The 62,941-nt window shown below is 42.2% G+C and overlaps 1 protein-coding gene across 1 annotated transcript; it reads right to left on the bottom strand.

The window, feature by feature from the left end:
- Positions 1 to 22,577: 22,577 nt before the first annotated feature.
- LRP10 (LDL receptor related protein 10) lies at positions 22,578 to 60,244 on the bottom strand. The gene is made up of 5 exons (XM_056526700.1): positions 59,960 to 60,244; positions 46,380 to 46,415; positions 37,776 to 38,904; positions 37,564 to 37,693; positions 22,578 to 29,216 (listed from the first exon to the last, which is right to left on the bottom strand). Exons 1-5 carry the CDS (start codon positions 59,988 to 59,990, stop codon positions 28,665 to 28,667), a joined length of 1,878 nt encoding a protein of 625 aa, XP_056382675.1. The 5' UTR covers positions 59,991 to 60,244; the 3' UTR covers positions 22,578 to 28,664.
- Positions 60,245 to 62,941: the final 2,697 nt, after the last annotated feature.

Genomic DNA, 62,941 nt, shown 5'->3' with positions numbered 1-62,941 from the left:
ATGGAAAAATGTCTCTTTGAATGTCAGTCTCTTCCTTTCCTAGGATACTTAGTCTCTGGCCAGGGACTACAAATGGACCCAGATAAACTATCTGCCGTATTAGATTGGCCACGCCCCTCCGGACTCCGTGCTATCCAAAGTTTTTTGGGGTTCGCCAATTATTACAGACATTTTATTCCACACTTTTCCACTATTGTGGCTCCTATCGTGGCTCTAACCAAGAAAAATGCCAATCCTAAGTCCTGGTCTCCTCAAGCGGAAGACGCATTTAAACATCTCAAGTCTGCCTTTTCTTCTGCTCCCGTACTCTCCAGACCTGAACCATCTAAACCCTTCTTATTGGAGGTAGATGCCTCCTCAGTGGGAGCTGGAGCAGTTCTTCTACAAAAAAATTCTTCCGGGCATGCTGTTACTTGTGTTTTTTTTTCTAGGACCTTCTCTCTGGCGGAGAAAAACTACTCCATTGGTGATCGAGAATTACTGGCCATAAAATTGGCGCTTGAGGAATGGAGGCACCTGCTGGAGGGATCCAAATATCCAGTTATTATATACACTGATCACAAGAATCTCTCTTATCTCCAGTCTGCCCAACAACTGAACCCTCGCCAGGCTAGGTGGTCGTTGTTCTTTGCCCGTTTTAACTTTGAAATCCATTTTCGCCCTGCTGACAAGAACGTTAGGGCCGATGCCCTCTCTCGTTCTTCAGATGCCTCTGAAGTGGAAGCCTCTCCGCAACACATCATTCCTCCGGACTGTCTGATCTCCACTTCTCCAGCTTCCATCAGACAAACTCCTCCAGGGAAGACCTTCGTTTCTCCACGCCAGCGCCTCGGGATTCTCAAGTGGGGACACTCCTCCCACCTCGCAGGCCATGCGGGCATCAAAAAATCCTTTCAACTCATCTCTCGATTTTATTGGTGGCCTACTCTGGAGACTGATGTTGTTGATTTCGTGCGGGCTTGTACTGTCTGTGCACGGGATAAGACTCCTCGCCAGAAGCCTGCTGGTCTCCTTCATCCTCTGCTTGTTCCTGAACAACCTTGGTCACAGATTGGTATGGACTTTATTACTGACTTGCCCTTATCCCGTGGCAACACAGTTGTTTGGGTGGTCGTTGATCGATTTTCCAAGATGGCACATTTTATCCCTCTTCCAGGCCTTCCTTCAGCGCCTCAGTGGGCAAAGCTATTTTTTATACACATTTTTCGCCTTCACGGTTTGCCCACGCATATCGTCTCGGATAGAGGCGTCCAATTTGTGTCTAAATTCTGGAGGGCCCTCTGTAAGCAGCTCAAGATCAAATTAAACTTCTCTTCTTCTTATCATCCCCAATCCAATGGGCAAGTAAAAAGAATTAATCAGGTCCTGGGTGACTATTTATGACATTTTGTTTCCTCCCGCCAGGATAACTGGGCAGATCTTCTACCATGGGCCGAATTCTCATACAACTTCAGAGTCTCCGAATCTTCTGCTAAATCCCCATTTTTCGTGGTGTACGGCCGTCACCCTCCTTCTCCCCTCCCCACTCCTATGCCCTCTGGTTTGCCCGCTGTTGATGAAGTCACTCGAGATCTTTCCACCATATGGAAAGAAACCCAAAATTCTCTTTTACAGGCTTCATCTCGGATGAAAAAATTTGCTGATAAAAAAAGAAGAACTCCCCCCATTTTTGCTCCCGGAGACAAGGTATGGCTCTCCGCTAAGTATGTCCGCTTTCGTGTCCCCAGTTATAAACTGGGACCACGCTATCTTGGTCCTTTCAAAATCTTGTGCCAGATCAACCCTGTCTCTTACAAACTCCTTCTTCCTCCTTCTCTCCGTATTCCCAATGCCTTCCATGTCTCTCTCCTTAAACCACTCATCCTTAACCGCTTCTCTCCCAAAGTTATTTCTCCCACTCCTGTTTCCGGTTCGTCTGACGTCTTCTCGGTGAAGGAGATTCTAGCATCCAAGACAGTCAGAGGTAAAAGATTCTTCTTGGTTGACTGGGAGAATTGTGGCCCAGAGGAGAGATCTTGGGAACCTGAGGACAACATCCTAGACAAAAGTCTTATCCTCAGGTTCTCAGGCTCCAAGAAGAGGGGGAGACCCAAGGGGGGGGGGGGGACTGTTACGCCGAGCGCTCCGGGTCCCCGCTCCTCCCCGGAGCGCTCGCAGCGTCCTCTCATTCGCAGCGCACCGGTCAGACCTGCTGACCGGGTGCGCTGCGATATTACTCCCAGCCGGGATGCGATTCGCGACGCGGGATGCGCCCGCTCGCGATGCGCATCCCGGCTCCCGTACCTGACCCGTTCCCCGTCTGTGTTGTCCCGGCGCGCGCAGCCCCGCTCCTTAGGGCGCGCGCGCGCCGGGTCTCTGCAATTTAAAGGGCCACTGCGCCACTGATTGGCGAAGCAGGCCTAATCAGCATCATCACCTGTGCACTCCCTACTTATACCTCACTTACCCTGCACTCCCTCGCCGGATCTTGTTGCCATTGTGCCAGTGAAAGCGTTTCCTTGTGTGTTCCTAGCCTGTGTTCCAGACCTCCTGCCGTTGCCCCTGACTACGCTCCTTGCTGCCTGCCCTGACCTTCTGCTACGTCCGACCTTGCTCTTGTCTACTCCCTTGTACCGCGCTTATCTCAGCAGTCAGAGAGGTTGAGCCGTTGCCGGTGGATACGACCTGGTTGCTACCGCCGCTGCAAGACCATCCCGCTTTGCGGCGGGCTCTGGTGAATACCAGTAGCAACTTAGAACCGGTCCACCGACATGGTCCACGCCAATCCCTCTCTGGCACAGAGGATCCACCTCCAGCCAGCCGAATCATGACAATCCCCTTGTCGCTCCTTCCCTTCTGAGCCCTCTACTGCGCCCGCCGAACACTTTACAAAGGCATATGAGGTATGTGCTTACTCGAGAGAAATTGGGCTACAAAATTGGGCTTGCAAAAATTAAAAAATTGGGTCTACAAGAACATGCTAGTGTAAAAAGTGAAGATTTGGAATTTTCTCCTTCACTTTGGTGCTATTCCTGTGAAACACCTAAAGGGTTAAAACACTTACTGAATGTCATTTTGAATACTTTGGGGGTCTAGTTTTTATAATGGGGTCATTTATGGGGTATTTCTAATATGAAGACCCTTCAAATCCACTTCAAAACTGAACTGGTCTCTAAAAAATATCGAATTTGAAAATTTTGTGAAAAATTTGAAAATTGCTGCGGAACTTTGAAGCCCTCTGGTGTCTTCCAAAAGTAAAAACTCATAAATTTTATGATTCAAACATAAAGTAGACATATTGTATATGTGAACCAAAAAGAAATTTAATTTGAATATCCATTTTCCTTACAAGCAGAGAGCTTCAAAATTAGAAAAATGCTAAATTTTCAATTTTTTCATCAAATTTTGGGATTTTTCACCAAGAAAGGATGCAAGTTACCACAAAATTTTACCACTATGTTAAAGTAGAATTTGTCACGAAAAAACTATCTCGGAATCAGAATGATAAGTAAAAGCATTCCAGAGTTATTAATGTTTAAAGTGACAGTGGTCAGATGTTCAAAAAATGCTCTGGTCCTTAAGGTAAAAAAGGGCTCGGTCCTTAAGGGGTTAAGTGATGAATATATTAAAGCGATACTCCCTTGAAGAAAGGTTGGTACTATGAGACGTGTACCACATACATATATGTAAAGGAGTAGTATTGTTGCCCAGTACGTGTGGCACAACTCTAAACCTAGAGTGTCATATTCTTTTGATGACAAAACATTGCTCTGCTGGAGGCCTCAGTCTGCCACATTTATTCCATTACTACATTGCAACCATGGTAGCACAGACAAGAGCGTGGCAGAAAAGATTGTATGATATTCATTGGGTGCAAATAGAAAGACATTATTTTATTTATGGAGACACTTGCTTTATATTGCTCCATCTAAGGATCTCTTACCTTTAACGTTAACCATCCTACACTGTTGGGAACTCTGTCATAGACTTAGTGGCACTTCTTCTATAGATCCTAGATTGCATAGACCTTTACAATTCTCTCTTGTGCTATTGCTGACTTGGACCTTCAGAAGTGGTTTGGAAGTGGTATTACAGTGGTCAGTCAATTATATAGAGTTTTCTTTTTTACAAGATAGATATTCTCTTCCTTCCAGAGAAATGCTTAATTATTTAAGAATATGCCACTTTTTACAGTCTTTCCCAAAGGTGTTGAGTTCCACTGCACTGTTTGACTATCTTGGATCTTAGAAGCCGTAATGAAAACCTACTTGCGATGGTATGGAGTGCATAAAATGTTTCCCACATGTTCAAGTGAGTGCTGAAGGAAATGTTGAAACCAAGGAACTTTATTCACACCTTGTCGTCTAGCCCATTGTTTAGCCCATATTGGGCGTTTGTTGAATTATTATTGGCTGGCATGACTCAGGTAACACTCACCCATATACCCCAATTAGCCCTGTTATTCCTAGGAGTTAGGGCATACCCTACGCATACAAGGTTCCAAGTATGTAAAGTGTTAGTGGTGGCTAAACTAGTATTAACTAGATATTGGAAGTAAATGAAGATTCATTGGAGGAAATCTCAAATACACTTCAGCACTGTTACGGAATGGAAGAAATTATTGCAATAGAGAAGGGGACATTGATTGCTTTTTACCGGAAATGGGCAATTTGGTTAAAATATCGATCTGCTAGGGAAGGGACAGACGTTACGGTACTGCACGCACATATAAAACTTAATGGATAGGGTCTCTACTTTTAGAAATTAAGTCATTTAAATAAAATAGTATAACCCCTAAAGGAAGCAGGCCGTACCTGTACGTCCTGAGTCCCGCTAACAGGGTTTAAACCGTTCTCACGAGCAGAGAACTGGTTAAATCCCATGGGTCCCAGTTGCTATGGGCAGCCAGGACCCACAGCTAATTCCAGGCACCACCGATCGGGCTGATGCCCGGCATTAACCCTTTAGACGCCGCAATCAAAGTTGATTGCGGCTTCTAAAGTAGAACTATCTAACGCAACAGAATCGCGATGTCCCGATCAGCTTATTAGACGACAGGATGGTCCTCACCTGCCTCCTTGTTGTCCGATAGGCGATCTACTGCTTCATGCCTGCTCAGCAGGCTGGAGCAGCAGAGCGCCAATAACACTAATCAGTGCTATGCTATGGCATAGCAGTGATCAGTGTATGCATATAGGCCCCTGTGGGGGAAAAAAAAAAAAAGTAAAAAGTGTTAATAAAATAAAAAAATTAAAAGAGAATACATGTGAATAAGCCCCCCCCCCCCCCCCTACCAGAAAAATAAAAAAAAGTTATAGGGGTCAGAAGATGAAAATTTTAAACATACAAATTTTAGTGCATGTAGTTATAATTTTTTCAAATAGTAAAATAAATAAAACCTACATAAATTGGGTATCTCTGTAACTGGATGGACCTACAGAATAAAGATAAAGTGTCATTTTTACCGAAAAGTGCACTGCGTAGAAACGGAAGCCCCAAAAAGTTGCAAAATGGCATTTTTTTCCTTAATTTTACCCCACAAATAAACATCTTTTGTTTCGCCGCAGATTATGTTATAAAATAAGTAATGTCCTTACAAAGTACAAATGGTGACGCAAAAAGCAATCCCATATATGAATCTGTAGGGGCAAAATATAACATGTTATAATTTTTAGAAGGTGAGGAGGAAAAAACTAAAGTGCAAAAATGAAGATTGTTTTGAGTCCTTAAGGTGAAAATGGGCTGAGTCCTTAACCCTTAAGGACCCAGCCCATTTTGACCTTAAGGACCCGAGCATTTTTTGCACATTTGACCACTGTCACTTGGACCAAGGACGTATGAGTACGTCCTTGGTCCGGCTCCCGTGATATAACGCGGGGTTCCACGGTGACCCCGCATCATATCACGGCGGGCCCGGCGTCATAGTGAAGCCGGGACCCGCCGCTAATAGCGCGTGGCACTGATCGCTGTGCCGCGCGCTATTAACCCTTTAGCCGCGGCGCTCAAAGCTGAGCCACCCGGCTAAAAGTGAAAGTAAAAAGTGCTGGTTAGCTCAGGGAGCTGTTCGGGATCGCCGCGGTGAAATCACGGCATCCCGAACAGCTGTACTACAGGAGGAAGGTCTCTTACCTTCCTTCCTGCAGTCAGATCGCCGATTGAATGCTTCAAGCCTGAGATCCAGGCTTGAGCAATCAATCGCCGAAAACACTGATCAATGCATCCCTATGTCCTGGTTATTTGCCAACTTATTTAAATATATAAGTGGACCGTGCAAATAAATATGGGGAAAAGCTGGTCCATGTAAAACTTCCTGAAGAGACAAGGGGGCATTCTCTCCGTCTGCAGAAAAAAGGTTCAAATCTACAGAGGCGATAAGCCTTCTTTACCATAAGAACTGTAAATTTATAGAAAGGTATACCTCAGGAGATAGTCACAGCAGGAATATAATGAGCAATAATTCTTCAAACAATCTTTGTACAACATCTTTAATGATACAGTCATGGCCGAAAATGTTGGCACCCCTGAAATTTTTCAAGAAAATGAAGTAATTCTCACAGAAAAGGATTGCAATAACACATGTTTTGCTACACACATGTTTATTCCCTTTGTGTGTATTGGAACTAAACCAAAAAAGGGAGGAAAAAAAGCAAATTGGACATAATGTCACACCAAACTCCAAAAATGGTCTGGGCAAAATTATTGGCACCCTTGACTTAATCTCTTGCGGCAAAACACCATTTCTAAACGGCGCTGCGGCACAGGAGGGTTATGAAGCGAGCTCAGGAGCTCAGCTCGCATCATACTCGCATGGTCCCGGCTGCTATCAGCAGCCAGGACACATAGCTAATGCCGGACATTGCCGTTCAGGAAAATGTCCGGCATTAACTCTGAAGTGAAAGTGAAAGCTTCCCGGCAGCTCAGTCGGGCTGATCGTAAAATTGGTAAAATCGTGATGTCCCGATCAGCTAGGATGCATCAGGAGGGTGCCTTACCTTCCTCCTGCGCATCCGATCAGTGATTGATTGAAATCCAGGCTTGAGTAATCAACCGCCAATAACAGTGATCATTGCCTTGCAATGCAATGGCATTGATCAGTGTATTGAATCAATGTACTGCATGTTATAGTCCCCTATGGGAGCTATAACATTGCAAAAAAAAGTGAAAAAAAAGTTAATAAAGATGATTTAACCCCTTCCCTAATAAAAGTTTGAATCACCCCCCTTTTCCCATAAAAAACTAAACTGCATAAATAAATATATGTGGTATCGACGTGTGTATAAATGTCCAAACTATAAAAATATATCATATGCGCAAAAAAATTCCAAAATAGCGTATTTTTGTTCACTTTTTATACCATAAAAAATTTATAAAAAGCGATTAAAAAGTCAGATCAAAACAAAAATGGTACTAATAAAAACTTCAGATCACGGCGCAAAAAATGAGCCCTCATGACGCCCCGTACATGGAAAAATAAAAAATTTATAGGGGTCAGAAGACTATTTTAAACGTATAAATTTTCCTGCATGCAGTTATGATTTTTTTCAGACGTAATACAAAATCAAACCTATATAAGTAGGGTATCCTTTTAATCATATGGACCTACAGAATAAAGATAAGGTGTCATTTTTACTGAAAAAGGCACTGCTTAGAAACGGAAGCCCCCAAAATTTACAAAATGGCGTTTTTTCTTCCATATTGTGACACAATGATTTTTTTTCCCCATTTCGCTGTAGATTTTTGGGTAAAATGACTGATGTCATTACAAAGTAGAATTGGTGGCGCAAAAAATAAGCCATCATATGGTTTTTAGGTGCAAAATTTAAAGGGTTCTGATTTTTAAAAGGTAAGGAGGAAAAAACTAAAGTGCAGGAAGGGAAAAACACTATGGGGGACATTTATAAAAGTGTTTACCCGTTTTTTTTTCTTATTTTTGTTGCTAAAAAGTCGCAGTTGCGACTATGCATTTTCCTTTGCGACAATCGTTCTTCAGAGCGAGAAAAGCAAAAATCTTGATTTCAACTTTTGTAAACAACTTTCACAAATCAGCTTAGAGATTTATAAATTGCGAATGTCGCAAAAAAGTCGCAGTAAAGCAAAAGTTTGCTTACATTTACTCCAGGAAAATCCTGGCTTACTAGAATACCTCACCTACTTTTGCTTACCTGTGGCAGATTTCAATATTTTGCTTACATGCGACAAATTTATTAAGGCGTGCGACATAATAATAAATTTGTTGCACGTAAGCAAAACGTCAGTCAAAAAAATAACTAAAAACATGAGGACTAAAGCAAGGTTTTATAAATGTCCCCCTATGTCCTTAAGGGGTTAATATTTGGTTGCACACCCTTTGAAAAAAGTAACTGAAATCAGTCGCTTCATATAACCATCAATAAGCTTCTTAAACCTCTCAGACAGAATGTTGGACCACTCTTCCTTTGCAAACTGCTCCAGGTCCCTCTTATTGGAAGGGTGCCTTTTCCCAACAGCAATTTTAAGATCTCTCCACAGGTGTTCAATGGGATTTAGATCTAGACTCATTGCTGGCCACTTCAGAACTCTCCAGCGCTTTGTTGCCATCCATTTCTGGGTGCTTTTTGACATATATTTAGGGTCATTGTCTTGTCATTGTCATTGTCAAACCCAGCTTTCTGACACTGGGCTGTACAGTACGACCCAAAATACGTTGGCAATCCTCAGATTTCATGATGCCTTGCACACATTCAAGGCACCCAGTGCCAGAGGCAGCAAAACAACCCCAAAACATCATTTAACCTATACCATATTTCACTGTAGGCACTGTGTTCTTTTCTTTGTAGGCCTCATTCCCTTTTTTGGTAAACAGTAGAATGATGTGCTTTACCAAAAAGCTCTATCTTGGTCTCATCTGTCCACAAGACGTTTACTCAGAAGGATTTTGGCTTACTCAAGTTCATTTTGGGAAAATGTAGTCTTGCTTTTTATGTATCTGTGTCAGCAGTGGGATCCCCCTGGGTCTCCGGCCATAGCGTTTCATTTCATTTAAATGTCGACGGATTGTTCGCATTGACACTGATGCTCCCTGAGCCTGCAGGACAGCTTGAATATCTTTGGTACTTGTTTGGGGCTGCTTATCCACCATCCGGACTATCCTGCCTTGACACCTTTCATCAGTTTTTCTCTTCTGTCCACACCCATGCAGATTAGCTACAGTGACATGGGTTGCAAACTTTTTGATAATGTTGCGCACTGTGGACAAAGGCAAATCTAGATCTCTGGAGATGGACTTGTAACTTTGAGATTGTTGATATTTTTCCACAATTTTGGATCTCAAGTCCTCAGAAAGTTCACTTCACGTATTTCTGTTGTCCATGCTTAGTGTGGTACAAAATGCAAATACTAAGTGAACTTCTCTCCTTTTTATCTGCTTTCAGGTGTGATTTTTATATTGCCCACAACTGTTACTTGCTTTAGGTGAGTTTAAAGGAACATCACATAGTTGAAACAATCTTATTTTTCCACAATTTTGAAACTGTGCCAATAATTTTGTCCAGCCCATTTTTGGAGTTTGGTGTGACATTATGTCCAATTTGCTTTTATTCCCTCCCTTTTTCGGTTTTGTTCCAATACACACATGTGTATAGCAAAACGTGTTACTGCAATCCTTTTCTGTGAGAAATACTTAATTTTCTTGAAAAATTTCAGGCGTGCTAACATTTTTGGCCATGACTGTATGATAATTATTACAGGTGTGGTCTGATTATAGAAGAGGATCTAAAAGTGTTTCCCCTGCTGCCCTAAAAAAAAAGGCTCTAGGAGGCTACTACTGTACCTCTTGGTGACAGATTGTTGACTGCTAAACATGCTCCTATGATGGACTTGAAGACTTACATTTTAGCTGCTGTATGTAAATCACTACACACTTCTTACCACTTTTTTTTCCAGGTTAGTGGTGGTCTAAGCACTAAGATCCTAATCAAAACTTTTGACATGTCTCTGACATATCAATTTTTTAAAAATGATAATGTGATAGCCTGGGGGTTTAGCCTATATGGGGTGTAGCTGTGCGATAATTAAAGGATGTCTGATTAACCCTTTCAATTCGTGACACCAGGGTGATGGCTCCTCTGCAATGCTAGTCCTACCGCCACCCTTCCCAAGAGCGATAGGGAGGTATGGAATAATTGAATGTCCACAACCAGAGAGTTTGCTGAAAACAGTCGGAACTTTTACTGAAGATTTTATGCAAGCTTCATAACCGGAACAGTCTCTATACATGCAAAGTCTCTTAGAGATTGACAGTGGTTGGGACCTTAAGCGTTTTAGAGTCCGTAGACTGATTTGCGCTGTTCCATTGGATTTAGGGGATTTAGTTGAGGTCCAGCAGTCACGCTAGCTTTAGCAGGGATTTAGTTTAGGACTCACGGTTTGATTGAGGCTGAGGCCGGCAGGCTTCAGGCCTAGAGTGTCTTTGTGAGTTGCGCAGATCCGTCCGGCATCCACAAGAGCAGCAACCCAAGAGGGCGATCATTGGCTACAGCTCCCTTATATGGGCAGGGGCTGGACTTAAGCTGATTGGTCCAGTACTTCTGTCAATCATCTTTACAAAGGGTTATGGGTAAACATGTGACCCAAGGACCTCCAAAGGTCCTCCAACAAACCACAGAGGAATTAACATAGTCACATGACCGGAGGTCCTGCTACGCTAACAAGGTAAGTATACTAATATGCATTATATTAAATATACCCATTATTAAATATGTACACATAAACATTATAAAATTAGAGAAGGAGGAGGTGACTAGGGGCTGTCCCACCTGGGGGACCCTACCTGAACGTAGTAACTCTGACTTTGGGGACCACCATACAAGGTACGGTATGCAATACGGTACCGGGACACCACAATAAGGACACTTTAACATAAAAACTCAATTTTAACCATACTTAATTTTGAAATGACATTTCTTTAAAAGCTGCATTTTTTGTTACTCACAATTTGGGAGATTTATCAAAACCTGTGCAGAGGAAATTTGACCAGTTGCTCATAGCAACCAGATTGTTTCTTTCATTTTTGAAAAATTAAAGAAGCGATTGGTTGCTATGGGCAACTCAGCAACTCTTCCACTCCACAGGTTTTCATAAATCTCCCCCATTGTCTGTATCTTATACTCAAAGCAACTTTAGACTCTCAGAGAGCCTGGACAATCCTTTTCATTACAAGGGGAACCGAACTTATTGGAAAGGTGGGGGCCGGCGCGCACTGAGGACAGGTAAGTAGCCAGAGCCCTGTACAGAAGATGGGGAGGGGGAATCTCAGCAGTCAGACCCCAGGCAATAAAACACTTATCTCCTATCTTGTGTCTAATAAATTCCCCGGAGAACCAGCTTACCGATTATGATTTTTACAGCAGGAGAGAGATCTACCTACAGTTTGGAGTAGCTTTTCCTTCTAGTTCACCAACATATTATTATTCTAGGTCATGGGGTTAGGTTTTATACTGTATGAAAATTTTACAGAAAATATGAACGGATTATAGTAATAACTGCACTTTTGACCACAAATTTTTATGAGTCATGGAAAAATGAGCCATTCCTCTATTTCAGGAAACTGTAAAATTACAAGTCTCATTGAAAGTCTAAACGTACTTGCTCTTTTGGATGGACAGGCATCTCTTGAAAGTGTGAAATGTCAGACATTTCCAATTGTATAACCTTTGCTATCACTGCACATTTTGTATGATTAATGTGTGAAAACTATTAAGTCTGAATTGAGAATAACCGTAGGGGTTAATTAGACTTTACTGTCGTGTGCATCAGTACCTTATGCTCATTTGCTAGAGAACTGTCTCCAACCAGTAATTACGAACAAGAATGAAATTAGCCAATTAGCAAAAACAAAAATAACATGCTCTAATAGGCATGAAATCACAGCATGGGCACAGAGCAGCGTGCAGAGGGTACAGCACTGCATGGGTGAAGACTCAACAACAACAAATGGACATTGTACAGCAAAGCACATGATCAAACTATGAAACTTTTTGCAGAGGCTGAATAAGGCCTCATGCACATGGCAGATCTGTGTGGAGGAGGCTATGTAAAGGCAGACAGAGACCCCAGCCACATGGACTCCTCTGGGTGCCATATGTCACAGAGACGCAAGCTGATAAGGAAGAACACTTCTTTAACACATTCCTTTGAAATATGTCAGTTTGCTTTTCATTGGATACATATGGAATGGGACTGAATGTACTTTAAAGGGTAACTCTCATTAAAATAAATTTTTGCTATTGCACTCCTTATGGTAAAAAAAAAAATATTTCTAATATACTTTGTTTAAAAAATGAAGTTTTCTATGGTTTAATTGTGCTTAAAAAATCTCAAGAGCACATTTTCCCCCATCTCATACACAGACTTTGGACCGAAGCCCAAACACAGGAAGTGCAGCCTGGAGTACTAAGGGGGGGGGGGGGTGTCAAGCCTCATCCAATCATAGCTCCTCTCACAGTTAACTGCCATATGCTGTTGTATGGACTCCCCCCCCCCCCCCCCCCCAGCACTCCAGACTGCACCTTCCTGTGTTTGGGCTTCGGTCCAAAGTCCGTGTATGAGATGGGGGAAACTGTGCTCTTGAGCTTTTTTTAAGCACAAATAAAACAAAGAAAACTTCATTTTTTTTTATTAAACAAAGTATATTAGAAATACTTTTTATTTACCATAAGCAATAGGAGTGCAAATTAGTTTTAATGAGAGTGCCCATATAAAGGGTTCTCCGGTGCTTAGACATCTTATAAGATGCCTGATCGCGGGAGTCCCGCCGCTGGGGACCCCCGTGATCTTGCACGTCGCACCCCATTTGTAATCAGTCCCCGGAGCGTGTTCGCTCCGGGTCTGATTACTGTTGATCACAGGGCCGACGGTGTCATGCCTCCGCCCCCGTGTGACGTCACGCTCTGCCCCTCAATGCAAGCCTATGGGAGTGGGCGTGATAGCTATGTCTGGAGCGTGACAGATATGCTATGGGGATTTGCTCATACTCTGGACAGTTCCTAAAATGGGCAGAGTTGTCAGCAGAGAGCACTGTGGTCAGACAGAAAGGAAATTAAAAAAAGAAAAGAACTTCCTCTGTAGCATACAGCAGCTGATAAGTAATGGAAGGGTTAAGATTTTTAAATAGAAGTAATTTACATATCTGTTTAACTTTCTGGCACCAGCTTATTTAAAAATTATTTCCAGTGGAGTACCCCTTTAAATCTCTGGAATAAAGTACATAAACTCTTTGAAGAGGCCAGGAAATTTCTACTACAAAGTTTATGGAGGGGAGCAAAATCTTGGGACTGGAGCATGACAATTGGCACTTTATTCTTATGTTGTGCAGTTTCAAAGGATGGGAAGATGAACATCGACCCCCAACATCTACCTCAAATCATGGTATGATTGGCAGATCTGGAAAACTGACCCAGATGGCAACAATAGAAAGGTATTCACAGTGTGGGGTTCACTTTTACTGACCTGTGTCCCTGTATTTCAGAAAATGCAGAAGAGCAAAAACAAATTACAGCGCTCAGGGGTTCTACGTCAATGTCCACTTATAGATAATCGGTCATACACCCATAAGACTACTTTCACACTGCTATTGTCCGTTGGGCTCTTTTTTTGGTCTTTTTTTTATAAAACATTTTATTAATATTTTATATATACAAAAAACAAGAAATTTACATGGATATTCAAAAGGAATATACAATAGAATACAATACTCCATTCCATGACCCACATTGATATAATATAGGCATCCTAAAAAACATAATATAGGCACATAAATGAGTTAAATTAGAGCAGATGATAAACTATCTGATCGCACAGTATGACTTACATGACTTAATCTCAAGATCACAACACTGGTCTTAGAGGTTAGAATGGATCAGATCCAACTGTTTAGCCCCTCAGGTTGATCTGATCAGTCCATGCTTTATAAAGAGCTGTTTGTGTTTTTTATTTTATTTATATATCTTTATTTATCATTATACAACACATCCATCTACTAATAAAAAAAAAAAAAGCTAAATCAGGACAGACAAATTATCCTCACTCCCTAACCCCCCTCCCAACCACCCTTGCCCAGCAGAGAGGAAAAAAAATAATGCCTCTAACATTTTGTTTATCTTTATCATGACTCATTTGGAGGGTTCCATACTACCCATGATCTACTGTACTCCTTTCCCTTTTCTTTCATTCTCTACTTCTTAATTTCTCATAAATTTAAATGTTATTCACCAAATTAAGCCAGCCCTCCGGATCTGGTCCATTTGATTCCCACCATCCCCTCAATAACATCAACCTGGCCAAAAAAAAGAAGAGATTAAGTAATAGCAGATTATGTTTTTATGTCTCCTTCAAATCTCCTAACAAAATACCCCTTGGAGAACACTCCAATTTTACCTTCAGGACTCCTTTGATGATTTGGAGTTCCTTATTGCAAAACTTGTGTATCGGACCACAGTCCCAACACAAATGGAAAAAAACAACCTCCTCTTCACCACATTTAGTCCCTTGTGCCCATCCCATTGATTTAAACTGCCTAGGAGAGTAATATAATCTGTAAATCCATCTCAATTGGGTCATTTGGTATAATTTATTGGAGGTACAGTATACCACATTTTTGAGAATGCGCTTCCAGGATTCCCCTTCTATAATCCCTACTTCTAAATCCCATTTCTCCTTAATCCTATCTATATACTCCACCTTTGTTTCAATATTAAGAAATTCCTTTAAAAAAAACACCCGTCAACCTTTTCCTATTATCTTCCCATTCAGTGAATTCTATTAAGGGGTGCTTGCTTATTTGAAAAAACGTTTTATTCTTTGTGCATCTGACTGCTTCAGAGTTGAACGTACCACAATTTTCATTTATCCATTATGCCAAACTCTCTCTGCATTGTCTCAAACTTCTTTAATTTACCATTTTCAACAATTTGGTGCATATATTCCACTCCCTTTTTTTCCAAAACCCTTGCCCTATATCACCACTAAAGTGTATTAAATTCAAATTGTCCCATCGTTTAGTGTTTCCTTCAATAAAACACTTCTCATTAACTTCACACCAGTTTTTCCGTAACATTACCACCAGCGAATTATTTATATATTTATAGATTTTTTTTTATTGCCAGAATCTCACATTTTTCTCTCTGAGCTTTAATCATCTGATAAAAATTGCCCTGGCCGTTCACTCTCAACAAAATTCTTCTGCCCCATAAATAACCTCTTCTGCTGCGCCTTCCTCACCATGAAATCTGCAAAAAAAAATTTGTGCCTCTTTTAGGTTCTGGTAATTCTCCCTATTCTGCATCCCTGCAAATGCTTCTTCTTCCCTTTTTACCTGTTCTCTTACCTCCTTTTCCTGTGTATATAAAATTCTTTTTTTTTTTCCTTTGTAAAGATCTATAGTAAAACCCCCTCAACACGGCTTTAAGGGCGTCCCACACAATCCCAGTAGATGCTGAACCCTGATTGATTTCCCCAAATTCTAAGAGATTTCTTAATTTCCTCTTTATCTACCATTACTTTAAGACAATTTGGATTCAGTCTGAACGGTCTTCTTCCCATTTTCCTAATATTACCAATTTCTAAATCAAAAATTAATGGAGTGTGGTCCAAGATGGATCTGGATTCATAATTAACATTCTTTGTCTTAATCCAACATCATTACATAATAATATATCAATGTGTGAAGCAGTCTCATATGACAACGAAAAACAAGAAAAGTTAATTTTTTTCAGGATCAATTAAACGCCAGGGGTCATTCCCCCCCCATTTCTAACACCACTTTATTTAATAATGTCTGACCTCTTCGGGCCCTCCCCCTCTCTTCCCCCACCCTTACTCTAGCCATATCAGGATTCATTATACAATTATAATCCCCTACCATATAAAGTGGAAGGTGATCTTTGTTTGTAAGAAATGTCAGTAACTCCTGTACTGGACGGAGGTTGAATGGCGGAGGAATATAAAAACAGGCGAGTATAATTTCTAAGGTACCAATTAATGCATGCACAAATCTATATTGTCCCCTCTGATCTACCTTTGTACCTTTTAAAATTAGAGGAATGTTCTTATGAAAGTATAATGAAATCCCCGGTGAGTAACTAGAGAATTTTGAATTTGCCTGTGGTTTTTGCTGTGGCGTGCAATTCTAAAAGGCAGACTATAGCTGACAAATGTTTGTTGACACAATCGAATACAGCTAGCCTCTTGTCAACCTCCTCCAAACCCCTCACATTCCATGCCATGAATTTAACCGTCATTTCTTTCCCCATAAATCAGGAAAAAAAACAAAAACACATACCCCTCTCTGCTGGGCCTACCCACCCTACCCCCACCATTTGCCTGTATACCTATACCGACCTCTTGCTCTGTCATGACCACCCCCCTCCCTTAATTCCCCACACCAAAGGAAGATTAATTTTCTCTCCAGTTCCCTCACATATTAATCGAGAGATTCCTTATAAGCCCTCTTGATCTAGCCATTTTTGAGCTTCAAGGTAGTCTACAAAGAAGACCACATTATCTCTGTAAATTATTCTCAGCCTTGCAGGAAACAGGAGAGAGAAAGATATCCTAGCCTTATTTAGTTTCACCTTCACTTCTTTAAAGGAGGCTCTTTTAAGCAGAGTTTCCTTGGCAAAATCAGGATAAAATGTCACTTTTGAACCCCCATATGTAACTGAGCCAGTCTCTCTTATTTTTCTCAAGAAGGCGTCCCAGTCATAAGATGATAGCAATTTAATTAGCACTGTTCGAGGGTAGCTCCCAGGCTGTTTTTTTTTTTTGCTGGGACCTGATGCATTCTCTCCAACCCAAACATCGATGAGAGCACATCCAGTCCTACTTTTTCTTGTATCCACTTAGTACAAAATTCTCTTAACGCTTCATTTCCCACCTCTTCTGTTAACCCCAAAATCAGAATATTGTTCCTTCAAGAGCGGTCTTTCATATCAATAACTTTATCCTTAATGTCGTCAACCTCTTTCCTGAGCGTTTGATGTGCACATTTCAGATTGCCTAGATCTTCAAGGGCACATGGCAAGATCTTTTCCACTTCTTTTGTCCTCTCTCTTAGCTTGTTAATCTTGTCCATTATTATCATTATCTCAGATGAGATTGTATTAAGGTCTGTTAATGAGAGGCCACAGGCTCGTACCTCTTCGACAATAACCTCCATAGTGGCCTCCTTACTGAACACCGCTTCCTCCCTCCCCATTATCATTTAAGTCCTTTAAGACCATAAATCCGGATCCAGTATTCTCCCCTCCCTCCTTTGAACTGGGGGATTGCTTGTTACTACTTCTGGTTTTGACCCATGCTGGGGATGTTCTCATGTATTTTTCTATTTTACCAGTACCCCCAGTGTTCTTTGGGGACCCTGGACATCTTGGTTGCACCTTAGGGGACATGTGATCGGTTACATCCCCCTAAAAAAACATATCGTGCTTAATATGTTATAGTGCAATGTTTTGCAAGTGTCCACAATTCCTCAGACAGATGGTGAAGAGGTCTTACCACCAGCCGTGTGTCGCCGGCCTCCTTCCCCTTTATTACGGAGAGCTTCACCAGTGCAACAAACTACGATATATCACCTATATATCACCTAAACCTCCGGTTTATCTCATAAATAATATACAGGGTGGGCCATTTATATGGATACACCTTAATAAAATGGGAATGGTTGGTGATATTAACTTCCTGTTTGTGGCACATTAGTATATGTGAGGGGGGGACTTTTCAAGATGGGTGGTGACCATGGCGGCAATTTTGAAGTCGGCCATTTTTAATCCAACTTTTGTTTTTTCAATAGGAAGAGGGTCATGTGAAATTCCCAATAAGTTTGATGTGTCACAAGAAAAACAATGATGACCCTCTTCCTACTGAAATAACAAAAGTTGGATTCAAAATGGCCAACTTCAAAATGGCCACCATGGTCACCACCCATCTTGAAAAGTCCCCCCCCCTCACATATACTAATGTGCCACAAACAGGAAGTTAATATAACCAACCATTCCCATTTTATTAAGGTGTATCCATATAAATGGCCCACCCTGTATATCCGAGGTATTGTGGGGTGTTAAGCCATTCCACCGCTCTCACTCACTTTATAAGAAGCCTGTTTCTTCCAGACAACTATCACAGCCTCAGTCTCAAGTTCTGTAGGTTCTATATTAAGTAAAAGATCAAGGACCATCATTTATTGCACTTCCATCCATTTGCCTCTTTTTTTTTTCTCCTTGGGAGCCATTCCCATTCTTTATTTGGTCTTTAACGGCCATTATCAGGACGGGTCACAATGGGAACTCCCGGATCCAATTGATTGTAATGGGGTCCGTTGTTTTACAAGAGTATAGTGGGAGAAAAAGACAGTGCATGCAATAAAAATTTTTTCCCACTATACTCCCGCCGTTTGGAGCAGCAGCCGATGTACTGGTCACAACGGCAGTGTGAAAGTAGCATTAGACTTACTTCACCGCTGGGGGATGTGTGCTCCATCAACGTTCCCCCCTCCTGGCGTATCACAATTCTCTCGATAAATCAAATAGCAGCTCCAGTGACTATTATCAATAGGAAACTGAAATTCCTACCCAAAATAAATGTATTTAAAAAGAGACTTGTCAGCGTTTAGGTATTTTATGCACTGTGTGTGTGGGGGATTTGCCATTGTTTTCTGTGTGGCGCTAATGTATACATGCACAGATTTATTAAATAGTGCACGGCCTAGGGTGATAGTACACATTTTTCGTAGGTTTCCGCCTCTACAGTTTTTTTTTTTTAAACCCATTGCACAAAAAAATTTCAACTTTTTAAAATGCTGTCCACAGCCATTCTTGTAATCCAGGTCTGGGCTTGTGTTATGTGGTTCTTCATAAATAAGTAACCACTGCAGTGAAAATCTAAAAGTGTCCACCAAAGGCATTATAGTAAAAAATGACTGCAAAAAGTCACAAAAAATTTTGTGCAAAACCACCACCACCAATTTATGTGACAGAGCAAAAAGATGACAAAAACGCTTCATAAATCTCCCCTGTATGTTTTACATTTAGAGTGTAAAACATTTTTTGCAGATACGTCAATGTGAAATTTATTTAGCAATCCATAACAAGGTAACGTTTTGGTCCAATGAGGACCTTCCTCAGACCAGATTGCTGCGGAGGCTGTGGATAGAAGATGTAGAACGGCTCATAGCCGTGTGTAAGCAATATGAAAAGCGGCCTGTAGTCACTGCAACTAGCTTTTTCATATTGCTTACACACGGCTATGAGCCGTTCTACATCTTCTATCCACAGCCTCCTCAGCAATCTGGTCTGAGGAAGGTCCTCATTGGACCGAAACGTTACCTTGTTATGGATTGCTAAATAAATTTCACATTGACGTATCTGCAAAAAACAGTGTACAAACAGTGTACCTTTATTATTAAGGATTGGGACGTAAGTTATTTAAAGTGCACCAAAAAATAAAGACATGTGAACTAACAGTGTATTGAAATGTAGTGTCCTGTGTGTATTTAATGATGCAGACTTTAAATGTAAACTAAATGACTGAACACAGCTTTAAATCTGTAGCATCAAATATGTGTAGCATATTGCACATGTAAAGAAACTTTAAAGGGTTATTCCAAGATTTTTCTTTAACCATTGAGCCCATGGTGCCAAGTTTTAATACTGTGTAATATGCTTCTATTATGTCTGTGCGCCACTATGTCCCATTTTCATGTAGAGGAGAGGACCCACAGCCGGAAGTATTATAGAGCAAGTCTCTTTATTTTACGGTTCCAGACATATCCGAGCATTCCACGTGGCCATAGACAATATGTTCTAAGTCACATGGTCTCCAGGGGGCGTGGCTATGCTGCAGTGGGTGGGTGGATGGCAGGGTGAAGTAATGCTATCCACCTACCCACCCACTGCAGAATAGCCACGTTCTCCTGTAGTCCATGGGACTTATGACAATGGCCCTAATCTACTTTGGTGAACCAGATCTGCGTTCGTCGGGTTGTGTACCAGAATTTGTGGTGCTAGGCACAAAAATAAAAACATACAAATCCGAAACAGGGGCATGGGCATCCAGAAAAGGGGCGTATTCTCACAACCCAACCTATTTACTATTGAATTCATACATAATCCTAGGAATATATGGCTGGAAATTCCCAAGAAAAAGATGGTCAGAACTGTGTGTCCCAATAGAAAAGAAAGTGGAATCACGCAAATCTGAACCAACACTCCATACTAATAAAAAGCCAACACTCTAAGGCCCCATCCACATAGCGGTATTTCTGCTCGAAAACTCTGTTGCAATAGATTTCTATTGCTTTCATTGGGATTCTGCTTCACTGTGCATATGGAAGAATTTCTGTGACAAACACCTATTGTGGAAACATACATTCTGGACTCTGCAGAAAGAGTGAACATGTTCCTTCTGCGGAATCCATTCAGAAATGCATTGCCGTCTATGGAGAAGGCGCATTTCCGAGCAGTCCTAGCACTGGCTTTTTCCATCCAGAAATTCCACCTTATGAATGGGCCCTTAGTACATCAGGTCAGAGACAGCAGTTAATTAAAAAGACTTGCATGGCACTTCCGAGTCCTGTGCACGAAAATAAGACAGCAGGAGGAAATATAAGCATATTACACAGTATTATAACTTGTCATCATGGCTGAAGAAACCCAAATACTGGAATACCCCTTTAAAAAGCTTTTTTTTTTTAAATGAACTGGTGCCAAAAATTTAAACAGATTTGTAAATTAATTCTATTAAAAAATCTTAGTCCTTTTGGTACTTTTTAGCAGCTGTTTGCTACAGAGCAAATTCTTTACTTTTTGAATTTCTTTTTTGTGTTGTTCACAGTGCTCTCTGCTGACACCTCTGTCAGTGTCAGGAACTGTCCAGAGTAGCATAGGTTTGCTATGGGGATTTTCTCCTGCTCTGGACAGTTCCTTATATGAGCATCAGGTCAGCAGAGAGCACTGTGGACAACACAAAAAATGTATTAAAAAAATTAAGATTTTCCTCTGTAGCACACAGCTGCTAAAAAGTACTGAAAGGATTAAGATTTTTTTAATAGAAGTAATTAACTTTCTGGCACCAGTACATTTAACCCCTTAAGGACCGGGGGTTTTTCCGTTTTTGCATTTTCGTTTTTTGCTCCTTGCCTTTAAAAAATCATAACTCTTTCAAATTTACACCTAAAAATCCATATGATGGCTAATTTTTTGCGCCACCAATTCTACTTTGTAATGACGTCATTCATTTTGCCCAAAAATCTATGGTGAAGCGGGAAAAAAATCATTGTGCGACAAAATTGAAAAAAAACGCTGTTTTGTAACTTTTGGGGGCTTCCGTTTCTACGTAGTACATTTCTCGGTAAAAATGACACCTGATATGTATTCTGTAGGTCCATACGATTAAAATGATACCCTACTTATATAGGTTTAATTTTGTCGGACTTCTGGAAAAAATCATAACTACATGCAGGAAAATTAATACGTTTAAAATTGTCATCTTCTGACCCCTATAACTTTTTTATTTTTCCGTGTATGGGGCGGTATGAGGGCTAATTTTTTGCGCCGTGATCTGAAGTTTTCAACGGTACCATTTTTGCATTGATAGGACTTATTCATTTTTAAATGATATAAAAAGTGACCAAAAATGCACTATTTTGGACTTTGGAATTTTTTTGCGCGCACGCCATTGACCGAGCGGTTTAATTAATGATATATTTTTATAATTCGGACATTTCCGCACGCGGTGATACCACATATGTTTATTTTTATTTACACTGTGTTTTTTTTTATTGGAAAAGGGGGGTGATTCAAACTTTTAATAGGGGAGGAGTTAAATGATCTTTATTCACTTTTTTTTTGCAGTGTTATAGGTCCCATAGGGACCTATAACACTGCACACACTGATCTTCTATGTTGATCACTGGTTTCTCATAAGAAACCAGTGATCAACGATTCTGCCGCATGACTGCTCATGCCTGGATCTCAGGCACTGAGCAGTCATTCGGCGATCGGACAGCGAGGAGGCAGGAAGGGGCCCTCCTGCTGTCCTGTCAGCTGTTCGGGATGCCGCGATTAGCCGCGGCTATCCCGAACAGCTCGACTGAGCTAGTCGGGAACTTTCACTTTCACCCGCGCGGCTCAGCTCTGAGCGCGCGGCTAAAGGGTTAATAGCGCTCGGCGCTGCGCGCTATTAGAGGCGGGGCCCGGCTTCACTATGACGCCGGGCCCACCATGATATGACGCGGGGTTACTGTGTAACCCCGCGTTATATCAGAAGAGCAGGACCAAGGACGTACCGGTACGTCCTTGGTCCTTAAGGGGTTAAAAAAAAAAAAAAAAAAAAAAAAAAAGGTTTTCCACCGGAGTACCCCTTTAATGAGTATGGTCCTAGTATGTGCCTTTTACAGAGTGCTTAATCTTTTGACTGCTATGGAGCAGTATGTGCTTTGTATTTAGGGTCTTATTGCAGCATGTATCTAGGGTATGTACAGTGCCAGCAACTGTTCCCACAACCTTACTGATATAGCTTTTGGAGTGCAATTTAAAAGAAAAGAAAAAAAATAATTCCCAACACATGAGAACTTTCATAAGGATTTATTTTATACAATCACAGAAAATAAATAATTTAAGCACAGCATGCAAACCCACACCAATCATGAACCCATTCTCGGAGGTTTCTGAGCGTCTGGTATGTTAGTCATTAACAAATACAGCATTACATAGCTGCAGCAGACGTATGATCAGGCCAGGTTGACACTGCAGGTTTTTTTTTTTTTTTTTTAACTACTGGGACTGGATCTATGGGATCATTCATATATCCCTCCTCTGTAGGATCAAGTTATGGTTAGAAAAAAAGTAAATCATTAAAAACTGCCCTGTGTAAACCTGGCCCTAATGTGTGAACCCTCAGCCAGGCAAATCTGTTGAAGACCCCTATACATCCAGTGAACCGAATAAAAATACTCTGTGATTTAGGTATACTTTTCAATAGAAAAATAAAAGATTCATCCTATTTCTACACAACGGATTCGACAAAGATGCTCAGGGAAATTTGTATTTGTAGAAAAAGTGGGGACATAACATGGAAAGAATTTTATCCCACTGATTGTCAAAACAGCAAATACCTAGAAATTTGTGGTGGAAAAAGTGAAACCAGATAGACAAGTTGTAAAGACAGTAGAACATCTATCCCATGCACATGCCACTTTCTAATGCATTAATAGTTTAGTGGTCAATCATGATGTTATTTAGCAGGCTTACCACTCAATGTATGGCACTTCAGAGTGGCTATTTATATTACCACTTGGAAATTAAAAAGATACAAATTGTGCTCTATTACTGGGCCTGAAGAACACAAGCAATGTTCTCTATATCAAGGACATGGATTACCAGCATTCTTGTAAACTCATGCAAACTAAAATCTGAACTTAGCATGATAACTCAACATTTTTCAAACAAGAATTTTACATCAATATTATGAGCACACAGAGCATTGTGCTTTGGATTTTCCCCTCTTAATAGGTCACATTGAAATTGCAATTGAAGATCACACAGTCATTTACCATGACATTCTTATATTGGAGCCGGTCCCTTTGCTTTAGTTGTTAAATGGGCACTGTCAGATCCAAAAACATTTTATATATTATTAGTGATGAAAACAAAAAGGCATTTTGTAATCTGGTGTTTACTAGTACAGTAACCAGTCCTACAGCACCATCAGGCTTGTCCATGTGTCATGGACAAGAGATAAGTCATGGACAAGGCTGGATGAGCAGACAGACCAATCACCTCCCACCACCACAAGGGAGGGACACGCCCCCTTCCCCTGAGACAACTAACATTGTGAGCTAATGAAAAGAGGTATTTTCATAATAAATATAGGTGATAGAGGCATTAAATTAGATGGACATGATCAGGATTAGGTACTGAGTAACTTTTTTTTATTTGTGAGTGTGTGTGGTATCAGGTACGCTTTAAGCGACTAAAAACTTGTTATAAGGGATACCTAAAATGTGAAGTAGATAGACTTATCTACATGTTCCTGTTGAAGTAGCCATCAAATTGTTGGTCCTTCCATAACACATCAGAAGTACTGCTAACTTTTAGGAGTTATCTAAATGAACATTTCTAAGTATTCTTGTCAATAATCTAGTTTGTTTATACTTTTGCTTGATGTGGTAATAACATCTGCTTCTATGCGTATGAGCTACCATACTCTGCTTTGCCCATAATTTATCTATTTTTGTTTACTTATACATTTATAAATCAATAAAAACTATGTGATGAAGTAATTGCAATCTAATCTGCAGGCAGCATGTTATAGAGCAGAAGGAGCAATGCAGACGTATATACAGTTCCAGGATGTCTAGTAATTTCCTTCTAGTCATGTGGGCGGTCCTACTAAGTGACTGACAGCTCTCTCTGTATGCACATTTATAAATAACTAGCTGTCAATCATTGGGTAGGACGTCCACTTGACTACTTAGCTCAGAATGTGCAGAGATTTACATGAATAAATGGTAAGCTATCTAGAAACTTTTTCCACAAAACTAAATATTTATCTGCTCAGCTCCACTTGCTTTTACAGGTTACAGTACTTACAGATTATACAGCATTTTCAACATGTCAGGTTCCCTTTAAGAGACATATAGAAAGGCCAACTCTGTACTGTGAACTCTGGTATTGTGCCACATTTCATTCATTATGCATAACAAATGACATTTTGCAGTAAAGAAAATATGTAATATGCAATGGTTCCTTACCCATTTCTGGAAGACCTATTAAAGCCTGCATACACAATGATCTAGCAGTTTTATTGGTGACAATGAAAAATTCCTATAAAGCACAGTTGCATAAAAAAGGCCACCAAACCAGTAATAAATGCCAACAAGCTGTTATAGCTGAACATAGCTGGAAAGCTGAGGGCAGGTCTTATCATAAGCACAGTTTGAGCCAAGATTGTCATGCAGTTTTGTCGCATATACACTACTTTTCCTTTTTATAGCAATTTAAGTATGGTAAACCTCAATTTCTTACTTTATGACTTCATTGTTTTCAGGTACTCTCAATATGTCTTGGTAGATCCAACAGCAGTCATGTTTAGCACGTTTAATACAGTGCAAAATTTGGGGGACTTTCTTCAAAAATCTCTCCAACAGCCTATTTGGCCATAAATATCCTTACACCAAAGTTTGAAGGTTCAGCAAAAATGGAGTAAATACATACACAAGTTGGTTTGCAGATTGCTTAGGTTTTTTACTAGCACACGGGACAAGTCTAGGTCATCGCTTGTGTCTATATTTTCTCCAATAAAGCAGATGCAGATCAAATATCATATCAAGCAACAGCTTGTAGTTATATCTACCATAAACTCTTTGTAAACTAACAAGATGGACATATAATACCTTTGAATTTTACTGCTGCAGATGTCCCTGCATAAGTCATGGAAATGTTGTGCATTTTTACTGCCAATGTCCAATTTTCCATTTAGGAAAAAGTTTGCAGCAAATCTCCACTTGTCTGCTACTCTAATTCGCTGGCGATTGTACAAGAACAGAGCCACAGCTTTTCAGTCCTGTAAGAATTTGTGTATTCTATTTTTATAAGTCAAAGGGATGTATCCTATGTGTCTCTGCCCACTTCTTACCTCAAGGGAATTGAGAATACTTGTGGGAATGCTCTAAAGTCTACAACTAAGTCAAGAACACCAATATAGCATTTGATACATCAGACAAGTCCAGTCACCACTGTCTTACGCAATTTCACTTTTTCACATTAGACCGCATGGCAAGGCAGGAGTGTACAGTCACATGGTAAATGTTAGGGTTTGTATACATTTATCTATTCAGGGCATTCTATTCACATTCATACCTTTGCCCCCCCCCCAAAAAAACAAGACTTCTTGGGGGAATGCACCTTAAATTCACTTATGCAAAAGCAACCTTAAAGGGGTACTCCATTGGCCAGTGTTCAGAACATTTAGTTCTGAACGCTGTGTGCGTGCTGCAGGGGTCCACCACGCCCCTTGTAACATCACACCCCTCTCTATAGTCTTGCTTTGAGGGGCCTACAAAAAAGCCTACTGTACAGCATTTTGCAGTTTATATATAACATGAATCCATATCAAAAGTCAAACACCTTTGCAAATACTTTACTTTAAAAGTGTTATCCAGGTTTTAATGTATAATGCCATAATTTGCACGTTAATGCAGCTTTGTCCCAATGTATAATTATGCAGTATGAACTGATGTAAACAGAGGCGATAACCCAAGATTGGCAAGGGTGTCAATTTATTGAACACTGTTGGCATATCTTAAAGCTTGGCAATCATTTTGAACCCCTTCTTGACCTCTGCCATATAATGTACATAGGCAAAAAGTTTACTACAGCTAACACTGTAAGGTAGTGGTTGAGATCAGAGATAACTCCACTGCCAGCTGTATACCCACTCATATGCTGGGGTCAAAAACAACTGTGGCAGTTAAGCAGTTGGACAGAGAGGGGGCTTGGGGATCAAACCCTTGCCCCCACAACACAATCTGTTGGCGTGTGTTGGATTGTCTGGGGATTACTGTAGGATCCAGCATAATAACCTTTAGTATATATCCCCTAGACGGACTAAAATTATTAAAAACTAAAACCAAACGAGAAAAAAAAAACCTCAAAATATAAAAATTTTAAGAATACCTTCTTTCCCAAAATCTTACAAAGGAAATTGAATATAATTGGTGTCACCAACTAGTATATCCTCACTCCATTTATCCCACATGGTGAATACTGTAAAAAATGCCACATGTTCTGGCCTTAAAAAATGCAGGGAATAAAAAGTCATCGTTCACCAAAATGGTCCCAATAAGAAGTAATTTTTTTGTCAAAAAAATTAAAACTATATACATTTGTTATTGTCTTAATTAAAGTGACCCGCGTTAACATGTTATCAAAACAATGGAGAAATGGTGTTTTTTTTTCCCCCCATGTCACCCCCAAAAAGTTTTTTAACACCTGATATGGTACACTAAATGGGGCAATTAAAAACGTTTTCATAACACAGTCAACAGAAAAATAAAAAAAGGTTATGGAAGGGGAGGATGAAAAACCAAGAAAAAAAACTGTGTCAGGAAGGGGTTATAAACCTGAATCTAAAGAGCTGCATTCACAGTGTTAAACTCTGAGTATTCCTTGCTTGTTCAACATCTGCACACTGCTTGCACTGGTGGTTGATTTTTAAAGAGTGTTGTATGAAATCAAAGCTGTGATGTGATTGCTTGCCATGGATAACAAAGAAAGTTTTCATTTTAAAATGTACCTGTCATGAAATAAAACCTTTGACATGTCATAGGCCTAGCATGATTACGAACCAGGAGCAGCACGCGCTTAGCATATTCTCATTATGTAAGTCTATGGGGCTGTCCTAGTCTCTAAGACACAGGACGGAAAAAGAACACTTTTTCGGGTTTTCTAAGTAAAATTGGTCAGGTTTTTTTTTTTGGTTGCAAATTGGTGCAGGCACAATTTGTGGCACAATACCCCACATTTTGGCACACAACCCAACAAAACAGATTGGGGTTACAATAGTAAATCAGGGCCAATGTTTCTTGGAGTAAAGTATCGACAACAGTGTCCAACATGTCTAGGAATTTGCGCAGATTTACACTCTCTAAATATTAGACAGAATTAGTAAATCACTCCCATAGACTTTACACCACTCTCGAAGGCCCTTTACATTGAGAAGATAAAGCTTTGGGGATGTGTCTGTTGAATGAAACAACCAAATGATGAATGCAGCTCTGGGCTATAATACAGACTGTTACTGATGAGCCCTACATTGTAAGTAATGTAATGTACTAAGTTATCTATATACAATCTGTACATACACACATATATGGGGGAGATTTATCAAAACCTGTGCAGAGGAAAAGTTGCTGAGTTGCCGATAGCAACCAATCAGATCACTTCTTTCATTTTAAACAAGGCCTTTTCAAAAATGAAAGAAGTGATCTGATTGGTTACTATGGGCAACTCAGCAACTTTTCCTCTGGACAGGTTTTGATAAATCTCCCTCATAGAGACTGTGGTATGCTTCTGCAAAACTAAATTACACTAAATTAGAACGGCTTATGAATCCATAGTGAATTCAACAAACATGGAACACAGCTGGTTATAGATGATAGACAGAAGTCATTAGATCAGGAGTCTCAAACTGGCGGCCCTCCAGATGTTGCAAAACTTCAACTCCCAGCAGGCCTGGACATGCCCAGACAGCCATTTTCTGCAGCTAATGGCTGTGGGAATGCTGGGAGTTAAGGTTTTGCAACATCTGGAGGGCCACCAGTTTGAGACCACTGCATTAGAATCTCAGCACATTGGGGGAGATTTATCAAAACCTGTGCAAAGGAAAAGTTGACCAGTTGCCCAAACCAATCAGATTGCTTCTTTCATTTTAAAAGGGACTCTCAAAAATGAAAGAAGCAATCTGATTGGTTGCTATGGGCAACTTTTACTCTACACAGTCTTTGAGCTGACGTTCATCTTTTCTACTAAGCCCATTTGTTATCAGATTTCAGCTTCACTAAGCTTCAAGCAGGGATCAGGGCAAGTGTATACAAGCTCTTACAAAACCCTTCACTATGTGCAAATATTTCATGAGAAGATAGGGAAGAAGCTATGCTAACATAAAATTAACCCTACATCTCCTGCTGCCCCATCATAGCCTTCTGCTAATGGCAACAGCAGCATTTCATCCTCCTCTTCAGGTCCTTCAAGCCCTACAGCACCCTCCCCAAACCTTCCATTTGAGAGATCTTCTGCACCAAGGGGAGGCAAAACCCTTTCCCGCACCACCTGCATCATCCCGATCATTAGTCCACTCCTATCTTCCACTGGGGAGGTGTGCTGGGAAGAAGCTGAAGGCTCAGTCAAGGACAAGGAATAACTAGGAGAATCTAAAGGAGTCTTCAATGGAAGTAGTGGAGCAGAGGTTTGATCAGTGCTTTCTGACGTCAGGAGTGATGGACCAGTGCATGGATTCTGAGGTTGTTCAGTTTGTGTCCCCTGTGTTCGGGGCGGAAGAAGACCCCATCTGCGAAGTCTTCGAAGAAGGCGCCGAACAGGACGAGGGGGGCGGCGTCTAGGAGGCAGTTCATTTAGGCCACCAGCAGGAAGAGGTGGTGTCTGATGCAGGAACTGTAGTAGACTGCGGAGGTTTCCCATAATTGAGCCCTATGATAAAAGCAGAATAAATACTGATTACCTATTACTCCTTTTAATGTTGGACAACTTATATTAGACTGTTATAGAAGCAACTTATGGCTTCTGACAATACATGTATACTTAAAAGATGAAAATCTACTAAAAATCTATAACTATTATCTTTTAAAAGGATTTATTCTAACAGATGATCATGTGTTAATCATTAAGAGTAACAAAAACACTTTTTTTTATTCAACTGATGACAGAAAATTAAAACAGATTTGTAAATTGCTTCTATTTAAAAATCTTAATCCTTCTAGTACTTATCAGCTGCTATATACTCCACAGGAAGTTCTTTTCTTTTTGAATTTCCTTTCTGTCTGACCACAGTGCTCTCTGTTGACACCTCTGTCCATGTCAGGAACAGTCCAGAGCAGGAGAGGTTTGCTAGGGAGATTTGCTCCTCTCTCTGGACAGTTCCTGACATGGACAGAGGTGTCAGAGAGCACTGTGGCCAGACAGAAAATACATTTAAAAAGAAAAGAACTTCCTGTGGAGCATACAGAAGCTTATAAGTACTAGAAGGATTACGATTTTTTTTTATAGAAGTAATTTACAAATCTGTTTTACTTTCTGGTGCCAGTTGATTAAAAAAAAATGTTTTCCACTGGAGCATCCCTTTAAAAGGGGTTTGCCCCGCGAATTTGTAAAATAAAAAAAGAAGTAGTACTCACCTTACTGATCCCCACTACTCCTGTTGTAATGCTTCCTGGGTCTACTGCTGGTCTTTACTTCCTAATCCTCTTAACACCGCAGCCAATGACTGCCCAAAGAGCTAACCATCTATAGTCAGTAATTGGCTGTAGCAGTCACTGAGAGGGACTTTTTGGCTCAGCAAGCAGGTCCTTGTGCCAACAACATCACAAGGAACAGCAGCAGAGAGCAACACTGTGACATTGGCAGCAAAGAGCAGGTATAGGGTTATTTTTTCCTATTTAACTGCACCCTGAGCACAGTTAGTAAAAGAAAAAATAATCTTCAGAATAACCCTTTAAAGTTTACATACCCTTTTAATTATGCATGGTGTCAACGGCTAGTAAAACACACCCTAGATAAAAAGCAGGTAAATTCCCAGCACGAACATTTCTAGAGACCACCAGATTGAGCACAGAGAGGATTCATTTTGTGAGACAGAGAATGTTCCAGGAAACACTTTCTCCTCTCTTCCATTACAGGTATAATTGCCAGTTATTAAAATGATTGGTGGTGTCAGTGTGGGACACTCACAGAGAATGACACTGTGTGCATGCTCTTCCTTTTTATCCTCCTCTCTGTGTGTTTCTATTCTGAACCACTGTCGTAGGTGTTCATATTTATGCAGTTTTTTTGCCTCCTACAAGTGAGCAATCTCTGTGTCCCATCCTCCTGTTATTTCCTGTCCACTCCTAATTTATTTGTCTTTATGTCTCAGGTCTGTTAACCCATGGCAGGAATGCTCTCTCATTTCCACTTTAAACTGCAATTACAAATATCACAAACTGTTTATGGTGGAATATGCAGCAATAAGACACAGATCCAGCTGGTGACCCTTTTTCATTAGACATTTGGTAATCGAGTTGCACATTGTACAGCTTATTTTTTTATGTAAATGGACCCATCATGGAGGTTAAGTGCATATGTGTTGGACATGAAAATGATTTTTTTTTAATTTTTTTCACTAAAATGCTGGTGTTATCCCAAATTTTTAATTTTCACGAGGGGTAATAGGAAAAAAGCCCCCACAAATTTGTAACCCCTTTTCTTCTGAGTATGGAAATGCCCCATATATGGATGTAAAGTGCTCTGCAGGCGCACTACAAGGCTCAGAAGAGGAGCGCCATTGAGCTTTTGGAGAGAGAATTAAGCTGGAATTGAAGGCCATGTGTGTTTACAAAGCCCCCATGGTGCCAGAACAGTGGACCCCAACCCCACATGTGACCCCATTTTGGAAACTACACCCCTCACAGAATGTAACAAGGGGTACAGTGAGCATTTACATCCCACAGGTGTATGACAGATTTTTGGAACCGTGGTCCGTGAAAAATGAAAAATGTAATTTTACATTTGCACAGCCCACTGTTCCAAAGATCTGTCAAAGGAGAGTGTGGTGTAAATACTTACTGCACCCCCTATTAAATTCTGTGAGGGGTATAGTTTCCAAAACGGGGTCACATGTGGGGGGTTCCTGCTGTTCTGGCACTATGAGAGGTTTGTAAATGCACATGGCCCCTGACTTCAATTTCATCAAAATTCTCTCTCCACAAGTCCAATGGCGGTCCTTCTGTTCTGAGACCTGTAGTGCGCCAGCAGAGCACCTAACATCCACATATGGGGTGTTTTCTTAATCGGGAGCGATTGGGCTTCAAATTTTGGGGTCCATATTCTCCTATTACTCCTTGTGAAAAAGAAAAATTTGGGGTAACACCATAATTTTAGTGTTAAAGGGGTTGTGCGCTGCCCTGCAGTTCGGAGCTCCGCTCACAGCATCCCGAAGTTCATTACTCCAAACGCTGTGTGCGGGCTTCCGGGTTCGCAGCCGCCGGGCGTGACGTCACACCCGGCCCCTTCGTGACGTCTCGCCCGCCCCCTCAACGAAAGTCTATGGGAGGGGGCGGGCGTGACGTCACAAGGGGGTGGGCGAGACGTCACGAAGGGGCCGGGCGTGACGTCACGCCCGTCAGCTGCGAACACGGAAGCCTGCACACAGCGTTCGGAGTAATGAACTTCCGGACGCTGTGAGCGGAGCTCCGAACTGCAGGGCAGCGCACAACCCCTTTAAAAAAAATAAAGTTTTCCATTTTCATGTCCAACTTCAACGCAGTCGTCAAACACCTGTGGGGTGTTAAGGTTCACTATACCCCTTGTTAAGTTCTTTGAGGCATGTAGTTTCCAAAATAGTATGCCATGTGTTCTTTTTTGCTGTTCTGGCACCCTGGGGACTTTCTAAATGCAAAATGCCCCTCAAAAACCATTTCAGCAAAATTCTCTTTCAAAAAGCCAAATTTTGCTCCTTCTCTTCTGAGCATTGTAGTGCGCCAGCATAGCACTTAATGTCCACATATGGGGCGTTTTCCTAATTTGGGCTTCAAGTTATGGGGTCCATTTTCACCTATTACCCTTTGTGAAAAAGAAAAATTTGGGGTAACACCATAATTTTAGTGTTAAAAATCAAATGTTCCATTTTCACGTCCAACTTCAACGCAAAGTCGTCAAACATCTGTGAGGTGTTAAGGTTCACTATACCCCTTGTTACGTTCCTTGAGGGGTGTAGTTTCCAAAACAGTATGCCATGTGGGGGTTATTTTGCTGTTCTGGCACCATGGGGACTTTCTAAATGCAACATGGCCCCCAAAAACCATGACAGCAAAATTTGTTTAAAAAAATCCCACAGTTGCTCTTTCCCTCTTGAGCCATGTAGTGAACCCGCAGAGCACTTTATGTGAACATATGAGGTATTTCCATACTCAAGAGAAATTGGGCTACAAATTTTGGGGAAAAAAAATTTCTACACGAACATGTTAGTGTAAAAAATGCAGATTTTGATTTTTCTCCTCCACTTTGCTGCTATTCCTGTGAAACACCTAAAGGGTTAAACTTTCTCAATGTTATTTTGAATACTTTGAGGGGTTTAGTTTCTAGAATGGGGTCATTTATGGGGTATTTCTCACAGAAAGGCCCCTCAAATCCACTTCAAACTTAACTGGTCCCGGAAAAATTCAGATTTAGAAATTTTCATGAAAGTTTTGAAAATTGCTGCTCTACTTTGAAGCCCTCTGATGTCATCAAAAAGTAAAAACATGTCAACTTTATGATGCAAATATAAAGTAGACATATTGTATTTGTGAATCAATATAACATTTATTTGGAATATGCCTTTTCCTTACAAGCAGAGTTTCAAAGTTAGAAAAATGCCAAATTTTCAAAATTTTCATTAAATTTGGGGATTTTTCACCAACAAAAAATGCAAATAACACCGAAAATTTACCACTATGTTAAAGTAGAATATGTCACGAAAAAACTATCTCAGAATCAGAATAAACGGTAAAAGCATCCCAGAGTTATTAATGCATAAAGTGACAGTGGTCAGAATTGCAAAAAAGGCTGAGTCCTGAAGGTGAAAAAGGGCTGAGTCCTTAAGGGGTTAATAGTCCCCAGTCCCCATAGGGGACTATTTATAGCAATCATTTGATTGTTAATACTGTTCAGTGCTATGCATAGGGCATAGCACTGATCAGTATTATCGTGATCTTGTCCTCTGGCAGGTGAAGGGACCTCTGTCCGCCATTATGGATGATCGGAACCCCGCAGCAGCGGTGCGGGCGATCCAATCATCCATTTAATGTACCGCACTGCCGCAGATGCCGTGATCTGTATTGATCACGGTATCTGAGACGTTAATAGTGGACATCCGCACGATCGTGGATGTCCGCCATTACCGACGGAACCCTGGCTCCCGGACCGATGCTCGCGGTCATGATGGAGCGTAAATGTACGTCATGGTGCATTAAGTACATATATATGCGCACCGTGGGCAACAAGCAGGTCTCTGTGCACCGTGGGCAACAAGCAGGTCTCTGTGCACCGTGGGCAACAAGCAGGTCTCTGTGCACCGTGGGCAACAAGCAGGTCTCTGTGCACCGTGGGCAACAAGCAGGGCTCTGTGCACCGTGGGCAACAAGCAGGTCTCTGTGCACCGTGGGCAACAAGCAGGTCTCTGTGCACCGTGGGCAACAAGCAGGTCTCTGTGCACCGTGGGCAACAAGCAGGTCTCTGTGCACCGTGGGCAACAAGCAGGTCTCTGTGCACCGTGGGCAACAAGCAGGTCTCTGTGCACCGTGGGCAACAAGCAGGTCTCTGTGCACCGTGGGCAACAAGCAGGGCTCTGTGCACCGTGGGCAACAAGCAGGGCTCTGTGCACCGTGGGCAACAAGCAGGGCTCTGTGCACCGTGGGCAACAAGCAGGGCTCTGTGCACCGTGGGCAACAAGCAGGGCTCTGTGCACCGTGGGCAACAAGCAGGGCTCTGTGCACCGTGGGCAACAAGCAGGGCTCTGTGCACCGTGGGCAACAAGCAGGGCTCTGTGCACCGTGGGCAACAAGCAGGGCTCTGTGCACCGTGGGCAACAAGCAGGGCTCTGTGCACCGTGGGCAACAAGCAGGGCTCTGTGCACCGTGGGCAACAAGCAGGGCTCTGTGCACCGTGGGCAACAAGCAGGGCTCTGTGCACCGTGGGCAACAAGCAGGGCTCTGTGCACCGTGGGCAACAAGCAGGGCTCTGTGCACCGTGGGCAACAAGCAGGGCTCTGTGCACCGTGGGCAACAAGCAGGGCTCTGTGCACCGTGGGCAACAAGCAGGGCTCTGTGCACCGTGGGCAACAAGCAGGGCTCTGTGCACCGTGGGCAACAAGCAGGGCTCTGTGCACCGTGGGCAACAAGCAGGGCTCTGTGCACCGTGGGCAACAAGCAGGGCTCTGTGCACCGTGGGCAACAAGCAGGGCTCTGTGCACCGTGGGCAACAAGCAGGGCTCTGTGCACCGTGGGCAACAAGCAGGGCTCTGTGCACCGTGGGCAACAAGCAGGGCTCTGTGCACCGTGGGCAACAAGCAGGGCTCTGTGCACCGTGGGCAACAAGCAGGGCTCTGTGCACCGTGGGCAACAAGCAGGGCTCTGTGCACCGTGGGCAACAAGCAGGGCTCTGTGCACCGTGGGCAACAAGCAGGGCTCTGTGCACCGTGGGCAACAAGCAGGGCTCTGTGCACCCTGGGCAACAAGCAGGGCTCTGTGCACCCTGGACAACAAGCAGGGCTCTGTGCACCGTAGACAACAAGCAGGGCTCTGTGCACCGTAGACAACAAGCAGGGCTCTGTGCACCGTAGACAACAAGCAGGGCTCTGTGCACCGTAGACAACAAGCAGGGCTCTGTGCACCGTAGACAACAAGCAGGGCTCTGTGCACCGTAGACAACAGGCAGGGCTCTGTGCACCCTGGACAACAGGCAGGGCTCTGTGCACCCTGGACAACAAGCAGGGCTCTGTGCACCCTGGACAACAAGCAGGGCTCTGTGCACCCTGGACAACAAGCAGGGCTCTGTGCACCGTGGACAACAAGCAGGGCTCTGTACAGTGAGTCTCTGGGACATCAAGATGATTAACAAGCCAGAAGCCTGCACAGAACCCTGCTTGTCCTGACCTGTATTTGAACTTCTCACAGAGACACACAGGCAATAGCTGCAGGAACCGCATTTTTTCACCCAAAAATATACACATTTTTTTAATCAATGTATATTACAAATATAATAGTATATTTATATATTATATATTTATATAATGGTATGATCTAAATTATTTAAAAACTCATTAACAAAGACAAGTACAGTTTAAGGGTGGAAATTCCACAGTCTGCTACCGATACTTATGATTCCAAATAGTCACTGGTGTGGAGATGGTATATTTTGCTTCAAAGATAGAAAACACATCAAATGCATTTATGGGGAAGAGGGAAGGGAGAGCAGGGGCCATAGAGGGCCCAGTTGTCCATCACTGCTGTAAGTGCACATAGACTGCTGGAGCTCAAAATAGTTCAGTATTTTTCAGTGTTCAATGAAACATGAAAAATTCTTACATAATTTGCACCAAAAATAGTTTTAAGTTACTTGCACCACATTTATTATGGGTCTTAAAATGCAACACCATGCGCCAGAATTTTGGTGTAAAAGGTGGCAATACATAAATATGGAACAATAGGAGAATGGCAGATCTGGACTTAAAAATGCTGAAGGTGGTGCTCTGATTGAGAATAGTGCAGGGAGATGTCTTGAAAGAGCAGAAGAAAAAAAATCGGCAACTCACCGCGACCAGCTGATTGAATTCTTCTTTTTATTGCATACTCACATAAAAGTTACAGCGATCAAGCTTCGTTTCGCATGGTGATCGTGCTTCCTCCGTCCATTGCCGGAGGAAGGACGATCACCATGCGAAACGGAGCTTGGTCGCCATCCTGTGTCCCCCCCCACTACCCTCTTCCTATGTAACTTTTATGCGAGTATGCAATAAAAAGAAGAATTCAATCAGCTGGTCGAGGCGAGTTGCCGATTTTTTTCTTCTGCTCTTTCAAGACATTCTTAATAAATGTTGGCTGAATGTTCAAGATACACAAACATGTGTAAATACACAAAACGGCTGAACAATTATATTTTCTCTATGTGGGGGTAAGTGTTAAGCCGCAAACAGGGTTGGGTGGTGAAAATCCAATGCACCGACTTTTGATAACTGTCTACACTTTAAGAATACAACCGATTTATCAAACAGCATAAACAACTATATGATACATTGGATGCTTTTTACACTATCTACAAGAATTAAATAGCTTAGGCCTCTGTGTTTGAAACTAACGCTACAGTAGTTCAACATAATTTTAGGAATTACATTATTGTCAAAAAGCAGACAAGAAAATAATAGACTGTCCCTACCAAGGACTGAGGTGCCTTATAAAATATAACTTTTAATTATATCACTTAAAATATTAATCCAACAATTATAGAAAACCAGAAAATTGTTAAAAAACAATCGTGCATCAAGCACGTAAGGTGCGGCTTAAATAGGGGTTATAAGCCCACTATGACGCAAGTTACATAGATGTATGACAGTAGTTGTTATCGAGACATCACCAATCTGTGATTGTATGCTCCTTAATACCAATTATTATCACAGCGTAAATAGAATTCCCATTATCCCAACGCATTTTTATGTAGGGGTATGGTATAAAGAATTACCCCTTAGACTTCTTCAGGGGATTTAGGTATACAATAGACAAGTGCTCTGGAGTCATATATATCACACTAATTGATATCACTGTATGTACCCTCTTTTTTTTATAGGGGGGGGGGGGGGGGCTGGTAATCAGCAGTGACACCTAGTTAGAAGTCAAACATCAAAGACTGACAGCATCAATATATACCCGGCTCTCCGTTTAAACACCTGTGTCCAGGGATCTGTGGAGACATTTCTCATAGTCTTAGATCAATCTGTCCGCTGGATCGTACGAGATAAGAGAGTGCCGGGTATTAGAGCCGTTCAGGAGATAATGTACATAGGACGCTGCAATGTCAGCGAGTGCCGGAGCCGTGTCCGGGGTAGCTGCGTGTCAGGTAAACACGCCGGCGTCTGAAAAAGCAGACAATTATTGGATTGGAGAAGAAAGTATCTGTCACACTTACTTTGTCATTACTCTTAGTTTACTAGATGTGTTGTACATTTTTTTTTTTTTTGACCTAAAAAAGACAACAAAAGTGCGAAGAGGAATATTGGGATAAGCAGCTAAACGACGGCATGAACACTTACATCACTAGGATTCTCAGTGGGAAAGTCCTCAACGGGTGGTATAGCTCCTTGAGCTATCAGCTGTCCATAGGAAGGTGGTGCTTGCTGCTGGATCAATTCTGCATCAATCCGAGATAAAGGTGCAAATATGCTGTGAAAAAGAAAATGTTAAATTTGCAGTGTATACTTTATCATTATTCAGAATGTTCTTATATAGTACTATTGATGCTCACCTATACTCCCGTGCTCTTGAAGTATAGAGTCGGCATGTACATCCTAATGCTACAACAAGTAAAGTAGCACAGATTAAGCTTCCTATAACAGCAGCCGCAATCACTTTACGGGGAAGTGCATAGCCACAGTTTTTTTCATCACTTCCATCTCGACAATCGGCTTGACCATCACATACCCATGCCTCATACACACAGCGCTCCAGATCGCAATGGAAGCCACCAGGCTGACATCCACGACAGCCTCTTTCATCTGTACCATCTTGGCAAGAAGTTTGGTAGTTACACCGCTCCGTAATGGGGTAACAGCCTCGACCACTTGTACATGGAAAATGCCCCTCAGGGCAATTTGAACAGTTAGCTTCATCTCTGCCATTAGCACAGTCCCAGGTTCCGTCACAACGCTGTGAGTCAGAAAAACAGCCACCACCTACCTCCACTCCATCATCCCATAGCAGACCTGGACTGGAGCCACAAGGCTGGTCCCAAGGAAGGCAGTAGCCCCGCACACGATAAGTTGCATTAAATCCTCGAGAATGAAATGTTGGATACCACCCATTGTGCATGTTAAAGCCAGTGAAATGAAACTGAGAAGGTGGTGATCCCATCTGGTCAGTAAAGCGAGGACCAGGGTCATGGTTCTCATTGTTGGAAAGTCCAAAGCCAGAGTCGTATGTTATAGGAGAATCAATATTGGTATAATGAGGGATATTTGAGTTGTATTGATAAATGATGGTTACTCTGCCCCCAACAGACTCCACTGTGACAGATTTGCCATTGCTCTGTTGGTACAAGGCACGAAGGAGGCGTGGAAAGTCCCCAACACTATTTTCATAAACCACAAGAGCATCTAGCTCAGAAAGCTGTAGGGCAGAAAATTGCAAAGCAAGTCCACGGCTATCTTCAGAGTTAATCAACCAACGGCAATGAGATGGTAGAGGAAAGGGTGGAGATCCTGGATACCCAGGAGGGGAGAAGACTCCATAAAAGTCTTTCAGTGTAAAGTTGCAAGATGATGAACATGACATTTCATCAGATTTATCCTCACAGTCAAAAGAACCATCACAGACAGAAAACAGGGGAACACAGTCAGACTTGCAATGAAAGAAACCTGGTAGGCAGGGTGGTGAATCTGCAAGATGGGAAAGAAGAAAAATGGGTTAGAAGCAGTACTAAAATGATTGCTGCTCCCTTCCTTATATTAAGAACTTCTTAAACTGAATGTATCACCTAGAATATTATTTTTACTGATCAAATACTGAAACATGTTCTTTTTTATTGGTTTCTATTTTCTGATTGTAATTTTTATTTTATTTCTTTGTACATTATAATGGGGCAGCCATCTTGTCTGAGCTGATGCCAAAGTAATTAAAGAGATCCTTTACTGCAAGCCCCAAGTACATAGGACACAATGGACACAAGGTGTCCCACTGAAACAAAGGGAAAAGGATTCTGGGCATGCTCTGTGACCTTTAAAGAGTACATGTCATCAAACCATATATTCCCTAACTACTCTTAACACCCCTCCTGCCCTTAAAAATTTTTCCGAGCTTTGAAAAGCTCTGTATCATACCTTGCCCCGTGCTCACATTGTGTGAGCTCCCAGCAGGAGAAAGTGGGCGTTTCCCAGAAGGCGCAACATCACTTTGGTCTCCTGCCAGCCAAACTAACTGTTTGACTTGCACAGGAAACAGAACAGAGCCACCTAGTTGTCGATTTTTCAATCACATTAAAAACATATAAAGGTTGGGAATTTTAAACAGCAAGTAAAGAGCAAAGTGTCTTAAAATTACATAAGGAACAAGTTTCATTTGGTGACAGGTACTCTTTAAAAGGTTAAAACTTCTGACTTTCACATAATGCAATCTACTGTATTAAGAGACTGCAACATGAAAGATTATCCTTTAAACCTTTGTATAATTTCATTATACAAAGTTCTTCACTCCCTGGCGACCTGCGATTTCTGTCCAGTCGCAGGAGGAGATGGCTCCATTATAAGTCTAAGAGATCGAGACAACTAGGGAGGTGTAGCACGCTACCGCATACTTCTCCTGGCTATATCTAGATATCAGTAGGGGTCTGAACACTCAACGCCGACTGACCAAAACTTTTGACATGTCCTTGCAACATACCAAAAGTTTTGTATAATGACAGGGCCACATCATGGGGAGATACATGTACACTTACTCAAAAATATATGATTAATATGGCAGAAATAGAAAAGCATAATGCATTACAAAGCTAGTTCTAGACATCTTGACCATTCCTTGCTTTAAGTTTACTGCCAGTCTAGGACACATACATTTAACTTGGAAGTGGTAGACACCACACACAAAATGTTAGGTCTCCCAAAGTAATAATACCAAAAATATAATAAACCGGGAACCTTGCTATAAAACTTCACTTTTATTAGTCCTGTTAAAATGTTATGAAAAATATCAGTATTCTTATATGTACCGTAATTTTTCCCCGCCCCCATTGCTATTCTGGTCAGCAAGTCACCATTGAATTGCACTATGGATTCACAAACTGTATATCCCAAAATTATTGAACTCATCGATAGCAGCACAAAAACTATATATTTCCTCTTTTTACTTCAGTTATGACATCAAAGTATTGCACACGGAAATTCATTCCTCATTTCACTTCAGTTATGATGTCAAAGTATTGCACATAAGTCCATACCTGTTCTTCTCTTGTATAGATGAAATTTACAAAAGTCCAAGTAGTCAATTGCACCTGTCTCTTAGTGTGCTCCTTTTGGTCACTGTACACACAATTTAAGTGTTTAGTAAATGGGAACCACGGACACTGCTTTCTATTTTCTTTCTGATACGAGGTAGCATATTCATACAATGGCTATATACAGTCATGTTCGTAAATGTTGGCACCCCTGTAGTTTTTCAAGAAAATGAAGTATTTATCACAGAAAAGGATTGCAGTAACACGTTTTGCTATACACATGTTTATTCCCTATGTGTATATTGGAACTAAACCAAAAAAGAGAGGGAAAAAAAGCAAATTGGACATAATGTCACACCAAACTCCAAAAATGGTCTGGACAAAATTATTGGCACCCTTAACTTAATATTTTGTTGCACACCCTTTGGAAAAATACCTGAAATCAGTCGCTTCCTATAACCATCAATAAGCTTCTTACACCTCTCAGCCGGAATGTTGGACCACTCTTCCTTTGCAAACTGCTCCAGGTCTCTCTTATTGGAAGGCGCCTTTTCCCAGCAGCAATTTTAAATCTCTCCACAGGTGTTCAATGGGATTTAGATCTGGACTCATTGCTGGCCACTTCAGAACTCTCCAGCGCTTTGTTGCCATCCATTTCTGGGTGCTTTTTGACGTATGTTTTGGGTCATTGTCCTGCTGGAAGACCCAAGATCTCAGATGCAAACCCAGCTTTCTGACACTGGGCTGTACAGTGCGACCCAAAATCTGCTAGTAATCCTCAGATTTCATGATGCCTTGCACACATTCAAGGCACCCAGTGCCAGAGTCAGCGAAACAAAACAACCCCAAAACATAATTTACCCTTCACCATATTTCACTGTAGGTACTGTGTTCTTTTCTTTGTAGGCCTCATTCCGTTTTCAGTAAACTGTAGAATGATGTGCTTTACCAAAAAACTCTATCTTGGTCTCATCTGTCCACAAGACATTTTCCCAGAAGGATTTTGGCTTACTCAAGTTCATTTTGGCAAAATGTAGTCTTGCTTTTTTATGTCTTTGTGTCAGCAGTGGGGTCCTCCTGGGTCTCCTGCCATAGCATTTCCTTTCATTTATATGTTGACGGAATATCTTTGGAACTTGTTTGGAGCTGCTTTTTCACCATTTGGAATATCCTGCGTTGACACCTTTCATCAATTTTTCTCTTCCATCCACACCCAGGGAGAATAGCTACAGTGCCATAGGTTGCAAACTTCTTGGTAATGTTGCGCACTGTGGACAAAGGCAAATTTAGATCTCTGGAGATGGACTTGTAACCTTGAGATTATTGATATTTTTCCACAATTTTGGTTCTCAAGTCCTCAGACAGTTCTCTTCTCCTCTTTCTGTTGTCCATGCTTAGTGTGGCACACACAATGCAAAGACTAAGTGAACTTCTTTCCTTTTTATCTGCTTTTAGGTGTGATTTTTATATTGCCCACACCTGTTACTTGCCCCAGGTGAGTTTAAAGGAGCATCACATGCTTGAAACAATCTTATTTTTCCACAATTTTGAAAGGGTGCCAATAATTTTGTCCAGACCATTTTTGGAGTTTGGTGTGACATTATGTCCAATTTGCTTTTTACCTCCCTTTTTTGGTTTAGTTCCAATACACACAAAGGGAATAAACATGTGTATAGCAAAACATGTATTACTGCAATCCTTTTCTGTGAGAAATACTTCATTTTCTTGAAATATTTCCGGGATGCCAACATTTATGGCCATGACTGTAATACACATTCTGATGCCAACAAATGCTCATCAAATAACACAACAGAACCATGTCAGAAATGCATGGTGTGCATGGAGATAACATATTCATATGATGGTTGTATAACACATACTCTGATGCTAACAAATGCCTCTTAAACAAAACTGCATCAGAAATGCATAGTGTGCACAATACTACAAGTTTTGCATAATTGTTGTTGCCTAGTCCATACTGCACTGGATGTGAATATACTATTTGGAGAAGTACATTCCCTAACAATAATATACTGGAATTGCAATCTTAAAGGGGTACTCCGCTGCTCAATGTTTGGAACAAACTGTTCCGAGCACTGGAGCCGGGAGCTTGTGACATCTTGCCTCGCCCCCTCATGAAGTCACGCCCCGCCCCCTCAATGCAAGTCTATGGGAGGGGAATGATGGCTGTCACGCCCCCTCCCATAGACTTGCATTGAGGGGGCGGGCGTGATGTCATTAGGGGGCGGGGCTATGACGGCACGAGCTCCTGACGCCGGCTCCAGCATTCGGAACAGTTTGTTCCAAATGCTGAGCAGCGGAGTACCCCTTTAAATTGTGTGAACAGCACTCAAAAGGAGCGCACTAAAAAAAATGGGTGCAATTGATTATTTGGACTGTTTTGTAAATTTCATCTATGCAAGAGAAGAACACGTATGGACTTTTGTGCAATTCTTTGTCGTCATAACTGAAGTGAAATGAGGAAATATATAGTTTTTGTGCTGCTATAAATGAGTGCAATAATTGTGTGATATACGGTTTGTGAATCCATAGTGCAATTCAATGGTGGCGGTTGAAAATATATAAGAATACTGATTTTTTTTCATAACATTTTAACAGGACTAATAAAAGTGAAGTTCCCGGTTTATTATATTTTTGGACCCATACATATAATTTCTACGCCTGGTATACCAGCAAAAAACATGTGTGCCTACATATAATACATGAATGTCACCCTAAGACTACATATGCACAAATACCAACCTCTCACAGATGTCACGATAGCCCATATGATTAAACAGGCCTGTAAAGTGAAAATCCTAAAGGACCAAACCAGTTTTATTCTATTTTTGTACCCTATCATTCCAAAACTAATAAGGTTTTATTTATTTACTTTTTTTTTTATCAATAAGCAATATGTAGTTTTGTTTTTTTATTGCAGGGCATTTTTATATGTTGTTCACTGCTATATATATGTTTTATTTATGTTTACAATAAAACAAAATATTTTATTGTGTGTTTCAATTAATTATATGATTTTTATAAAAGAGTTTTAGTTTTTTTACTTACAATATACTGGCACAGAAATATAGACCAATTTATTGATTATGTGCCTAGAAATAAGCACAGCCTGTTAAGTGTACCTCAGGTAAGCTCTGATCAGCTATTATAAGTGACAGTTCTGGGTAGGGGTGTGAATCGCCAAGAATTTGGCGATTCGATTCGAATCGCGATACCAGTGTGGCGATTCGATATATCGCGATATATCGCGATACCGTCTAGGTGACGATACATCGCGATATATCGCCCACCTGGGAGCATTCATAGATCCCAATAGACGCCGCTGTCAGCTTTGACAGCGGCGATCTAGTACTCCGGTGCACACTTTTTTTTATGTTATCCCGTCCGGGCTGCAAAATAAAATAAAACGCACTTTATCTTACCTGCCAACGAGCCCGCGGAGCTCCGGTACAGGTGTTCGGTCCCCGGGCTGTATTCTTCTTACTTCCTGTTAGTCCGGCACGTCACATGGAGCTTCAGCCTATCACCAGCGGAGGCGGGACATCGCTGCGGCCAGTGATAGGCTGAAGCTCCATGTGACGTGCCGGACTAACAGGAAGTAAGAAGAATACAGCCCGGGGACCGAACACCTGTACCGGAGCTCCGCGGGCTCGTTGGCAGGTAAGAAAAGTGCGTTTTATTAAAAATTCCACATCCCTAAAAGAATCGATTCAAAAATATTTTGAATCGATTCTGTATCGGCAAATGAAAAATCGCGATTATCGCGAGAATCGATTTTTTCTTACATCCCTAGTTCTGGGGATATTTCTTTGGTTCCAGGCTCTTTCTATTGTGATACCAGTCTCAGCAATAAAGTCTCCAGGTTGGCATTTACTAAAACAAAAGGCATCACCCACTAGTATATTGTGTGGCGTTCAGTTTTCTCTAAGTGCAGTAGTAGCGGTGGGCACATCACTGTGAATTACATCCGACCTCCCGCCATTTTTATCATGGGCACAGTAACAGTGCTGCTTTAAATGGGGACTGTCAGATATACAACATATAAAATGATTTTGTATCTTTGCAAAACATTAACCTTTCTAATATACTTCATAAGAAAAATGTATTTCCTTTTTATAGAAATTGTGGCTTATGAAATCATGGCTTTGTCCAAGCTGAATCACAGGCATGGACAAAGTCCAGTAAGTGATGGTGGGGTAGCACTTCTCTATCTGATAGGACAGGAGAGAGAGCAGAGAGGAGCGCTATCAGACAGGAGGAGAGAGCGCACCACAGAGGAGTGCTATCAGACAGGAGAGAGCACAGAGGAGTGCTATCAGACAGGAGAGAGCACAGAGGAGTGCTATCAGACAGGAGAGAGCACAGAGGAGTGCTATCAGACAGGAGAGAGCACAGAGGAGTGCTATCAGACAGGAGAGAGCACAGAGGAGTGCTATCAGACAGGAGAGAGCACAGAGGAGTGCTATCAGACAGGAGAGAGCACAGAGGAGTGCTATCAGACAGGAGAGAGCACAGAGGAGTGCTATCAGACAGGAGAGAGCACAGAGGAGTGCTATCAGACAGGAGAGAGCACAGAGGAGTGCTATCAGACAGGAGAGAGCACAGAGGAGTGCTATCAGACAGGAGAGAGCACAGAGGAGTGCTATCAGACAGGAGAGAGCACAGAGGAGTGCTATCAGACAGGAGAGAGCACAGAGGAGTGCTATCAGACAGGAGAGAGCACAGAGGAGTGCTATCAGACAGGAGAGAGCACAGGGGAGTGCTATCAGACAGGAGAGAGCACAGGGGAGTGCTATCAGACAGGAGAGAGCACAGGGGAGTGCTATCAGACAGGAGAGAGCACAGGGGAGTGCTATCAGACAGGAGAGAGCACAGGGGAGTGCTATCAGACAGGAGAGAGCACAGAGGAGTGCTATCAGACAGGAGAGAGCACAGAGGAGTGCTATCAGACAGGAGAGAGCACAGAGGAGTGCTATCAGACAGGAGAGAGCACAGAGGAGTGCTATCAGACAGGAGAGAGCACAGAGGAGTGCTATCAGACAGGAGAGAGCACAGAGGAGTGCTATCAGACAGGAGAGAGCACAGAGGAGTGCTATCAGACAGGAGAGAGCACAGAGGAGTGCTATCAGACAGGAGAGAGCACAGAGGAGTGCTATCAGACAGGAGAGAGCACAGAGGAGTGCTATCAGACAGGAGAGAGCACAGAGGAGTGCTATCAGACAGGAGAGAGCACAGAGGAGTGCTATCAGACAGGAGAGAGCACAGAGGAGTGCTATCAGACAGGAGAGAGCACAGAGGAGTGCTATCAGACAGGAGAGAGCACAAAAGAGTGCTATCAGACAGGAGAGAGCACAAAAGAGTGCTATCAGACAGGAGAGAGCACAGAGGAGTGCTATCAGACAGGAGAGAGCACAGAGGAGTGCTATCAGACAGGAGAGAGCACAGAGGAGTGCTATCAGACAGGAGAGAGCACAGAGGAGTGCTATCAGACAGGAGAGAGCACAGAGGAGTGCTATCAGACAGGAGAGAGCACAGAGGAGTGCTATCAGACAGGAGAGAGCACAGAGGAGTGCTATCAGACAGGAGAGAGCACAGAGGAGTCCTATCAGACAGGAGAGAGCACAGAGGAGTGCTACCCCACCCTCACTTACTGGACTTTGTCCATGCCTGTGCTTCAGATTGGGTAAAGCCATGATTTTATAAGCCACAATTTCAATAAAAAGGAATTTGGAAATATATTAGAAAGGGTAATTTTTTGCCAAGATGTACAAAATATAAAACGTTTTTGAATCTGACAGTGCCCATTTAGGGGATTATATGTTGGGTACATAGACAGGAGATTAAAGCATTAATAAAAAAAATAATTCAGTTAAAAAGCGTCAAGACGTCTACTTTCAAACTTACCATAAATGGAACCTCCTTTAATGAATGCTAGATGTCCTAGAAGGAAAGCAAAAAAACAAAACAAAAAAAGTTAAGTGAAAGGCAGGGAAGAGTCACTCCAGGCTTATAAGGTACTATTCACGGTAAGGATATGGTTCCACACAGCAGATATTTTGTCAAAACATTAGCAAAATTGGTGGGGCTGAGAGAAGCCACCAGAGACTTGTGATAAGGCAATAAGCCAGCACCTGTTTCAAACAGCTAATGTTCTGGTAGCATGAAATATTAATTCTGTGGCAGAAGGCCCAAACTGAGCCTCTGACCCAGATGTAAACCTGTAGCATAAAATTATGACAGGTTCCCTTTAATTACATGAATGTAATCAGTAGAATCTGGAAGTTATGTGCTTAGATTTGTTTATGCTGCTTCTGTGGAGCAGCATGAGCAACAATTCTTTTAACCCCTTCCAGCTATAGGACGTATGCATTGGGATCGACGATTATCGGTTTGGCCCATATTATCGGCCGATATTGACGATTTTGGGCGTTATCGGTATCGGCAATTACATTGCTGATAATCCGATAATACCCCGACCCCCGCTGCGTCCCTAGTAAGCATACATCCAATCATCCGACACGATCGCGCATTTGGACGTATGCATACGTCATAGCCATCTCCAGTTAATCACAGTCGGAGTCCCGCCGCAGTTGCCAGAGCCGCCGGTCCCGGACGCATTAACCCCCTAGATGCCGTGATCAATCATGATCAGGGCATCTATGGTGTTGACAGGGGGAGCGCTCTCCCCCTGTTCAATGGCGGCGCCACGATATGATCGCAGGTCGCAGTTGGTTGCTATGGCAGTTGGTTGCTATGACCTCCTGTGTGCCTGCCACGGAAGCCTGTGAGATCCAGCCAGTGGCTGGATCTCACAGGCTGTAGTGTGTGCAGCTCATCAGGTCATACTCTGCTGCAGTGCAAATATATTACATCACAGTATAACCTGTAAAAAAAAAAATGAAAAATTAAAGTTTTCAATAAAAGTATGAAGTGTAAAAAAAAAAAAAAAAAAAAGCCCCTTTCCCAATAAAAGCCCTGTATTATCACCAAAAAAGATCAAAATGACAAATCATCTACATAATAGGTATTGCCACGTACGTAATGACGTGTACTATAAAACTAATTTAAATTATCCCGCACGTTGAACACGTAAAAAAAAAAAAATACGCTAAATTCGCCAATTTTGGTACAAATAGCAGAATAAAAAAAGATCAAAAAGGTAGCACAAAAATAATATGAAAAATAAAAAAGTTACGGCTGTTGGAAAATGAATGGCAGAAAGAATTTTGCTCAGAAATGGAAAAAGAACATAGAAATCTTCCAGTTTTTCACAATATTTTGAGGTTTTTCACAAAAAATGCCCCACTTATATAAAGTACAAAGAAAAAACTATCTCAGAATCGCTCTGCTCAGAAAAAGCGTCCTAAAGTTATTACCATTTAAAGAGATACATGTCAAATAAAAAAAAAGTAAAAAAAGTAAAAAATTAAAAAAAAAGAGCCGGGGGCGTGGCCTGGCTGCCGAGGTGGATGGGCGTGCACTAGCAGAGCTCAGCTCCAAAGCCTGCTCCAGCGACTAAAATTAGCATTCCCCGCCGGACTTTCACACCACCTGTCGCCCAGGACTTACCTGCAGCACCCACATAGACGAGAGGCAGAAAAAGAAGGCAAGGGACTACTGCCCGGCTGGAGAAATTCAGCGCTCAGAGCTCGCACGCACTGCCGTGTACAGTGGAGACCGCAGCCTCTAGCCTCAGCGCCTCACGTCGGCGCTCCGCTTCGGACACTGAGTTGAACCGGCCCAATGAGTTCCAGAATTCCCCGGCCCTCCGATGCACGGACTCTCCAGCAGATGGGCGCTCCATGGAGACCTCCCCTGACAGACGCAGCTGCAGCTCCCTGCCAGGAGCAGTGGCCAAGACGCTGGGGCAGCCATCTTCCTGCTCTCCCTCACAGAGCCCAGCTAAGCAGAAACTGTGACTCTCACATGGCTCTCCTGAATCAGAGGTAGGACAAATGGCCAGTACTATGCATCCTCTCAGAAAAGAAGACACTCTACTAGACAACATAGCAGTCACAGGGCAAAGTCTGACAGATACTGCAATGAAAGATATGCTAATGATACTTAGGAAGACATTCCTGCAAGATATGCACTGTCTAGTACACCCCATGCAAGCTACTATAGATGGTTTGGGAGATAGGGTAGACCATCTGGAGCACAAATTTGGTGAGTTTGCAGACTCACATAATTCTTTGATTGATGCTAATAATTTAATGGAGGATGAAGTGGCAGCCATGAGAGAAAAAATTGCAGACCTAGAAGACAGGAGCCGTCGCAGTAACGTAAAGCTGCGCGGCATACCTGAAACAGTGGCACCTGCAGACATACCAGCTTATGTTAGAGCCCTCATACACGCTGCTTTACCGTCATGTACCCCGCTGGAACTGGAAGTGGATCGAGCCCATAGGGTGCCCAAACCCAAACACCTAGAGGACAGTGTTCCAAGAGATGTTCTAGCCAGGATACACTTCTATGGAGTGAAAGAACGCCTCATGGAGTTTACTAGGAGAAATGGAGGACTTCCTGCACCCTATCACAAAATTGCAGTATATGCTGATTTGTCGGCGGCCACGCTACAAACTCGCAAAGCCCTGATGCCCATTAACACGGCTCTTAGGGTAGCTAAAAAACCATACAGATGGGGCTTCCCCACTCGCCTGTTAATCCATCATAATGAAAAAAAATGCATGTTGTGCGCTCTCTAGATGAAGGGACTGCCCTGTTGAAAACTTGGAATATAACCCCGGTGCTTCAGACAAAACCCACCAGACAAGACCGAGAATGGTCTGGTACCTGATTGCTCCATAATACCCTCCTACGGCGGAGGAACAATTGTTTTTTCAACATGCAGGCCCTGTTGATGGACACCGTCTCCTTGGCCTCAGTGTGACTCTAACCCCCACTCAGTTATGACTGACATTCCCAAGGGGATGTCGATTGCATCTTTGGTTACACAATTAATATTGTTTTGTATGTTGCATTTTCTAGTTTATTTTCTGTATAGTAGCTGGATTTCCATACTACACCCTGTGAGTACTCTCTATTTCATGTTGTCGGGCGCACGCTGGCTGGGAGGTGCGACCAGTCTGTCTCCTACACTTCTCACACGACAAAATGTTAGCATACCACTTCTAACTAAACATGGTGATTAACATGGTTAGTATAAACGTAAATGGCCTTAACGCACCACATAGGAGGTCCTTTTTCTGGAAAGAAGTCCAATCTCTTAAGGGGCACGTTATATGTGCCCAAGAAACACACTTATTGTTGAAAGACTAACCGTTTGCACCACCCTGCATATCCTTATATTTTCCATTCTCATTACAGCCAGAAGTCCAGAGGGGTTGCGATAGCAATCAAAAACACGGTGGCCTTCACCTTAAAAGATGTCACATCTGATCCCTTGGGAAGGTATGTAATCCTGCGCTGCACCATTAATGCCACAGACCTAACAATCATGTCTATATATGCTCCTAACATGGGTCAGATACGATTCCTAAAAAGATTGCTGAGGGTGGTTCGCAGATCTACATGGGGGTCCCTAGTAATATGCGGGGACTTTAATACCATAACAGATAGTTCATTAGACTCCACATCTTCACGTCTACACAACACGACGCTCTCTACCCTTTTTTGGGAACACAACATTTATGACATCTGGAGAATTCAACACAATACAGAGAGGGATTATACTTTTCTATCAGGAGTTCATAACTCCTACTCACGCATCGATATGTTCCTAATAGACCGTCCCTTGCTCACTCATACTCCTACAACCACGATAGAAACCATTAAATGGTCTGATCATTCCGCCATCACACTTACATTACAAGATACTTCCTCTTCCCCGCCTAAATTCAACTGGCGTAGCAATCCCTTTTTATGGTCACTACCGGAATACAACAAAGACATGGTTGAATACTTTTCACATAACTCCCTTTCAGTGCAAAATCCAATTATTATTTGGAATGGTCATAAAGCGGTCATCAGAGGATCCTGCATCAAGTATGGTTCAATGCTCAAAAAGTAACGCAACCGCTAGATTGATGAGTTGCTACAGAAATTGCAGACAGCAGAAACAGAAAATAAAAACTTTCCTTCAGAGGATAATGCAAAGCAGGTCTCGGCCCATAGGAGAGATCTCCGTTGCTTATTACTAACAGCTTACGAAAAATCATACCGCAAACTACAAGCAACATACTATTCTCAGGATAATAAAACGGGCAAACTTCTTGCTCAGCACCTAAAACAAAGACATTTAAAATCACGCATTCCTTACTTGGTGCACCCGGTCACACAACAAAAACTATTTACCCCAACTGATATTGCCAATGGATTTCGATCCTTTTACTCGAACTTATATAACCTTAAAGACACGGTAGTTGACCCTCCGGACCTGACGTCTTTAACACAGGCATACCTCTCCCAATTACACCTCCCTGCCCTGACGCCTGAACAGATAACATCTCTGAACATGGAATTTACTATAACGGAATTAATTAAAGTAATAGACTTCCTTCCCCCTGATAAAGCCCCGGGTCCCGACGGTTAAGTTAATTCCTATTATAAACATTTTAAGGTCACCTTACTCCCTCACTTATTAAAATTTTGCCAACAAGCGGCAAGTACCGGCGCACTCCCCTCAGAAAACCTACAAGCCACCATAGTGACTTTACCTAAACTTGGAAAAACACAAGACTACCCCCAAAATTTCAGACCCATTTCCCTATTGAATCAGGACCTGAAAATCTATGCCAAACTTTTAGTTATTAGAATTTCCAAAGTCCTTCGAACACCAATCCACCCGGATCAATCTGGGTTTGTAGCTGGCCGACAGGCATCGGATAACACCAGATGCCTATTAAAAATTCTCTCACATCTGGAAAGTACAGGTTCCCGGGCGGTGGTTTTGGCGCTGGATGCCGAGAAGGCGTTAGACCGCCTACGGTGGTCATTCGCATTCTCTGTCTTAACACACATGGGTTTCTCAGGCATGATCTTTTCAGCCCTCCGGTCTCTTTACTCATGCCCATCAGCCCGAGTATTAGCAAACGGAGCACTTTCAGATCCCTTTTTAATTACAAATGGCTTGCGATAGGGCTGCCCATTATCCCCACTCCTATACATATTGTCCATGGAACCGCTAGCACAAAAAATACGTACTGACCCTAAAGTACAGAGTATATCCATAGGACAAAGTAACCATGTCATATCGTTATACGCAGATGATGTGATCCTTTGCCTATCCCATCCTTGGACTTCGCTGCCGGTGGTCGTGGACAATATAGAAGTCTATGGTTTATTAACATACTACCATCTAAATGCGGCCAAAACTCAAGCATTACCTGTCAATCTCCCATCCCCAATCATAACTACACTTAAATCTTCTTTCTCTTTCGATTGGAAATCGCATAGTCTGCAATATCTAGGTATTCAGGTGACTTACCCACACAAACTCCTGTTCCAATATAACTATGACCCTCTATTGCTCACAATATCAAAGGAGATGGAACGTATAACTAAATATGAGCTTTCTTGGGTGGGTAGGATTGCAACATTCAAAATGTTTCTCCTCCCAAGGTTTCTGTACCTCTTTCGCACTCTACCAATCAACGTACCCAACTCCTTCTTTCACAAAGCCCAATCACTGCTTACATCATTCATATGGGCGGGGGGCAGCCCCAGGTTGTCTGCAGCTATCCTCAGCAAAACAAAACTAGCAAGGGGTCTAGGATCTCCTGATCTAATACAATATTACGTGGCTACTGTGGTGTCCGCTCTGAGGCATTGGTGGCGCGCGCGGGTGGACCTACCATGGGTGAACATAGAGAACCAATCCATTAGCCCATACACAGTTAAGGATCTCCTTTTTCTACCATTTTGGGACCTCCACGTCCCCGAGTTCAAAAACCCCCTAGTGGAAGCTTCTTACAAAGCGTGGAAAATTTTTATTAAAATGTCTTCTACCCCAACTACTCCTACGAAGGGGGATTTACCTCTATCTTTAATCCCCGACCTTGACCTGAGGGGATGGATGAACAAAGGTATCACACATGTATGCTTCTTATTCGAAACTTCCGCATTGCAACACCTAAAACAATTCCGAATGTTACAAGATACATACCTATTACCCCAGGCAGATTTTTACAAATACTTAGAAGTACGCCATTTTTTAGCAAACCTAAACCCCGTACAATCATTCGTGGACGATACTACACTAAGTTTTTTGGCCCTCCCCTTGAAAGGTCTAAAACCTTTATATCGTAACCTTACCCACCCTGACTTGTTTGTAAAGTCTCACCCATTTAGATATTGGGAGAGGGATCTAGGTCACACCTACACCACAGCGGAATGGCAACATGCATTCAAATCCCTCCACGCAGCATTTCAATGCTCCACACATGTGGAATCTGCATTTAAAACCATCCTACGATGGTACTATATTCCAGACTGACTAGCCCGTATTTATTCTGATTCCTCCCCATTATGCTGGAGAGGATGTGGAGGGAATGGCTCCTTATACCACATACTATGGCATTGTCCATTAATCAAACCCTTCTGGGCTTCCTGCAAAACACTACTATTACATACCCTTGTTAACCAAATCCCTTGGTCCCCACAATCCGTTTTATTATTTCTAGACCTCCAATCTCTTAATCGCTCAGATAGAGACCTTTATTGCATCATATGCATATTAGCTAAGATCTTAGTAGTTAGTAACTGGAAATCTATGTTGACCTCCACCATAACACAACTTCATAACAAATTGAACACTACCTTGTCTTTTGAAAAAATCATAGCTCTAGGAGCTACCAGGTATGAAAAATTCACAAACAGATGGAGTAAGTGGTTATCTTCTCCTCATTGCATAAATATATGATCATTGATGACAACGATATCCCTTGCATCGAACAATTTTGATAAACGTGCAACACACGCTAAGGAACGGAGTTGATCCGTACACATGTAATATGGAGGCCTACTACATCCATTCAACTTTCACACTTAAAAGTTCTGCTAGTACTTAGAGAGTACCTTTGTAGTAACTTATACCCCACCTATAAAATATGGAAACTGAGTCATATGTTGGAAAACTTGTCCTTATATTGCCACTTTGTTTTGAGTTTGTAATCAAGTTCTTTGTTGCGCATATACTACTAAACTGTACATCAACCTAAGGAACACAGACACAGCTATGCATATCTGTATCTGAACCTTTATTTTTGGTTTTAATTGTTAACCTGAAAAACTTTAATAAAAATTATTCTTGGGGGAAAAAAAATAAAATAAAAGAGCCTGGTCATTGAGGTAAAAAGGGTGTCAGAGGTGTCAGCAGAGAGCACTCTGGTCAGACAGAAAAGAACTATACAACTTGGTCTGTAGTGTACAGCAGCTGATAAGTACTGGATAGATTAAGATTTTTAAATAGAAGTAATTTACAAATCTGTTTAACTTTCAGGCACCAGTTGATTAAAAAATAAATAATAATGTTTTCCACTGGAGTACCCCTTTAAGTAATTCCGCATGCAAAAATAAGTGGACAACCTAACCTTCTCCAGTTCTAGCTCCCTATTACACCAGATGGATGGTGTTTTACTGGACGTAATGATATAACTACATTACTAGTGCCTATAAAAAGAATTCAACCACCTTTATGTTTTATTGTGTAATACCGAACCACAGTACATTTTATTAGGCTATTTCCTCCACTGATCAATAGAAAACCATATTTCATGTAAAAATGAAAATAAATCTTTTCATGTATAAAAAAAAAAAATTAATTACTGAAAGCAGTGTTCATAGTCAGTATACAGCAGAGGCATGCCATTTCTACCAGTTTGGCACAGGTGGATATAGCAACGTCTCATTCTTTTTTTAAACCTGTTGAAAATCTCTTTATAGTTTTATCAACTACTAAGCGAATACCCGGCGCTGCCGGGTTTTCCTACCCAATTCTTGTGGGAGATGAAGCACTTGTCCTCATATCCAGTCCTTATATCTCATCCTCATATCTTGTCCTCAGGTGGGGCTGAGTTGTGATGAAAAGATTGTAGGCCGAAAATAGAAGTAGGTGTGGGTTTTTGTGGGAGTGGGCATGACTTGCAAGCCGAACCAATGCACAAAAACGGTAGAAAATAAAGGGTGTGTGTCTTAAAGGGGTATTCCGCCCCTAGACATCTTATCCCCTATCCAAAGGATAGGGGATAAGATGTCAGATCGCTGCGTTCCCACTGCTGGGGACCCCTGGGATCCCCGCTGCGGCACCGCGCTATCATTACAGCACAGAGCGAGTTCGCTCTGCATGTAATGATGGGCAATACAGGGGCCGGAGCACCGTTAAGTCATGGCTCCCCCCCTCGTGATGTCACGGCCCGCCCCTTTCAATACAAGTCTATGGGAGGGGGTGTGGCGGTCGTCACGCCCCCTCCCATAGACTTGCATTAAGGGGACGGGCCGTGATGTCACGAGGGGCGGCACCATGACTTCACGCTGCTCCCTCCCCTGTATAGCCCGTCATTACGCACAGAGCGAACTCGCTCTGTGCTGTAATGATAGCGGGGTGCCGCAGCGGGGATCCCAGGGGTCCCCAGCAGCGGGACCGCGGCAATCTGACATCTTATCCCCTATCCTTTGGATAGGGGAAAAGATGTCTAGGGGCGGAGTACCCCTTTAAATGGTGGGTGTGGCTTTGTGAGATGGGGTGTGGCATGCAGAAGGGGTGTGGCCGTTCAGACGCACTCACCAGGAGATGCAGAGCTTGTAGAGTAAAGTACTGGAAGTCCCATATACTTGCATGGTACTCAAGACAAAAACCCCATCCTTCACATAAGGGGGAATGTAAGGTTTAATTTAACTATCATATTTTTATTTGATATAAAAGTAACATGTGTACTAAGTTTCATCAAAATATCTCCAGCTGTTTGAAAGTTATGCTGGAACATATATTTCCCATAGACTTGCATAGGACTTTAAGCAAAAACTTTCATTTATCTATCCTATGTTTGTAGTTGACATAAGTAACATGTGTGCCAAGTTTTATCAAAATATCTTCAGCCGTTTGGAAGTGATGATGCTGGAACATACACAAATACATACACACACATTGAGGGGAATTTATCAAACAATTTATACAACTTTTTTGTCTAAATTTGTCACAGGAAAAGTCACAGGCTGGTCTCATGCGACTTTTCATTTAGACTGTAATTTTGACTGCGTTTGGTCCACTTACCAAATGTACACTGTTAGTGTGCATTCACACCACAATTTAGCAATACAGGAAATTGTAAAAACTGGTCACTGCTGTATCCCATTCATTTGAATGAGCCGGCCGGAGTCAGATAGAGGCTCTGGTTGGCTCGTTTTAGCACCGTATCACTAAAAACCACAGCAGACCACGGTTTTCAGCTTGAGCATCACATTCTACGGCACTACACCGGCAGCCGTATTGCTAAACGTAGTGCAAATGTAGCCTAATTTGGCCGGACTCAAAAGCGTGGCCTTCTGTGTGTTTTTTGTCACATCGTTTCTATCAGGTTTTAACAAGCTTTAGTAAACAATAAATTACACACAGACAAAAACCTCACCCCCAACCCAAGAAGAACACCCTTGTCCGCCAAAAGTCCAAGTCAGATGAAAATATTGCTGCATAGATGCCAGACAATATTACAAATGATACACTTAGTAAGTATACAAATTGGCATAGAGAGAGGAATTTATAGTAAAGGAAGCAAAGCAGATAACTAAGAAACGTCCACCACCAGAACTGAGATAGAAAATACGAACACAAACAGCTCAAAAACAAAGGTAGTGAGCATTATGGAAAGGTTTGTGAACCGAGAGACCCCCTTCAGGCCCCACCAAGGGCAAAAAAAAGCCCATAAGGACGCATCAGGGTCCAATTGGTAAACATTCCCCAGAACCCCACACCATATGAAATTTACGCCCAGCCTTACGTGTTTCATGGATGTCCCGCGCCATACAAACTAGAAAAGATCCTAGTAATCAGATCCTCTACAGTAGCTCTAATCCAGTAATGGGAAATTCGTTTTTTGGCCTAGTACAAAAACATGAAGGATACTCATTTCCATCCCAAAGGGCTCTTCACGGGAGCCTATAAGGCCCAGAAGAAATGTTTAGACTTCAATGGTCTTAAATAGCCGTACACTGTACAAACTTCTGTGCTTTTAACTCTCAAATAGAAACAGAATATGTTCAGGAAAAGGACCAAGTGCAGTCACTAGTACAGTATGTTTGAACAATGGGCCTGCAGTGCCTTGGTTGTTACAGATCATTGCGAAATCTAAAAATACACTATATATGTTAAAGGGGTTATCCGGCAGGAGGGGGGAGATTTACAACTATGTCCATCATTATATAAACATGTACTCACCTCCAGCACTACAGTGGTGCCTCTGGTGTCCTGCTCCGGCCCACCAGTGCAATCCATTTTCTGAGCAACGTGACGCTTTGGCCTGGAAGCACCCTGGCCTAATGTGTTATACTGCCGTTCAGTGAATCGCTGGCCACAGTGATGTCCTATCTCGGCCAGTGAGCGGCAGTATGACACATTGGGCCCATGCGCTACACTGCCGCTCAGGAAAAGCAACACACCAGGAACCAGATCAGGGTACTGGAGGCACAGAGGGAGTGCGCTGGAGGGGAGTAGAGGTTTAGTTTTATTTATGGGTATAGTTTTTTTTATTTTAAAAACCTTTAATATGTGGCCTAAGTTTGGGCAGATAAAAAGTTTTTGTCTCTTGGGATCTGAGTGATTAGACCCTGACCGAGCTCTAAATATTGCAGAAAAAAGTGCACAGTAGAGCTAGAAAGGTTCTTTATCCAGGTGCACTAGACAGGCTCCAATAAGTCTAAGCAGGTCGGCCAGTGAAACTGAAGGTAGATTGGAGTAAGTTGAGAGGGTTAATGCCATATTATTTATTACAACTGTTGATCAGACATGTAAAAAGTTTAGATCGCACTGGGACTCTGAACCGTGATAATAGTGACTGCGCGCTTCACTCCCTGTCAGTCAAATCCCGCTCATTCATTGCATTGGTCTATAGAGAGAATGAGGGGGATCAGGCAGCCGACTGGGGAGTGAAGTGTGCAGGTCGCAGGACTGAGCCCATCTGAACGACATGTAAAATGTTAACATTAAAGGGGTAATCCAGTCATTTACTGCTTTTTAAAAACTAGTCAGAGAGGGTTGTTAACCCCTTCATGACCGAGGGTTTTTCCATTTTTGCACTTTCCTTTTTTCCTCCTTACCTTTAAAAAATCATAACTCTTTCAATTTTGCACCTAAAAATCCATATGATGGCTTATTTTTTGTGCCACCAATTCTAGTTTGCAGTGACATCAGTCATTTTACTGATCTACGGCGAAACGTGAAAAAATAATAATTGTGAGACAATATTGAAGAAAAAACACCATTTTGTAACTTTTGGGGGCTTTCGTTTCTATGTAGTACATCTTTCGGTAAAAATGACACCTTATCTTTATTCTGTAGCTCCATATGGTTAAAATGATACCCTACTTATATAGGTTTGATTTTGTCGCACTTCTGGAAAAAAAACATAACTACATGCAGGAAAATTTATACGTTTAAAATTGTCATCTTCTGACCCCTGTAACTTTTTTACTTTACTGCGTATGGGGAGGTATGAGGGCTCATTTTTTGCGCCGTGATCTGAAGTTTTTAGCGGTACCATTTTTGTAATGATCGCTTTTTATTCATTTTTTCATTATATAAAAAGTGACCAAAAATACGCTATTTTGGACTTTGGAATTTATTGGCGCGTACGCCATTGACCATGCAGTTTAATTAATGATATATTTTTATAATTCGGACATTTCCGCACGCGGCGATACCATATATGTTTATTTTTATTTACACTTTTTTTTTTTATGGGAAAAGGGGGGTGATTCAAACTTATTAGGGAAGGGGTTAAATGATCTTTATTCACTTTTTTTCCCACTTTTTTTGCAGTGTTATAGGTCCCATAGGGACCTATAACACTGCACACACTGATCTTTTACATTGATCACTGGTTTCTCATAGGAAACCAGTGATCGAGGATTCTGCCGCTTTACTGCTCATGGCTGGATCTCAGGCACTGAGCAGTCATTCGGCGATCGGACAGCTAGGAGGCAGGTAGGGATCCTCCAGCTGTCCTATAAGCTGTTCGGGATGCCGCGGCGAAACCCGGACAGCTCCCTGAGCTAACCGGCATTAGTTTACTTTCACTTTAGACGCAGCGTTCAACTTTAAACGCTGCGTCTAAAGGGTAAATAGCGCGCAGCACCGTGATCACTGCCAGGCGCTATTAGCCATGGGTCCCGGCCGTTGCTAGGTGCCGGGCCTAACCCGCTATGACGTGGGGCCATGGCGTGGCCCTGCGCTATAGAGTGGGAGCCGACCTATGACGTACATGTATGAAGAAGTTAAGTAAACAAAGAACGCTCTTTTGCCTTGCTCGCTGCTATAACAGCTCTGCTCCCCGCTGTCTGGCACTTCTGGCTTTGGGGACATGACGCCACATGGCCACTCATCCAGTCAATGTCCGCAGCGATGTCCCGCCTCTGCTGATTGGTTGAGCAGGTATGAACACCACATGCTCAAATTTGGAAGCGCCGGACAGCGGAGCACTGTTATAGCAGCGGTGGCATGGGAGCGAGAAATATAAGAGAGCGTTCTTTGTTTTACTTAACCGTTCTCTGACTAGTTTTTAAAAATTAAAGTCAGTGAACAAGATTTCTGGCCCAGTCCCACCAAGTGATGATATATTTAGTCTCCCACATCAGGGGATATCTGTTGGGCACGAATATTCGCATTTCCAATTTTTATCGCGAATATCGCAAATTCATGAATTCGCGAATATTGCGAATATATACGAAATTATGAATATTCACTTTTTTCCGCATATGCGCATGTGTGAATATTCGCTTATTCCTTCTTTCAACTTGTGGTCCAATTAGAATGATGCAAATACACTTGTCAGAGGTTATCAACAACATCCCTAGCAACCAATAGTAAAGTTGCTCCCCCCCCCCCCCCTCATTGTTTTTTTCCTCAAATACACGAATATTCACATATGCAACTATAGCGAATACGCGAAATTCGCAAATATAGGATGAATATTCGTCTCTATATTCGTAAAATATCGCAAATTCGAATATAGCCTATGCCGCTCATAACCAATATCTACACCAACACCACTGGAGGCCGTGTGCAGCAGTTGCCCCTAGCAACCAATCACATTCCATATTCATTTCCTGAATATGAAAGTAGCGATCTGATTGGTTCCTCTGCAGCCGTGTGATTGTATGTATTGTACAGACAGCCAGGACAGGGACTACTGCTGGGACTTGTGGTCCACAGCTGAAACAACCGTCCAGCCATATCAGTATCGTGTTAACACGACAGCACACAGGGTGACAAGTGTGCACACAGCCCCAGCTGAGAGGGGGAGGTGAACTCTTACCATATAGAAGCAGTGTGAGGAGGAGAGACATGCTGCTGGTCGGCGGAGGGTCACTTCCTTATAGTCTCCAGTCTGTCCAACCATTTAACAGACTCCCAAGACTTCTGGAGCAACTTTTTTCCCGGTGTCAGTGCGCTGCCTCCAGCTCTCTACAGTCCCACAGTCTCTTCCTGTTTCTTATTTTTCTCACCACTTCCTCCTTCCAAAACACAAGTCTCTTCCGTCTCTCTGGCGCCCCCTGCTGGCGCTCCTGCTCTGTACACTTTACTGCTGACTAATCTGCGTCTCTTCATGTTATTTTCATGTCTGGTGTCCAGGCCCGCTCCCAAATCCATGCCAAGACCTTCCCTAAAACTCTATATACCATCTGCATCCCATCAAGGAAGGGAGGCAAACATATACCGAGGCGCACTGTAGCTGACCCATTTACTTAAAGGCTCAGACATAGTCTACTAGTAACTGCGTTTAAACAGTTTCTGGGCACATTTCTTTAGGGCAGCGTTTTCCAACCAGTGTGCCTCCAGCTGTTGCAAAACTACAACTACTAGTTTTGCAACAGCTGGAGGCACACTGGTTGGGAATCACTGATTTAGGGAGACTCAATAGTGTGGTCTGCTGCTCTACTGTGTTGTATTAGATCAGTGTTTCCCAACAAGAGTGCCTCCAGCTGTTGCAAAACTACAACTTCCAGCATGCCCGGACAGCCAACGGCTGTCCGGGCATTCTGGGAGTTGTAGTTTTGCAACAGCTGGAGGCACCCTTGTTGTGATACACTGTATTAGATACATTTTTGGGACATTAAGTGATTTGGCACGCTGCAGTGTGCCGTGGTATATGTCTGCATCCTTTATTTGAGGGGATGTTTACTAGTGATGAGCTGCATCGCCCATATTCGAATTCGCGATATTGCGCAAATATATAGACGAATATCCGTCCTATATTCGCGAATTTCGCTTATTCGTTGTATTCGCATATGTGAATATTCGCATATTTGCGTATTCGAGTAAGAAAACAGTGAAGGGTGGGCAACTTTACTATTGGTTGCTAGGGATGTTGTTGAAAACCTCTGACAAGTGTATTTGCATCATTCTAATTGGCCCACAAGTGAAAAGAAGGAATATACAGTATATATATATATATATATGTATATATATATATATATATTTGCGTATATACGAATATTCACATGCGCATATGTGGGAAAAAAAGCGAATATTCGCAAAATTTCGAATATATAGTGCATATATTCGCGAATTTGCAATATTTGTGATAAAAATTCGAAATGCAAATATTCGCACCAAACACTAAATGTTTACCTAGGAAGGGTTACAGTAAAGAGCAAATGAGGGTTCGTAGAAACACTCATTCCCAATTATCCGCCTATGTCTTTGGCAAGCTGGGAGTTGTAGTTTTGTGTTTGGAAAACACTGCTGTAGCCATTTGTGGCATATAGATGAGGTAAGTAGTAAATGGCTGGTTAGTGGGGTTCTGACTGTTGAAATTCCCATGGCAAGTAACCCTCCCAAACCCTACTAAACCGTGACTGCACGTGGTGGCCAATTCCTGCACGATTTTGCCACTAATACATTAGCTTTCCAGTCCGGCCATTGGTTTGTTTCCACACCGCTTATTCACATAGTTTAGAAAGAGTTTATGAACACTACAGGAATGATATTGGGGGAGATTTATCAAAACCTGTGCAGAGGAAGAGTGGTGCAGTTGCCCATAGCAACCAATCAGATTGCTTCTTTCATTTTCCACAGGCCTCTAAAGAGGCCTGTGGAAAATGAAAGAAGCAATCTGATTGGTTGCTATGGGCCACTACACCACTCTTCCTCTGCACAGGTTTTGATAAATCTCCCCAATTGTGCCTATTCACTAATTCAGACCATAAATTGTGCAGCCAACCTCCAGGGGAGGATAGGGGATAAGGAGCTGATCGCAGGGGGTCCAAGCACTGGGGCCACCTGCAATCTCCAGGACAGGATCCTGACGCACGGTCGTCTACCGGTACACAGCAACCACTCCATTTATTTCTATGATGCCCGAGAGCTGTACTCGAGTCTTTTTTTTCAGCACTCCCATAGAAATGATTGAAGCACGTGTCGGCTGCAGCACGCGCCCACCGTTCACCCCCCCCCCCAGGATCAGCTACTTATCCCCTATCCTGTGGAGCTAGGAGTGAAGAGCTATATGGAGGGGGCGTGGCGGCCCCCGCTTCGGGTGGGTGTCGTGACATGCCACTGTGAAGGAGCCCCGCTCGGACCCCCCGCGGATAGGGGATACGTTTTTTTACCATGATACATGTCCTTTAATTTTCGCTTGAGATCTCCTTTAAAGGGGTACTTTGGTGGCAAACTTTTTTTTTTTTTAAATCAACTGATGCCAGAAAGTTAAAAAGATTTGTAAATTACTTCTATGAAAAAAATCTTAATCCTTCCAGTACTTATTAGCGGCTGTATACTACAGAGGAAATTGTTATGTTTTTGAATTTCTTTTTTGTCCCGACCACAGTGCTCTCTGCTGACACCTCTGTCCATGTCAGGAACTGTCCAGAGCAGGAGAAAATCCCCATAGGTTCTGGAGCCCCGGAACCATTGTATGTTGAGTACATATCTCTATGGAAAACTGGTAATTGGTTCCGGGACAACCATTGTATGTGTTGAGAGTATAGGGAGTGTTTAACCCCTTAAGGACCGAGCCCTTTTTCACCTTAAGGACCGGAGCGTTTTTTGCAATTCTGACCACTGTCACTTTAAACATTAATAACTCTGGAATGCTTTTAGTTATCATTCTGATTCCGAGATTGTTTTTTCGTGACATATTCTACTTTAACTTAGTGGTAAAATTTTGTGGTAACTTGCATCCTTTCTTGGCGAAAAATCCCCAAATTTGATGAAAAAAATGAAAATTTTGCATTTTTCTAACTTTGAAGCTCTCTGCTTGTAAGGAAAATGGATATTAAAAATAATTTTTTTTTGG

Source organism: Hyla sarda, chromosome 1, assembly GCF_029499605.1.
Source record: "Hyla sarda isolate aHylSar1 chromosome 1, aHylSar1.hap1, whole genome shotgun sequence".
Classification (NCBI taxonomy): domain Eukaryota; kingdom Metazoa; phylum Chordata; class Amphibia; order Anura; family Hylidae; genus Hyla; species Hyla sarda.
Note: the sequence above shows the minus strand (reverse complement) of the source record. Positions and strands in the feature narration are given on the sequence as shown.

Bases quoted from the DNA above. Each gene is read 5' to 3' on its own strand.
- LRP10 (XM_056526700.1), bottom strand. From the start codon at position 59,990: ATGTCTCTCCTCCTCACACTGCTTCTATATG. The intron at 38,905-46,379 runs GTAAGTTTGAAA...CCCATCTTGCAG, and splicing joins TAAAGGAGGTTCCATTTATG to ATTCACCACCCTGCCTACCA. The intron at 29,217-37,563 runs GTAAGTGTTCAT...CTTTTATCATAG, and splicing joins CCACTGAGAATCCTAGTGAT to GGCTCAATTATGGGAAACCT.